Genomic DNA, 72,089 nt, shown 5'->3' on the forward strand with positions numbered 1-72,089 from the left:
TAAAAAGGTGGTAAAATGAACTTTAAAACTAATCACAGAAAACTTTCACTGTTTTAAAAAACGGGAGATCCACGTGATGTAAAGTGTAAAACCCATAGCTCAGAGAATGACTTGAGTGTAGATCTACTCATAGAGTCAATCTAGCCATGTCCAGATATCCTCCGCTGCCTGGCGGGATGAAAAGTGGTCTGAAACTCCTCAATTTGTTCCCGCCACGCCGCGTCGAGTGAGTTAATCTACTTCCATGTAGCCAAAGACTAGACCGGCAACCTAAGGAGAAGTGACTAGTGATTTCCGGATGTGGGGTAATGTGAGCTCCGTACATTAAGATTTGAAGAGTGTAGGAAAGGTAAACCTAGAGGACATATCTCATAAGGAGTATATCCCGAAGGTAGGTGAAATAAGGCAAGTAAACGTTAGGTATAGTAAGCTGGCCTAAATGTCCGTATTTGATTAGTTAATTACGTGTACCCTAGAGGAAAGATACTGTAAGAGTATGCTGCTAAGTGGAAAGCGGAAATTAAAAGGTGTCAGCCACGTAGGAAATGTAAAGATAAAAAGTCAAAACCAAGGTCAATTGACTATCAATTTAAATGAAGGATACGTAGCGTGTCAGTCAAATTATTCATCTATTGAGTGGTCGTAGCAGAGGCATAAATGTATGTAGGTAAAGTGATCAGCCAGTTGAAGGCAAAAGATGAGGATAGAGAGCATCAAAGGTATTTATGAGACACATTGGAGACATATATGACTTGACAACTTGGGTGTGTGAGCGTTGAAGTTATAGTGCCACACCTCCTCAGGTTAAGGTCAGTAATCCATAAGTGGGAGGCATTGAATACATTGGTGCATTGGGAGTTCAAGATGTACAAGCAATAGAGTTTAAGGTGTTGCTCATCTCAAGGTATAGAAAGAGAAAGTATAAAAGGAACAACCATAAATGAAGGACATTGGAAACAAAGATGTCATTGCTAACTTAGGTGTGTGAGACATAAAGTTACACTGCCACGCATCCTCCGGTGACATCAGTAATCCGTAGGTGAGAGGCATTGAATACATGAGTGACTTGGGGGTTCAAGGTGTATAAGCAATGGAGTTTAAGGTGTCACTCATCTCAAGGTAGAGAGAGCATGAGGGGAGCAACCATAAGTGAAATACAAAGAAACATAGATGTCATTAAAAACTTAGGTGCATGAGCAATAAAGTTACAGTGTCACACATCCTAAGGTCAGAAACATGAATCCGTGAGTGAGAGGCATTTTAGCAACCATAAGCGAAAAGCATTGTAAAAATTGGTGACATAGAAAACATGGGTACCTATGCGTCACGTTACAGCGTCACGTATCCTTAGAATATAAGTAGGAATCCGTAAGTTACAGCCATTGAAAGCAAAGGTGACTTTGAAACTAGGGTGTGTGAGCACTGGAGTTATGGTGCCACACATCCTACAGTTGGAGGCAGGAATTATTAGCCAAGTCAGAACATCCGACCCAGCTGTCTATGTGATTACAGGTTGGCCAGCTGTAGAAGAAGCAGTCTAGTTGAAGAAATATAAGACAAGAGACTGTTCTTATATATGTGACAGAGGTTGGTTTCAGTTGACAAACAAAGAAACCTTTACAGGAAATAGTGTATCTCCCTGTTAATGTTAAGACATGAGGTAGAGGAGCGTAGAGTACATATCCATCTGGCTTCCAGCTATCTGAGTGCCAGTTCTCTAACTCTCCTCTTTTGTTGCCAATGGCAATGTCTATACCATGGAAGCGGAACTTAGTCCTGTCAACACCACTCTCACACTCATGAGAAACTAGTGCATATGACGTGTCACTGTTCAGTACTGCCCTTCGATGTTCTTGTATGTGTGTCTTGAGCTGTCTTGTAGTGCTTCCCACATATATCTTGCTACACCCACAAATAAGTATGTAGACCACAAAGCTGGTCAGTTAACGAACTGCCGTATTCTGTGTTGTATGTTTGTGTTGTAGCTGAAAGTCGTTGTTTTGTTGCAGCCATGGTTGCAGATTTTTCAGGTGCCACATGTGTAGATGCCCATAGGTTTGTGAAGCCAGCTTTGTTGTGGTGGTGTCCTGCCGATGGTGTAGCTAGAAGAATGGGGGAGTCAGGTCCTGGGACGTGGGGCTAGCTGAACCATAAATATAACTTTTAAGTACACAGATTGCCAGCCACACACTTACTTAAATCCTCTACTTTTGAGGGAACAAACCATAAGAAACTTCCTGGTTTGTACGGGTATATCACTCTAACCCTTTTATTGTTTATTTATTTTTTGTCTTTTTTTAGTTTAGATGTATGAAAGAGACACCTTATCGTTTTGTACACCTTATATACAATTATTTACAATTCACAATTATTTACAACACAAACACATACACATAACTAGTTGTATTATACAAAGTTGTTTGCTTTGATATATATACACTCAAATATTCATACTACGAAGACAAAATCATCCGTAATTGCATAAAGACCAGGGTCAAAAGTATAAACTTGATGACAATCATAAATCAATGAACTACAGTTAAATGTAGGCAGTTCAAAAAAGAAGAAATAGACTTTAAATTAAGTCATTCAGTCTATTCAACCAATAAATGGCTAATCTTTTTACGCCAACGCGTTTCGAATCCGGTATGTCAACTCTACGGATTCTCATCAGGGCTCTGTCTTAATACGGGATATCTGCAAGTGTATAAAATAAAACTTGTTTTAGCTACATTTCTGACAGTTGTTTAGCTTCCAACTACATTTAACTCGTATTCCTCTTATTACCTGTTGAGCCAGCATAGGTTAATATGCATTCTTGGTGGCAAATTAAACCTATATTGGCTCAGCCAATATAGGTTTAATTTGCCACCAAGAATGCAGTAGCCCCAGAAACCTAATAAAACGCTGTTATTTCCTTTAAGGGAAAACGAGCGCGATTAATAAGGACATTGGAAAGTGCCTGCACGGTCTGAAAGCGTTTACCGCTGCACCCGACTAGAACGCGAACAGCCCAAGCGAGGAATCCCTCAGAGCAGGTATGCCGAGTAGAGCAGTGGGTGCCATACTCTCTCCGTTTGTGCATAAATAGCGCCTAAAACGCTATTCCCATTTTCAGGCTGTAAGTCAAATACAAGACTGAAAATTAACTCCCATTTGGTGAAAACGAAGGATCACGAGAATGATCCAGTAAGGTATGTTGACAACACATGTGCCCCATTCTGTTCTTAGAAAGTGAGCAAGAACAGGTCATGATACCCACATTTGTTTTTAGATCTCGAAAAGAAAAGACACTCAGCCAGAACTAATACTCTACCCTTGACCGGCGGCTGCTGGCTCAACAGGTAATAAGAGGAATACGAGTTAAATGTAGTTGGAAGCTAAACAACTGTCAGAAATGTAGCTAAAACAAGTTTTATTTTATACACTTGCAGATATCCCGTATTAAGACAGAGCCCTGATGAGAATCCGTAGAGTTGACATACCGGATTCGAAACGCGTTGGCGTAAAAAGATTAGCCATTTATTGGTTGAATAGACTGAATGAATTAATTTAAAGTCTATTTCTTCTTTTTTGAACTGCCTACATTTAACTGTAGTTCATTGATTTATGATTGTCATCAAGTTTATACTTTTGACCCTGGTCTTTATGTAATTACGGATGATTTTGTCTTCGTAGTATGAATATTTGAGTGTATATATATCAAAGCAAACAACTTTGTATAATACAACTAGTTATGTGTATGTGTTTGTGTTGTAAATAATTGTGAATTGTAAATAATTGTATATAAGGTGTACAAAACTATAAGGTGTCCCTTTCATACATCTAAACTAAAAAAAGACAAAAAATAAATAAACAATAAAAGGGTTAGAGTGATATACCCGTACGAACCAGGAAGTTTCTTATGGTTTGTTCCCTCAAAAGTAGAGGATTTAAGTAAGTGTGTGGCTGGCAATCTGTGTACTTAAAAGATGGTGTAGCTAGGGCACAGAGCTTCTGAATGTCATGGAGGGTCTCTCCGTGATGATGCTGTTTACTCCAGGTACCCCCTTGAGCAGTGCCCAGTGTTTGCCAAGTATTTTAAAGACCTTGTGATTTAGTGTGGAATGAGTTGTGATGAATGAGAATCTTTGTCCCCCCCTTATCCGTGTTATTAGCCTGCTCACAAGTGTGTCTTTCCTTTTCACTGCCTTCGCCCTATTTACAGCCAGATTAAGTACATGCTGTTTGTAGTCCCTTCTTTTCAGTCTGTTAATAGCTATCTTGGTTTGCATTGCAAAGTTGCCTTCCTCACTACAATTTCTGCGAATGCGCAGTAGCTCTCCATAAGTAATAGCCTTTTTAGTTGAGGGTGGATGCGAGCTAGTGTAGTGTAATATGCTATTGACTGCAGTTTCCTTCCTGTACAGTGTACTTTGAATTGTATTGTCCTATGCGTACAGCTCCAGATCAAGAAACTGTATTTTAGACTGTGACATCTCAAGTGTGAATGTAACATTCAGGGTATTGTGACTGAAGAAGTTAAAATAGTCCACAAGTTCTAGTAAAGTGCCTGTCCATAGGATGATGATATCATCTATGTAACGGCCCCAGAACTGGATGTACCTGGTCCACTCTGAGGCCGCCCTTGACCATGCATGTGTGTGTTCCACCCACCCCATGAAGAGGTTGGCGTACGACAGAGCAAATGTAGATCCAATGGCAGTCCCCTGCTCTTGTTTGTACCAGGAAGTGTTGAACAGGAAACAGTTGTTGTCTAAGATGAGATCTATCATTTCTAACAGCCTTTGGTTGGGATCGTAAAGGGCCGTCCGTCTTTTGGAAAGAAGAAAGTCAATTGCTATCCTTCCTAGGTCTTTCCTGATGCATGTGTAGAGTGATTCTACATCAAGTGTTGCAAACCACATATTTTCATCCCATTCTAAGTCTTGAAACTTGTTGAGTACATCAGTACTGTCTCTGACATAGGAGGGCAAGTTGACCACTAGTGGTTGCAAGAAACTGTCAACAAATTTGGAAAGTGATTCTGTTATGGAGCCTACGCCTGAGATGATCGGACGCCCAGGTTGGTAGGGCTGCTTTTTGTGTATCTTCTGTAGAAGATAGATAGAAGGAAAACTGGGATTTTAGATCAAAAGAAAGTTGTATTCTGTGTCAGACAAAAGGCCCACTTCCTTCCAGTGCGAGAGTTGGGTGTTGATTTCGGTGGCGGCTAGTGTGCAAGGGTTGTTGGTAAGTCGCACATAGTGTGTTGTGTTGCTCAACTGTGTGAGTACTTCATTCTAGTAGTCCTCCCTGTCCATTAACACCACATTTCCCCCTTTGTCCGATTCCCTGATCACTATTGAGTTATTTGTGCGTAAGCTTTCGATAGCTTTCCTCTCCTCAGGTATGAGATTATCCTTAGTGAATCTCTTAGTTTTTTTGTGGAATTTGTATTCTAGACGATGTATGTCTTCCGTCACTAAATTGCGAACAACCTCAATGCTATTGAGGTGTGTACCCTGTGCCATGAATTTACTGCATGTGTGCAGACCACTTTCACAGGTGTGATGTTCAAGCTGTCGAGCTCAAATTCAAGTGAGGACTCATTATCATTGTCCAAGGACAGTAGTGTAGAGACATTTCTAATGTGTGACCTAGGTGGTGCAGTCTCTTATAACCCGGCTGCTCTCCCCTTCATGTTCCAACTGACCTTTTCTAAGGAGAGGTCAGGTTAGTTGAAAGAACAAATGTTTTTGATGTGTTTGCAGTGCTGCTTACTATTTTGCATTGAACACTAGTTGGACCTTAGCCTTTCCAACGCGTGTTGTTTTCTTTTTTACAAAACCTACCTTTAAAATCAAAATTATGTGACACACAAAGAACACAAACACAAAGAAATCCATGGCACATGCCGCGGCTCCTTACAGAAACCAAAGCCACATTACATCCAGGCCAGAACCCTCTGCTCAACCCCTGTGAATCGGATTAAGCAACACAGAGTCATTAGACTGTAAAATGGAGGCAGGTTCCTGGGAGCGCAGGGTCCGAAGCTTGGAATAACCTGAATTGTAATCCAGAAGCAGAACCTAACCATTTTACAATTTAGGACATCTTGAAAATGTTAATTTGTATGCTGGATTTTTAACTGAGTGTCTTCTACTATATGCTTGTGATTAAAGAATAATGGATAGTATCCCATGTTTGCATCCAATCAGCCTCTTAACTAAACCAGGGCGAAATGAGTTCATTTTCCACAGCTTAGTTGAACTAACATTTATTTTTCACGTAAGGTATGTGCGTTATTTTTATAGGCAGTTACCTGAAGATTAAAAACCCCAACAAAATAGTTACAAAACATTTTCTATTTTATGCACGTCTTTGACCTGTCCCCGACCCCATGGCACTCAGCATCACAGTTCCCATATTTTGTGTTTTTATGCACTTCAACCTCCGTTTACATGAGAGTTCACTTTTGTTCCAGAACCATGCCAGAGAGCTTACTTTATGCACATTGGCAGGGGTGCTACTTTTTAGGCAACCATTTAAGTGAAAGAGCATCTCTTTCTTAATGGACACCACCTTTTAAACTGGATTTGAGCTTTCCTCAAGCATCTGATCTGCATTTGAACGTGCTGTTAATGAGGGGAGCAACAGTAGGAGCTACATCAGGGCATATTTGGTCCATTTATTACAGAAATTCTACTCGCAAATGCACACTTTCCTACTTATTTTTTTAAAAACTTGTCAGGCAGAGAACCCCTCAATATCCCAGAAATATCAAGCTTGTTCATTGCACTTGTTTGCTCGCCAAAGTTCATTAACTGGTCTCACAACTTTCAAATTCCACCAGCCGCCACTGAATTGCTAACCTCAGACTCGTCTGATTGTGGACTGTCAGCCCAGGGGGCGGGGATAAGGACTGTGGGCGGCTGGCGTAGCCAATGAACGCCGGGGGCGGAGTTAGAACAGACTGATACAGTGCAACCCAGAGTGGGACGAGCAGAGGGTGCGAAACAATCGCCCGGGAGCAGCAGACTCTACTGCAGAAACTTGGAAACACACCCCTCCCCTAGCAGACATCCTCAGCAGACACACCGCAGCTTCCCCAAACTCGCGGCAATGTCGGCCCTGCAGGGGATGCTGCTCTTCAAGTCCCCCCAGAAGAAGCAGGCAGTGAAGCGGCACCTCCACAAACACAACCTCAAGCACCGCTACGAGTTCCTGGAGACTCTGGGGAAGGGCACCTACGGGAAGGTGAAGAAGGCCAGGGAGCGGAGCGGCAGAGTGGTGAGAGCCGGGGCTGCACAGGGGGAGCGGGGTCTCGCGCCGGGGGGGGGGGGGGCGCTGGGGGTCCCGGAGAGGGGGCGAAGGGGCGGAATGAGAGTTGTGAGACCCCGCTGGGGCCATGTGCCCCCTCTGCAGGTGGGTATGTGGCACTTCGGATGGGCAAACTCTTGGGAGGGGGTTGATGAGCCTACTTTCACTTTCATTGCTGGGAATCGAGGGTCTGTCCCACCCCTGAGTTGCTGATCCAGGTGACTGATGCCTCGCGGCACTATGGCTACTGGGTCTGGCTGTGCAAGGTTTAGTGCACTTGACTTGACGTCTCAGTCTTTGTTCCTTTCTCCCAGCTCCAGCTGCGGACACAGGAGTGCTGATGGGTGTGTGTGTGTGGGGGGGGGCGAGGGGGGGGGGGTGTTAGTTTGCCGGTGGCAGGAGCGCACTCTCAATTTAAGGGTGTCTCAGCGAGCTGAAAGAGCACCCCTAGCATAATGTTTGTACCTATGAGTGTTAACCGGGCACCAGGGATTGTTTTCATTATTCTATACGACCCCAATCCTTTGCCATGTTCTTTGCATGTGGTTTGAGTAAAATAAAAGATGCCCCCCCCCCCCTCCATATTTGATTTTAGGCATCCTCCATACTGAAAACATGTCCTTGTTTATTCATGTACTCAGTGCATACTGGCATAGGTTCCGGGGTTACACGGGCATACACTGTGCAAATGATGCAGATGTTTACTTTCTTCTACGTTTCCCTTAATTTGTGTCTTTCAGGGAATTGTATGCATGTATTTCTTACTTAAAATATTGTTGTTTAAAGGCACAAGGGGCGTGCTTTTTGAGCCAGGTAATGGTTTTACATGGATGTCTGCAGGTGCACATGGCTGTATTACTCTCCATTTGATGGATTAACTCATCTAGATTTACACAATTTAATCAGGGTTAAAAAAAAAAGCTAATGCTGAACAAGTATTGGATTGTAAACAGTGTGCAACGTTATAGTTTGCTGGTGGGTGTTATGGGAATGTATGGGGTCAGATTACGAGTCAGTGCAATAGAGAGCCTGTGTCCTAGCGCCTAGATACCCGTGGGGTGATCGCGCGCCCTCACAAACCCGGTTTCATTCCGTCCTCATCCCGTACTCTGGTACCGAGCCGACCCCTGTCAGTGCTCGCTCTGGAAGCTCTTCGAAAGGACGTCAAAGCGAGGGATAGGTACACGCTAAAGTGCTGAGAACTGCCCGGACAATGTTCGTTTCCTGCAGCGAGGCCCGGTAACCTATGTGAAATGTTTACCATCAGACACCCACCTCCCAAAGTAAACACTGACAGTCTGACATGCTCTCGATCAAAGCTGCTTGGCGACTCAACCCCCACCCCCTACAGTTGCGAATGACAAAAGAAACACCCCAGCATCTGGAAACCAAGGCAACGGGGGACCCCCATCCCTCGCCCTTCAGCGGAGGCTTCTATAGGGGAATACCGAGAGACTCCGGGATGGGGCGGTGGGGAACGAGTTCCAGAATGTATCCTTCAGTGTGTTTCTGGGGGGCAGCGAGGGGCAGTGAAACACTGAAATGTTTGGCAGAGGAAGGAATGCTCAGTGTAGATTTCTAACGATGGGCGCCCACAGCACAGCTGGAGAGGTAGAATGTTGAAGCCTTTGAACTGGACCTGCATTTTGAGATGTGTTGATATTGGCATAGGCGTGGGTATAAATAGTGCAACAGGTGCAGTGGCACCAGGGCACAAAGGTGTCAGGTGAGCATTGCATTCAAATTATGACTATTTGCTATCTAACCGGTGGTTAGTGACTATATCTATAGGTTCCAATAGCAGCCAGCAGCATGCTCTGGGAAGAGAAGACACCTGTTTTTCCAGGGTATGCTTTTGGTGCTTTTGTTTCTGCGGAGACGTGTAAACTGGAGAAAGAGCTGCGGGGGCCCCTGGCCGTAACTGCAGGGACGCCATGGCATGAAACCCTGGAGAGCTGCGTTGGCCCAGCGCGGGTCGGGTGCCTCTGGCCCCAGCTGCCCCTCCCCTGCGGTGTTTGGTGTGTCAGCTTTCTGTCTCCCTGGCACCCACCGCTGTTTATTCATCCGGAGGTGGGGGAAGCGCAGAGGCTAATCCGGCCTCGTGTGTATGTACACACCGCTCTCGCGCCGCGGTCCAGGAAGTTCAACACTAGAGGCTCGCGCCACATGTCCAGCGGTGGCTCCCTCTGAGGCCTGCTAGCTGTGACGCCCCGGGGGGAAACCGGGACCCCCGGTTCCAATAGATCCTGCCAGAGAAGCGAGGTCACGGCCTCAGCATGGAGGGAGGTGTGGGAGGAAAGCACTGTTCCTTTAGCACTGGTCCTGGCCGAAGCCCCCCAGAGTCCACACTCGAGCACAGCAGGTACCCCCTTCTGACACTCAAATCATCTTCTCTTTGCCTTCTGCAGAGGGCCTCAGCACGAGTTCCTTGAACTCCTGTCTCCACAAGGCTTCATTTGGATGAACATGAACTCCCTAAAGTTGAAAAGTGATGACTATGGTGATGGGTAGGAACCCTCTTTTGTGGGGTCCCCAGCATCGGCCCGATTCCTTAGGAGCCGTCCCTATGCCAGACTCTAAGGTCAAGAACCTCGGTTTCTGGCTGGATTACAAACTATCCATGAAAACCCACATTTCCAAGGTAGCTTCCACCTAAAGTGGCTCAAAACATCAGTTGGGTGCTTTCCTTTTCAGCTCAGAGGATGATCATCCAGGCCTTGATTCTATCTGGACTGGACTATGGGAACATTCTCTATCTGGGGTTTGCAATCCCTCCATCACTCCGCTTCTAGACTCTCATTTCATCTCCCAAAGCGCACCTCTGTGCCTAGTCTTCTTCGCGATCTCCTCGGGTTGTCAGTGGACAAACGTATATAGTTCAATGTCCTACGCTATATCCATGCAGCTGGGTCAAATGTTGGACCACGCTACCTGCAACAGCGAGTGGAACCATTCGCCCAAATTGGTCACTTCGTTCAAGCAACCGCTACCTCTGCAGGATACCCAGAGTCATAAAAGCCTGTATGGGTGGCCGCTCATTTTCCTTCTTCGGCCCCAAGCTCTGGATCACGCTGCCCGATTCACTGAGGAGCTGCCAGTCTTTGACCATTTTTTGTAAAAATCTTAAAACTTGGGTGTTCTGATTCTCCTCTTCTGGCTAGTTAACTCTATCTGTCTAGCACTGGGAAACCCTTTGTGGGCAGCTATGTGCTGTACAAGTCAATGTTCCACCTGTGTAATTGTATAGTTGACAATCACCTCAGGTCCCTGCCCCCGCTTCTATAAGGAAACAATCAGTTGGCTACAAACTTGCTACAATCAGTCTCTATAGTCCTGGAACAGCCTGTGTACAGTGCCACGTCCTGCCTGCGAAGGATGGCCCTGCACCTGCGTGTATCTGGACAGCCTTCTTTGTGTGATCTCATGCTTGCATCTCTGATGCTCCAGATCAGACACACCTGGGCCTGAGCTACCTGCGGACACCCCTTTTACTGACTTCTCTTCAGATCCACCTATTGCCATCCATCCTGGGTTTAATAGCAAGAGTATTTTAAAGGGGCGCCCGGTGTGCTTTATACAGTTGTCATTGTTTCTGGAACAACAGTTCATTCCTAGTTTTTGGGAGCTGATAGGGCGCACCACACATTGTACAAGCGCAGGGGCCAGCCCCCACTGGGGATCGAAGAGCCCGGTGAGAGCCACATGATAGCCTCGCTCTTCGTGTCCCTGGGGTGAAGTGGGGGTAATGCTCCTGTAATCTACACTGATGTGTTTACCTTGCATAAAGGGAGCAGGGACACCAGCCGGCTGGTGTTTGCTTACCTGTGTTAAACGTGGCTCGGCGGGGGTTGGGAGAGCTTTCGCCCAGCCCTGGTGCAGGGTAGAACCTTTCATCGCTGATGGGTGGAGGAGGGTGTGTGCTTGAGAGCAGGAACCAGGTGTTGCATTTTATGAAGCTGTAATTTCATACAGGCGGATTAGTCGTGCCTGGCACGTGAGATGGTGCAGGTGTGTTTCCAACCTTCCCACGGGCACCCCACCTGTAGGGCCGCCACCTGCTGCATATGGGGAATGTGCGTCACCAGCCACTCTTAGCCCGCAGGGATCTTGGAACACTTAACTAAAGTGTCCTGGGGGCCTGATATGTATGCCCCCTACCTCAAACCGATCAGCCCTTCTGAGCTGTCTCGTGAGTAATGTCATGCTACAAGTAATGGCTGGAGCAAATGTCCCCTCTTGCTGAAAGAACCCTACAGGTGATGAGGGAGCGAATGTCCTATGTTACTGATAGCACCCTACAGGTGATGAGGGAGCGAATGTCCTATGTTACTGATAGAACCCTACAGGTGATGAGGGAGCGAATGTCCCCTCTTACTGAAAGAACCCTACAGGTGATGGAGGGAGCGAGTATCCCATGTTACTGACAGAACCCTACAGGTGATGGAGGGAGCGAGTATCCCATGTTACTGACAGAATCCTACAGGTGATGGAGGGAGCGAGTGTCCCATGTTACTGACAGAGCCCTACAGGTGATGGAGGGAGCGAATGTCCCCTCTTACTGAAAGAACCCCACAGGTGATGGAGGGAGCGAATGTCCCCTCTTACTGAAAGAACCCTACAGGTGATGGAGGGAGCGAGTATCCCATGTTACTGATAGAACCCTACATACAGGTGATGGAGGGAGCGAGTATCCCATGTTACTGACAGAACCCTACAGGTGATGGAGGGAGTGAGTGTCCCATGTTACTGACAGGAACACTACAGGTGATGGAGAGAGCGAATGTCCCCTGTTACTGATATAACTCAAGAGGTGATGGAGGGAATGAGTGCCTCATGTTACTGACAGAATCCTATAGGTGAAAGCCCGATTGGTTGTCCGCCATTACTGATAGAACCCTACAGGTGATGTAGGGAACGAATGTCCCATGTTACTGACAGAGCCCTACAAGTGATGGAGGTAACGAATGTCCCTTGTTACTGACAGGAACCCTACAGGTGATGGAGGGAATGAGTGCCTCATGTTACTGACAGAATCCTATAGGTGAAAGCCCGAGTGGTTGTCTGCTATTACTGATAGAATCCTACAGTTGGCGACTAGAGTGATTGCCTCCTGTTAGTGAGAGAGCCATAACGGGGAAGCCTGGGTGATCATCTTCTGTTACTGATGGAATCCTAAGGGTGAACGCTTGAGTGATTGTCGCCTGCTGCTGATGGACCAGTGGACCACCTGCAGAGGGCTGGATTGATTGTCTCCTCAGTGATATGGCCGCCGTCTGGAGTAAGTAGCTAAATGAGCCCCCGGGTTTCAGGATATCCCTCATCGCCTCTGTCCCGGGTTGATGGTGCAAGAGGATGATCCGTCGGGCCATCAAATACTCCGCACCGCTCCATGACCACAGTAGGCGGCGTGGCCTCCACGGGGTTTCATTGTCCAGTTTGCACCCTTGACCACCTCCTAGGAAGTGTTTTGTGAATTATAAAATATACTACACCGGTGCACCTCCAAAATGGTCACTTTTATCCTTTGTGCAGTTTTAGCACTTTCTTGTCCATCAATATTGTTTTATTGAAATCGACCTCCAGTAGCCATATGGTGTTGATAATTCACATTTTATTTTTCAATCGATAATGATCCACAGCCGACGTGTGTTTTGCTCCATTCGGGCTTCCTCAAGGCTGTACGTCATACATGGAACAAAAAGAAAAATACACAAACTGTGACCTATACATTCTAATTCCTTCTACATGTATATACATGTTATTGAGAACTTTCCAGATTAAAATATGCATCATTTGCATGCACCAAAAACCTCCAGTAGTGACCACCATCACCGCTTTACATGTGTCACGTGAATCTCATTAGTCTCCTTATTAAAAAAATCCTTGACTTTTTTCAATAGTGTTGCACACCCAGGAGAAACAGATGCTCGCCACGCAATTTGAAGAATACAACAGTTGTACCTGATTGTAAACACCCATTGGTTTTTACAATCAGGTACAACTGCAACACTATTGAAAAAAGTCAAGGATTTTTTTTAATAAGGAGACTAATGAGATTCACTTGACACATGTAAAGCGGTGATGGTGGTCACTACTGGAGGTTTTTGGTGCATGCAAATGATGCATATTTTAATCTGGAAAGTTCTCAATAACATGTATATACATGTAGAAGGAATTAGAATGTATAGGTCACAGTTTGTGTATTTTTCTTTTTTCTTTATGTGTATGACGTACAGCCTTGAGGAAGCCCAAATGGGGCGAAATGCGCGTCGGCTGTGGATCATTATCGATTGAAAAATAAAATTTGAATTATCAACACCATATGGCTACTGGAAGTCGATTTCAATAAAACAACATTGATGGACAAGAAAGTGCTAAAACTGCACAAAGGATAAAAGTGACTATTTTGGATGTGCACCGGTGTAGTATATTTTGTATGGTGACTTACTGCCCAAATTTGATTTGGACAGGAGGACTTTGTGGATGCCCCTGGTGGACGTGCATCAAACGCCGAGGTTGCACTCTTTATTGAGCGTGTTGATCTTCAAATTGGGACTAAAGTGATCTTGACTAAGAGAACATATACTGATGTGCAGGTCATTATAGCAAATCCACCATCCATTGTGTTTTGTGAATTATGACTTGACAGAGCACGTTCTCCTTCCCGAAAGAGTATTATTTTATTTTTAGGCGCCTTCAATGGGTGCAGCGGCCACCACCTCTAGAGGAAAGCCCTGCCAGCAGCAGCAGTGCAACCTTACCTCAGACTACACAGGGGCAGTGGTGCAGCTTAATTCTCCCAGTGAAGGGGCAGGTGTAGTGCAGATGTTTCCCATGCACTGACAAATTTCGCTCATACTGGCGTGAGCAGTAGTGCAAGGGAAGCAGCTGTGCAAACTTCCCATGGTGTTAAGCGGAAGCAGTGCAGGCTTTCATGGGGCATTGCAGCATTGCAGGCGTCTCAGACCGCAAGGACAGCAGCAGTGCAGACGTCTCTCGGTCTGCAGGGACCGCAGCAGTGCAGACATCTCTGTCTGCAGGGACCGCAGCAGTGCAGGTGTCTCTCTGTCTGCAGGGACCGCAGCAGTGCTAGCATATCTCAGTCTGCAGGGACCGCAGCAGTACAGGCGCCTCTCAGTCTGCAGGGTCCGCCGCAGGGCAGGCGTCTCTCTGTCTGCAGGGACCGCAGCAATGCAGGCACCTCTCGTCTGTGGAGACAGCAGCTGTACAGGCGGCTCTCGGTCTGCAGGGACAGCAGCTTACAGGCGTCTCTCGGTCTGCAGGGACAGCAGCAGTGCAGGAGTCTCTCGGTCTGTGGAGACAGCAGCTGTACAAGCGTCTCTCGGTCTGCAGGGACAGCAGCTTACAGGCGTCTCTCGGTCTGCAGGGACAGCAGCAGTGCAGGAGTCTCTCGGTCTGTGGAGACAGCAGCTGTACAAGCGTCTCTCGGTCTGCAGGGACAGCAGCTTACAGGCGTCTCTCGGTCTGCAGGGACAGCAGCAGTGCAGGAGTCTCTCGGTCTGTGGAGACAGCAGCTGTACAAGCGTCTCTCGGTCTGCAGGGACAGCAGCTTACAGGCGTCTCTCGGTCTGCAGGGACAGCAGCAGTGCAGGAGTCTCTCGGTCTGTGGAGACAGCAGCTGTACAAGCGTCTCTCGGTCTGCCGGGACAGCAGCTGTGCAGGCGTCTCTCGGTCTGCAGGGACAGCAGCAGTGCAGGCGTCTCTCGGTCTGCAGGGACAGCAGCAGTGCAGGGGTCTCTCGGTCTGCCGGGACAGCAGCTGTACAGGCGGCTCTCGGTCTGCAGGGACAGCAGCTTACAAGCGTCTCTCGGTCTGCAGGGACAGCAGCTTACAGGGGTCTCTCGGTCTGCAGGGACAGCAGCAGTGCAGGAGTCTCTCGGTCTGCAGGGACCGCAGCAATGCAGGCGTCTCTCAGTCTGTGGAGACAGCAGCAGTGCAGCCTGCTTCTAGGCTCCCTCGACATTGGCATACAAGGTACATGATGCACGTGGAGATGGTGATTCACGCAGGATCGGGTCTAGGCGGTTCTGAAACAGAGCCTGCACTCCCGGGCCCCTGGTGCTCGAGCAGCACGTCCGCCATTACTATCTCCACCAGGTGTGAGCAGCTTGGCCTAGTCTGATGCCAGGGTGGCTTGACCCCGGTTCTGATGCCCTGGGTCTCATACCTCCCGCACAACCAACTTTCTGTCCTGGGGCAAACTTAAGGTTTAACAGCTTTCGGAATATGTGGGGCCCCCTTCTAACGACACGCCCATACACACACATCTGCAGAGGACCTACCATTTCTGAAGTATTTGGGCCCACACGTGTGAGGACACTTCAGTTCTAAATTGCTATAGGATAGAATCTAGTGAGGGTCATTTAAAAGGTGGGTACATGGCGTTTTGCGTGTGTGTGTGTTTTTTTTTTTTTTTTACAGATGTGTGGGGACTAATGACCCCCACCCCCAAGTGTTTCCTTCATGAAAGCGGGCCTCGTATGCAGGGGTCTAGTACTAAGAGTTTTCATTCGTAAGTAACCAGCTGTTTTCCTCTAGGGCAGTAGGAGCCTTGCTGAGCTGCTGACAAAGCTGGGCCTCGTCGTCCTCAGCATTACAAAAGCCAATGGCGACGGCCCTTGTCCTGCTCGGCACCCATAGCTTTAGTAGTCTTTGTGCACCCCCTCTATGGTTTAGTCAAATTGTAGCTGAGAGATGTCTACGGTTGGTTTGCCTCGGCCTGGGTAGTTTTGGGTCATTTCTGGTCAGCATACGCTTTCTGTAGCGGCCGTTTTTACAGACTACTGTTCATTGGAGAATCCCTCCACCTTAATCCGAATTCAACCCTGTCAGCTGGAGTCAGCCTGGCTCCCAAAGTTCGAGGCCAGGAGTGAGAGGAGCAGGGCGAATTACACCAGTCTTTGTGTCAAAGTGGCTTTTTCGTTGCTACAATACCTGTTTTATCTTAATTTACTCTGTAAACACATCTAAATCATGGCGCTTATTCAGAAAGACGATATTTCCTAACTGTATTGTGTTTTATCTTTGCTTATATACGTGAACACTCCTGTAACAAAGGAACTGTTTTTACGCAGCGGTGAGTGACCTTCCAGTCTGCACTCTGAGCGCATCGAGTAAGCAAACACACTCTGTGCCCACAGAAAACTCGGGGGTTGTGAATATGCCCCACCCCTCGCGTTGTGCTGTGTCTCCCCTCCACCCCCGTATGTTATTTCTTCTGCACTGCCATCTGCACGCATTTTAATGCAGTTTACTGGCATTCACAGCCCTGAAGGACCGTGAGGCTGTCGACGACCGAAGACTGTGAATGTGACCAGCCTCACTCATGCCTCCAACCCCCCCCCCCCCCCCCCCCACCTACTTTTTATTTAGCACCACCCTCCCTCCCGCATACTGTAGTCATTCAGTGTACCTGCATCCACAAGCGTGGCGCATAGTCTGTGGGTGCTGCTGCACAGCCCCCCCCCCCTCTATCCCGACCCCCTACCCCCCCCCCCCCCCCCCCCCCACACACACACACACGTTCTATCTGCCTCCTGCACACCTCTGTGGCTCGGCACATAAGGCCGCGAGCTGCTGGAGCGCAGAGGGAAAAGGGAGGCGTAAATTGACTTTCTCATTTCCTGGCTTCCAACCAAGTTAAATAGAAGCCGATTCGGGTTTCTATGGTGTCGTCTGGGCGAGTGAAAGGCAGAATGCGAGGGGGCGGCTGGAGCGCTATTAATAGCTGCCTGGGCCCTGGTGCCTTCATCCGCGTGAGTGGGTGGAGGGCCCCTGTGGGTGTGGGGGAGGAGTGTCGGTGTTTGTGGCTCTCACGCAGGTGTGCTGCTGAGGCCTGCCCTAACAGAGGCTCTTCTGTCTGCAGTAGGGTTTCCTCTACACAGGGGCCAGGCCTCCGAATGGGCGTTCACACCCCACAGGCCTCGACTCTGTTTAACAAGTGCTGGTGCTAAAAATTGCAATTATTGTGCCTCATTTAAAGAATAGCGGCCTTATAGGTGGTCCTGCCTTAAAGATCTGGAACCTCGAACAACTGTTTCTTCCGGCAAAAGAATCAAATGCAAGATTCTCTGCACCCCCACAAGGACACTTGAGTCAGAGGCCACGCCATCTGCACATTAATTGTCCATACATTACATTCTAGCCAGAAACCTTAGGTCAGCCTCCACCCATCTGATCCACCTGCGAGCTTTCAAGAAGATACGACATGGTGGCCGTCCGCGGACTCTAAAGGCCCCCAGAGGGCGGGGCTCCCTGCGGTCATGCGTTGAGACCGGCACCCAAAGGCCTGGGCTTCAAAAAAACCTCTCATATCTGGACTTTTCAAACGTCCTTTTAAAGTGATTCTTCACAACCACGGATTGTGATCCGACGGGGCTCGCCTCCCCGGACTCCACACCAGACTGTTCTAACCCCGGAAGTGATGGTATAGATGGTCACAAGTACTGCTCCTGAAAATATTTTTGTAATAGTAATAATGACTCCGCTGTCTTGTCGCGGAACTGCCCCACTGGAAGGAAAGCAGCCTGCTCGTGAGCACTGCCCCTCTGAAAGGAAAGCAGCCTGCTCGTGGGCACTGCCCCTCTGAAAGGAAAGCAGCCTGCTCGTGGGCACTGCGCCTCTGGGAGGAATCAGCCTGCTCGTAGGCACTGCCCCCTCCATAGTGCCGCAGCCTTTTCACGGGCACTGCCCCTTCTGGAGTGCCGCAGCCTTCTCGTGGGCACTGCCCCTTCTGGAGTGCCGCAGCCTTTTCACGGGCACTGCCCCTTCTGGAGTGCCGCAGTCTTCTCGTGGGCACTGCCCCTTCCATAGTGCAACAGCTTTTTCACGGGCACTGCCCCTTTCGGAGTGCAGTAGCCTTCTCGTGGGCACTGCTGTTTTTTTTAAACTAACCCTTCCAATCTGCCCTCCGCTCCTTTTCCGCCGCCTCTAAACTCCCCTTCTAACATATTTTCAGATTCCATGCCAGCCTGGCTGTCGGAAAACCTGAAGCTCACACTCCCTAAACTCACTGACCACGCTGTGTCGTACTGTCCCTTTCAAAGTACAAGTCTTGTTCCGGGTACAAGTACTGCTCATTTAAAAGTACATTTGTCATGTGGATTATGTCCTCTTCGGAGTGCAGCAGTCTGTCTAGTAGCTTGAAATGTCCTTTTCATGCTACAACACTCTTGCTAGACCTGCACCGGGCATCGATGACCTGCAGGGGGCGCCCGAGGGCTGCTTGCGGTTCATGTCGTTAAAGTGAAGGCATATTTGGGTCTACTCCTGCGCGCATCGCCCTGCATGGGCTCGGGGTCTGCCCTGGGGTGGGCCCTCGGGCCCAGCTTCAGTCAGCCCCCCGGCGGTTGCCAGGGCTGCCATGAAGCGAGCTCTGGCCATTGTGTCCCGGATCCCCTTACAGGATTAGCCCTAGTTCCGCATTCCGCAAGACAAGGGCGGCCGGTGCCTCGGGGTGTACATTCACGCAGCCCGCTTTGTCCTGGACCCCTTTCACTCTGCGGATTAGGTGGCGCTTCTGTCGCGGCTCGGCCGTCACCCGGCCAACGCAAGCCCATAAAAACCACTTTCAGTGCGTGCTCTGCCGAGCCGAGCCTCCGACTTACGTGCAGCCGTGCCCAGGGTGCGTGGAGTGGGTGCTTACTGAGTCATCCGTGGCATCCCTAGCAGGCGAGGGCTCAGGGGACCACAGATAGAACTGGCAGGCTTCTGCAACAGGCAAACATTAAGATGGTGCGCCCCCCCCCCCCCCCCACCCCCTCACACCTCTCTCTTCCCTCTCTATGTCTCTCTCCCTCTCAATATATATATATATATATATATATATATATATACAGTCATGTTTAAACAATTTAAGGAAACGCACGTTGGATAGCCTGAATTAATCTGTACACATTTGCAAACCAAGGGCCAGATCCTGTGGGTCATGTACTAACACTATTTTGGGACTCACAAATAATTTACGACTCGCAAAATAGTGTTTTGCAACTCGCTATTAGGAAGGGTCGTTGTCTTCCTAATAGCGACCCCCAAGCCATGTAAGAATGTTTTGCGTCTGCAATTGCGGTCGCAAAACACTCGCAGTTTGCCACCCTCTTCAAGAGGGTGGTAAATCACTCGCAAACGGGAAGGGGTCACCGCGGGAACCCCTTCCCTTTTTTGGAATTAATGTGCAAACATTTTTTAAGAGTAGGCAGTGGTCCCTGGGACCACTGCCTACCCTTAAAAAATGAAACAAAATTGTTTCATTTTTCTTTTTTTAAATGCATCCCACTTTCCTTTAAGGAAAACAGGCTGCATTGAGAAAAAAAAAGACTGCTTTATTTAAAAGCAGTCTCAGACATGGAAGTCTGCTGAGCCCGGCAGGCCACCGTCCCTGGGAGGACTCATGAGGCATGCAATTTGCGACCCCATTGGGAAACGCAAACGGTGTCTCTGACACTATTGTACATGGAATCCAGCAACTCGCAAATTGCGACTCGCAATTGAGCGCAATTTGCAAGTCGCTAAATGCCCTGGTCGTACATCTGGCCAAAAATTTCTTAATTTAAGTTATAGTTGGAATTATTTTGTAAACGTTGGGGTATAAGAATAGCTGGTCATGTGGCCAGGGTTAGATCCTAGCTTCCCAGCTTGAGCAAACTGTGATCGGGGGTCTTAGTTGCTTGAATATTATAATTCATGCACTGTATATTGCACGTGTCTGCTTCGTACCTCCATATTTCAGTTGGCGACTCGCTCTTCACAGCAGCTTAGACCTGCTCACATGCTCCCACCCTTGTTTGCTGGCTGCCTTGTCTGTCGCCCTCAGCTGCAGCAGTACAGCAGGCACCAACATGCATAGAACAACAACCTGTTTTACTTGTCTGCAGCATTGCTCTCCCTATGCTTTGCTGCAGCGCCCTTTTGCAGACGGGGCCACTGTTGAACGCGGAGGTTGGTCGTACACAGAGAATTGTTGGACCACTTCAGTCGCTGCTCCCTGCCACAGATGCTGACCGCTACCCTGCCTGGAGGGGAGTGAGACATAGCATCTCCTTGGTCTAGGTGTTGAAGATGTGCTCATGCAGGCCAATGGCACAGAAGAACATTCTGGGAAAACTCTTTTCAAAATTCTGATACCAGCCCCTGCACACTCATGCCCTTTCAAAAGTGGGCTAGGAAAGCATGATGTTTAATATACTGGGCAATATTTCACAATTAAACAATGACCAGGGAAAATAAGTGGGGCACAAGGGAATGAGGGGTTCTGAGATAACTGCAGTCAGGTAACACTTGTCTTCTTTCCCTCACCAATGATGCAATTGATAATCAGTTGGCCCACTCATGTGTGTCTCTGGTCGCAATACACTATGATATTTCGCCCCTTAACTATCATGTTAGTTGTGTGTTCATGCTATAAACTAATTGAAGCACCTATTGAATGAAATTTGGCAGCCTTGTGGATTGTTGGTGCTGCGTTTGGTTTGGTCTGGTTACCAGAAAGGGTTGGTGTTCGATCGACATGTAGCCTCTTTCACACTTGGTGGATCTATTCTTTGATTCTACTATTGGAGCCACCATAAAGTGACGGCATGAATGGAGTGAGCTCTTTGTATGGTATTCACTTGTTCTTATTTTTTTTTCTGCCCACAGGTGGCCATCAAGTCAATCCGCAAGGAGATGATCAAAGACGAGCAGGACCTGATGCACATCCGTAGGGAGATTGAGATCATGTCCTCTCTGAACCACCCGCACATCACCACCATCCATGAAGGTAGGCCCCGCCTCTACCCTTTATCTTGGTACAACTCTGCCAAGCCCAAAATGTTACTTCGAGTTAAGAGCTAGTTTTTTCCTTATCACCCCCAATGACATTCTTTGGAGATGAAAACACGTCCCCTTCCTCATCCAAACCTGATGCAGCCAATGGCTGCCTCTCTGTATCCCCTTTAACCTGCAATCCCAAAGCCTACCACAGAGGTGAAGACCTGTTCCTCTCTTATTTCAATCCCAAAGTCTATCTCATGATGTGAATGCCTCTTCCTCCCCTCGTCCAATGAAATCGTCTGTCGGTAGAGGTAAATGAGAGCACCCCCTCCTCCTTCGATGCCACATCCTTATTTTGATGATGAAGCCCTGCCCCTCTGCTCTTCCAATCATTGGGTGTCCCTCTGTAAGTGAAGGCTTACCCACTTCGCAACCAATCCCAGATTCTGTCTCTACAGAAGAAGACTTCCAACTCCTCATCCAATCACAAGAGTCAAGGCCCATCCCCGCAGTGCCCCGTATAGTTCCTACCTGTCTATGCAGCTGAAGACCTGAGCTTCTATTCATCATCTATTGATGATGATGATGTTGTTCATTATGAGTGGAAGGTCTGTCTCTATGCTCATTTAAATGTGTTGCATGATAATTTCCATATCGCTCTGCCGCACTTATACATGGCAACCCTAGAGGTTCCATAGAACACCCACTTGTATAGTGCTTTATGCCACACATAAACACTCCTCGAGGAGCTGAAAGGGACAAGAGAGCTGGAGATGAAGAGCTAGAACAGTGAAAAGAAGGCACAAAAACAATTAGTTTATGAAATGGCTGTATGGGGGAGTACTTAAAACACTTGTATTTGAGCCAAAAGAGCAATAGTGCAGCATGCGTAGCTGATCCCCCTGTATCTCATGAGTAGACCTGGAGGACAAGACGGGGAAGGCAGTAGCGTTAATGCTGCTGCTGAGGGAACAAGAGAGGAGTGATTAGTGGGAGACTGAGGGAAGCTTGAGGAGAATGAAGTGAGAACTTATTGTCAGGCATGGCACCAATGCATCAACAATATCATTGGCCAGCATCCAAGCACTACCACGAAGAGGGATGAGAGGAGATGGCAGATCATTTTTTAACTCAAATAAACTTATTGTATTATTCTGTAGAGACGAAAGGCTGAGTCAACCTAGACCGAAGGCTGAAAGCTCAAACTCTTACACAGATCACTGCACCAGCAGCTCAAAGAACAGAGCCGTCTAGCCAATAGAGGGAGCAAGGAGGAAGGTCTAAGAGTGCAGCTTTCTCCCATCTTTGCTCTCCCTCTTCCCCCCAGTTAGCCAAGCCCCATCTGTGTGGTCCTAAAGGAGATGTGTATGGGCCCTTCTGTTGCATCGCCTAAGCCTCCTGGCGCCCCCTGTGCTGGGTGGAAAAGAACGTTCTGGTACATTCCACACGAGTTTACGTGCCCTGGGCACTTTTACATAAAGCCCTGTACTCTACTGTGATACACGTGATCGCGCGGGCTGAAAGTGGTGATCTGCAGCACCACGTGACTCCTAGTGCTAACATCTGCGCACAGCGAGTGCGAGCCAGGCTGTGAGACCCAACCTAAATTGCTTCACAGCCATAGTGTGTAACTGGCAGTGGGAGGAAGGATTTGCTTGAGGCCTGGAGGATTGGGTCACTGGACGCAGCTCCTTTCTCCCACCCCTCGACAGATGTACTGAAGCCCGTCTGTAGCCAGCATTGGTTCTTTAGCCAGAGGCTGGGAGTCCATCAGCTGAGTCAGCACCTTATCGTGTGCCAGCTCTTTGGATTTCGGCTTTTGCTCTGCTCCTGTCAGCGAGAATTGACTTCTCGTTAGAGAGCAATTTAGCAAGGGCCAAACAACCCAGAAGTGAATTAGCATGACAGCGGTGCACTAGCCGTGCCAGAATTAGAGTCAGCAAAGTGGAACAGGACTGGTCAGCGTTGGCAGAGCGGTTTGCGGATACCTATTCTGGAACAGTTATGGGGAAGCACTTCATCCACCCTAGAGTTGCATGTGCAGAGTAGACGCTTAAAACTTGAACTTGCCAATCACAAACCTGCCAGTGAAAAACAACATATTGAAGTAAATGCCAGCAATGCTCTGCCCGTCAGCAAGAGTTTGCCCAGCATTCAATCGGGAGGGCGGTGCTTTATCGCTTCTTCTCAGAGCCCTGTGCACTCTTGTTGGTTCTGAGGGATCATAGACTCTTCAGTTTCTAGAGCATCGCTGGTGTGTGGAAAGGTCCGCGCAGGGGCTGGGAGACGTGAAGTCCATTGCTTTCTTACCAGCGGCGAGTGTTGGGATTGAAGCCACATAGCTACATCTACTGTAAGAAGCGACAGCGGAAAGCGCACCTCTGGGGTGGCAGACTCCTCAGTAGAGGAAGTCTGTGGCCGGCATGGCACCCTTCTACACACACATTGTACCTTTCTTTTATTTATGCTGGCTCCCACGGGTTGCCATATCTGATGCTCGCTTTGAATACTTTGTGTCATGATTCTATTAATACACAACAAAACAACTGAAGTCACCCGTCAAACAGGTCTCGTGTTTCCCCTGTGGAAGAACAGTCTGCTGAGCACATGCTTTGCAATCTGCCACTGCCAGTAGTTTTGGGAACACCACTTCCGCTTTGTGATTTAGTCACTGACATGTCTCCTCCACGGCTGATTTGCATATAGCCATTGTCTGACCTAGGGTGGTGTGGAGTGCAAAAAAACGATGGATTTGGGCCCAGATCTTTGGACTGGGGTGAATGTGTGACATTGATCCACATTCTGTCCATCACCTGTTTTGTTTGCAATGTCTCCTCCACCAGCTTGGATGTGAGATCAGCCGTGTTGTCCTGGGCAGAAATGAGTCTTGGGCATTCATCCACACTACAAGGCTTTCGGCAGCTGCCCTACTGCCTCATTTACTTGGATGTTCTGTCTGTAGTGAAGCTCTAATGTGGTGGTACTTGGGCTTAATAGCTGTGTTTGGCAGTTGCTGTGTCGTTCTCCTATTTAGGTCATTTTGAGACTAGACCTTTAAAGGCTGTTACATTTTTGTAATATAGATGTATAATTTCCATCTTAAGTGACCTTTCTAACCCTCTAAATTCCTTTATATAGTGCTTGGATTTTAATAAAAAGTTGTCAGCTTGTTTAACCTGGAAAGACACATTTAAACATTGTATTTAGAAAAATAAATACATTGATTTAATGAAATATGGCTGTTTGTTAAGGGATGTTGCACCCCTTCTGTTCTCTTTCGAAAACTTCTGAATTTTTAAGGGGGTCAATGGTAGTAGTGTGTGAAATTCACATAGTTTGCTTTTCTGTAATTCCCCAAAATTCTGAAAATACTATGTGAAATGCAAAACCAGACTTTAGTGCTATATTTCAGTGCAAAATGCATCCTTGCATTCATTTTGGAGGGATGCAAGCATGTTGTGCTGAAAAAAGAGTGCAAAAAACACAAGTGTTGCAAACCGCAGCGCTAGTCTTCTGGCAGTTGGTATTGTTCTCATGCTCCCACCTTAAAAATGTTCTGCGGACGCAGCATAATTACGCCACATGGCTTAATGACGTAATTCTGTGTAACAAATGTAATGCGAAATTCCTGAATTGGTGCCAGTGTAACAAACAATTCATCTGGGCCTAGTCACAGCCTGCTCCCTGTTGCCACAAACGTTTTGTTAGGTGAACACAACTGGCAAACTAGGTTTTGTATTTTTGAGTAACTCTTAGTTGCACTTCTCTTATGCTGTGCACACCCCTCTCCTCGTTCTCACCTGTAACATTGTTTTGATTGGTCTGTAAAAATGTAGCAATTCTGCATAGGAAACTGGGCCATATGATATTGATAAACACAGACTAGTTTCACCTTAAAAATAGACAAAAGTTTAAACCAAGCGTATTAATAGCTAGAGGGCGGTCGTCTTTAACTAAATGCCACTCTTTTCCCTTGTGTGGACCTTTCAGAAGCTCCTGCATGGGGGAGACGCTAGATGCGGCGCTGTAGGTTGCATGCTTTTATCCTGCACCCTTGGGAAGGGCAACAAAAGTCATTGCCTCTCAACCTGTCCTGCCTCGTGGATGATTTAAACCGCTCTTATTTACCATAAAAGGACCTGGCTGGGACTCTTCGCACCGTGGGAGGTGTAAAATAACAGGTTCATCAACACACCCATAACTGCCTCTGAGCCCAGCCGGGGGCATAGTTCACATTGGCACTCCTCAGTTGCTACTAAAATTCCGTTTCGGTTTCACGTGCTGCTGCCTTATTAAGCTAAATCTCACTTTTTTTTTTTACTTGCGCCTATTGCACTGATGCAATATTCAGTTACTTTTGCACCCCCTGTGCTTGCGTTCCAAACGTCCTCTTTTATTCCAGATCCGGTAAGTTGCTGTAGCTGTGTTTGCCTTCCACGCGCACCTCTCTGCTGGTCTGTAGGGGTCGCATGTTTAGCTCCACATGTGCTGATTCAGTTCCTCTTCCTGCCAATGTCTCCTGGAAGTCACACTGGGAACGATAGCATGTCTGCAACCTGCCAAGGCTCCCTAATGGGCACCCGGTGTGCGCGTTATCCGCCTTCGCTGATACCCTATCTGTGGGTTAGATCGGGCAGGTACCTGGAGCAACATTTGCATAAACATTGGTGCCAGTGTGCAGTGATCACGAATGTTTACAGCCCTGATACCAGCCAGGAGATAGTCTTGCTGGGAAGTGGTATAAAGAGGCGGGGACTGTAGGCCGCAGATCTTGGGCAAATGCCATCGAAAGGAGCTAATCATGTCGAGCAGTGATGCTCAAAGTACAACCCGTGAGTGGGCTGCGTGCAGCACTCCTGAGCAGCAGCTTCACTGGGCAGCTGTTTGTTCCACTCAGCACTAACATAAAAACAAATGTAAATATACAGTAAGCACTTATTTAAAGGTTAATTGCAGTTCAACAAAAGGAAGTATCTAGGCGCTTAACGTTCGTAACACCATCAATTTTAAAGATAGCAAACATGTGAGAATACGAGTCTTTTCAAAAAGTGTTTCCTTGACCTTTAAAACCATTTTACCGTAGTAAATCAAATTATAGCAGTGCATTCTGAAGTCCTTTTTTCTCAATTGATGGTTTCCAAATATGAATTTAGAAATGTTCATGCTTCCCACTCTCTCCCCCTCCCCCACCCTGACAACAATGCCATTAGTGATTACACCCTCGCACAGGAGACGGTTTTGTGCAGCACACATCCTGAAGTCCTGTATTTCAAGGGCCTCTTATATGTGATAATGAAGAAAAAGGAGGGAAATTGAAACAAAACAGTTGCCCAGGGGGCCAACAATTTGGTCATGTGGAGAAGCTGAGATTCATCCCAGGTTTAGTGGTTTTACCTTGCACAATTGAGTTCAGCCAGTAGATATACATGCTTTGCTTCCCCTACACCCACTGTACATCCCCTCCTCCTCCGCTGGCATCAGTGCAGCCCTCTGTCACATCAAAGACCAAACTTTGGGCCCTCGGGAATATGTGAGCACACATACTGTAGATGACCCCTCCACCCCCCCAAATACCCCCTTAAAGTCTGGTCTTACACAGAGCGGAGAGATTCCGGCTCCACTGTGGCCGGTTTGCTGGAGCATAAATTGCAGGTAACCAGCAGCCTTTCCAACGAAATGCATGGTCCGGATGACGCCAGTCATAGCTGCAGAAAATCAGTAACCTGTGCCCATTCCCAGCCCCCCTTGATTAGTTTGATCCTCACTCAGGCAGAGCAAAGGAAATTCTTTGGCAGTCACAGAGCATTCTCAGACGGAGGAAATGGGCTTCGGCTGTTCTTTGGGTATTGTCTTAAGCCAGCGCTGTGCGGCGAAACTAGGTCACGCCGGCTTTGTCGAAGACCTCTGGATCCCGTAACAGTTGGCCTCTGTTGCATGTTCTGGAGAGTGAAACTTGCTTAGACCCATCCTTCATCAAGGGTCCCCATTTATTTTGAAGGCAAAGACTTCCAGTATGATAGACAAAGACAACTACCAAGACTTATTCATTCCCTCCACTAGCACATTGACAGATATGTTTACACACAGAGTTTGACAATAAATAAGGACTGCCAGGGCAATCCATGCTGCCCATTGCATCAAGATGGCTGCCTTTCTCTCCCTGTCTTTAGGAGTGGAGTTGGGGTTGGGCCCACCCTTTAGGGACACAGTTACACTTCTGAAAACAATTGGCGCTTACTCTGACATAGTGTGGTGTAACTCTAACCCTAGGTGCTCTTCAGGAGTCAGCTGGGAGTCTGGCAATACCACAGCACCCTACGGGCAGATGGCTTCTGGTGGAGCCTAAGGAATGGCCGCCGAAACAAATCTGTGTCTGAAGGATGAAAGGAACGAATTGGGGCTCTGGAGTGTAGAGCGAAGGGGCATGCAACAACTAAAAAGTATAGTTTGAAGCTTAAGCGTGCATATGCTTGTTATGTGATCCGTGAATCCATATACTTTTTTTCATGTGGTTCAACTATGCTTTAATAGTGGGTGGTGCTTCCTAGGAAGGAAGGAAGGGAGGGAGGAAAGGAAGGAGAGACTGAGGGACAAAGCAGGATCAGTTAGATATTTGACATGTTTAATTAGAGAGATATTACATCACTCTTGCGTGAGCTGCATGTGTGTAATCCTCGATGATGCTGTTTACTGCAAATGTATTTATCCATGTGATTGCTCAACCTCTGCTGTGTTTTTGATTCTTTAGTTTTTGAGAACAGTAGCAAGATTGTGATTGTCATGGAATACGCCAGCAAGGGTGACCTATACGACTACATCAATGACCGCCAGCGGCTGACTGAGCAGGAGGCGCGCCACTTCTTCCGTCAGATCGTGTCTGCCGTCTATTACTGCCACAAGGTGAGCTTTTGACTGGATTCCCTTCTTCAAACTGTGTCACTCCTTTTTAATGCCACCAGCTTGTTTCACAACAGCAGTGTGCGCCTCCCAAAATCTCCACATGTGTAAATGTAAATGACAAGCATGTTTGTGTAGTGTCCAGGCGCTATCGGACACTGGGAGGAATGCATAGGTTTAAAATTGTGCCAGGACATAAGACGCAGAGAGAACAGTGCTTTCCCAAATCCATTCCTGATGTCTTGTCTAAAGTTGTAGGTTCTCAAATACATCATCTGAGTCTACTGCTGGCCCCTGGGTATGACAGGACTGGATCTTGGATGGAACCCTTGGAGAAGAAAGTTCCTCAGGGTTCGGCTCCTAGCCCTACCCTTGTTAATGTTTATATCACCTCTGGCCAATATTGTTGAGTCTTTGGGAGTGAGAGAAGTTTCCTATGCGGATGACACTCATCTTCTCCTGACTTTTCATGAAAATGTTCCCTGCTCGTTGAGTTCTTTTAAGCCCTGCCTTGGATCGGTCATGGACTGGGTGAATACCAGTTTTTTAAAGTTTGAACTCAGACAAAACTGAGATTCCTTTTTTGATACTAGATGTATCCCTGATTCGACCCTCAGGTGTCCATCAGAGATGGGAACTCCCCCGTGCCCTTCCCCAGTGGTAAGGAACCCCAGGTTCAAATTTAATTCTGAGCTCACTTTTGAGCCTCAGATTAAAGCATTGTCCAGTTCTTGTTTCCAGATCCTGAGAGCCTTGAGACGTATGCTACACCTTATTCCCATGGAACACCAAAAACAATTGTGCATGCTTTGATCACCTCCAAACTGGATTGCTCTAACAGTCTGTACTTCGGGCTTCCAATCTTTCTTATCCAGCATCTTCAGATAATTCTAAATGCTGCTACCCGTCTGATCCTAAAAATGTCGCCTTGGAGTTCGATATCCAGTCAGTTGTAACAGCTGCATTGGCTATCGATCAACAGAAGGGTCCATTCAAGGTCCTCACCTTAGCCTTTAGAATCTTTAATCTAAAGGGACCTCTTTATTTTAGGCTCAGATTTAATTTGTTATTTTAGGCCCACTCATTGGGTTCTAACAACCTCATTGTTTCAAACTCCCTGCATGTATAATGGTAGAAGAGGAGGCCATTCGCCAGACTTTGGAATGCTCTGTCTCTTGCCTTGAGAACCTGTCCTTCTGAAATAGTTTTCAAAAAAAGGACTCAAAACGCTTCCCTTTGGTTCTGCTCTAACCACTTCTCTCATATTATCACCCAGTGGCAATCTTTTGCACTTGCGCCAAGACCCCTTGTTACGTGGCTGTGCGCTTTAGAAATATATTGTATTGTCTATCGCATACTCTACCTCAAGGCTTGTACCAACCCTGCATGTTAAACAAAATGTGAACATTCTCTCTATTCCCTTCTTTCTCTTTTCTCTCTCTCTCCTTTCTGTCTTCTCTCTCTCACCCTACACTACGCACATTTTTACCTTGCATGCACTTACCAGAAAATTACAAACCGCATGTCTGGCTGTTGTGTATGGTATGCACCATGTATTAAATTCAGATTACACATTCTTCAGAGGACAGCCCTGCCTGCTCCTGAGGCTGGAGTGGTTAAATATTTCATTATTTGAAATCCTCAAAGGCAGAAAAATATGTTTTGTCCTTTTGAGATATGCGTGCAATTTGTATGCAGAAACACTTCAGGCAGATTAGATGCTAAAGCATTTGTAGCGGAGAATTGTTTTTTCTCAAATATATCATCTCTTGGGTCTCCTCCTTTCTATCATTTGAAAGGTAGAACTAGTCTTCAAGAAATCGGGCATACTGAATCAAACTACCCAAACACTCTGACCATGGACTTTTATGCAAGTTGGCAAATTCTGGGCAAGTTCTACTTAATCATAAAAGTAGATTTTACCACAAACCAGCATAACTATTTGACTGCTCATAAGCAACTTCTAGGTAATGATATATGGATGATAGTGGTTCATGGGATTTGTAGCTCTGTTTTAACAGAAAAGTCTTCTTGCCGGTAATATTCTAATGACTAACAGAACATGCACAAGTACGCGTTCATTGTTTTATTTCATGAAATGCATGTTCTGCATGAAACTTGCAATGTTTCCTTCTAATTTGTTGCCCTATGTGGGGGTGATTTTGAAAAGGTAACCTTTACCCTGAGCACCAGCTTATTTCAAACAATGTGGCGGGCATTATTGCGCACATGTAAGCTCTGCTAATGGCCATATTTCTGTGACACTTTTCTGGCCCTTGGCAGCATTTTGACAGTGCTTTGTGTTTACGGGCGGGGCCTAGGCCACATTCCGTGATGACACTTTGAGGCACGGCCACATTTCTCTGCCTTTTAGTGTTTTGGAAAGAGACTGCCAGTAAACACAGTTGTTGTGACCAGGACTTGAAAATCAAACACTGTATTTTCCTCTCCCAAGCCAGGAATGGTGTGGGTGTGCCCCACTGCGGCATTGTGGGTCTGTCCAGTCTGCACTGATAATTAAATTATACTCAGGGTCACTGGATTATGCAGCAGGCTTGAGTAAATTAGGCGGCAAGAAAAGGCACATTATGTGGCACAGTGCAGTACATTTGACTACATTATTTTGTCATTTTCACTATCGTTAACTCTGTTAGGGCTTTGACTGCACCTCATTAGTACCAGTATAACACCCAAATATACCAATAATCAAAAAAGGTGACCATTCAAAGGGACTTCCGCTGGGCAGCAACACGTGTTGCTGCGTTTTTAGTACATTTTGAATCATTTGAGCTAGAAAGAATTTTTGTTTTGTCAAAATCTGCAGTTTATTCAACATATGATGGATTATGTGGAACCTTTGGCAAATTTATAGTTATGCAAAAATTGCCACAGCTGCACAATCTCATAATTCCAGTAGCCCCGCTCATCAACTGTATTTATGCTTTGGGGGAGTATTTGGAGTGTTGGTGGGATACTAGACCAGGCTAGTGGGGTAAATCCGTATCTGAGGTGAATGAACTGCTCCAGTCCATTAGATCCTCCATGGATAGGATATTCACTCCAGCAATCTCTTGATGAATTGCATTGGGAGACTGGTGCACGGTATGAACCCTCTTGCACAGCTCCCTGCTGAGCCCAGATGACGATAAGCATCAGGCATCTCCATGTCATCCCCAATGCTCCACTGGGACTGTCGGCCCAGGTGTCTGCGCCCTATAGGAGAAGCTTGGTGGGTTGGTGACTGAGGTACGTAGTGCTTGACTCCAGATTAGGGTCTGAGGAGAGCAGATTTTATTTCTGTTTTAGGGTCAACACCAAGAAAAATCGGATTTATTCCTAAATTTTTGGTGAAACTTATTCATTTAATTTTTTTATAGAATGGGATTGTCCACCGAGATCTGAAACTTGAGAACATTCTCCTGGATGAAAATGGCAACGTCAAGGTGAGTTGGTGTCCATTCTGATTCCAACGCAGACCCCGCTATGGTAAAATCTTGTGGAAATATTTTAATGGTGCTGATGGCACCTTTTGTATAGATGCTTTTTTGTGCATTTCATTCTTCAGTTGATGCTTGTTTGGGAGATATTTATCTATAATGATTGTGATACGATTCTCATGGTTATTTCTGAAGGGATAGCCTGACATTTTAGGTAAAATGTTTGCTTTTGCTTCACTGTAATGGTGTCAAGGTTCCATCGGCCGCTCTCCTAAACAAGTAATCATACTGTACATAAAAGTGGCCACCCGACTTGTAGCTCTGTAACAAAAAAAACTTTATCAGATTACCCAAATGCCAATGAGATATTTCAGAAGGTAATGGCCCCTAAAAAAGACTTCTGAAAACTTGAAATGTCTGCTCTCTCCTAATAGTGAATGTTACCAGAGCCACATTTCAGTATTATTTCTTCAAAGCACCCATGAGTCTGATGGGAGGGTGGGTGAGGGTAAATCAAGGGCCCGTGGGCCTGGTTGGGCGCTGGAGGCGGTGCTCTCTCGGTTGTCTGGGTGATGGACCTGTAAGGAGAGCTTCATGCCCCCCTCACTGGATCAGTGATGGGTGTGCCAAGCAGACCTTGTAACATGACATTTGCATGGACTACAAGCTTGCGTCTAGCGTGTACCTCTCTGGTGTGCAGGGTGATTATTTCCAGATGCCCTGCAGCGCCACAAAGGCTTTGCTAGATGATTAACCTGTTTGTCATGTGTGGTTCAGCAGTAGTAATTGCTTGGAGATCAGGTCTTATGGCAGAGAAGGTAGGAAAGAAGGGCGGAGGACTGACGGGTCTACTTGGTCCTAGTCTAAATCTACTCTCACCCCTAATCCCACACGTACCACTCCCTGCGTAAAAGAGGCGCACATTCAGCCTGCTTTAAACCTGCTGCTCTCCTATGCCTTGACGTCTATAACTTTAGTTCATGCGTTTCATTGCCGGCTCTGTCCTGCCAGCCCTGTGCTTACCTGCGCTGTACACCAGGGCCCTCCACCTGGCCCCATAGTGTCTCTGACCTGCCTATGTACTCTAACGCCTAAATCCATCCCGTACCTGTACCAGCTCTGGGCCCCTTTGTTCCACCTATGGCTTGTTGTCTGTAACCCTGGGTCACATTGGGTACACACTGTCTGTTTCAACCTTGGGGTCTATCTGATCCTTCTGTGTACCTTCAAGGTACAGTATTTTGGCATCGCCCGAAGGGCCTGCTCACTGTGACCAGGTGACATGTTGTGTCATGGCCTCTTTTTGGGAGCTTTTGCCTCTCCTTGGCAGAACAAGCGGGGTCCAACCTTTGAATGGGCATGCAGTGTAAACAATCTCTTCCGTCATTCCTGGTCATGCCACAGTCTGCCAGTTTAACAATGTGCTGCAGCAGTCAGTAGCTGACCAGTTGAACTTTGACAGGGGTCTTCCCTTGGGAGATACCTTGTGTGGCACTTTTTGGCAACTTTTTAAGTGTTTGAGCTTTTTTGTTGTTGCTGTAATCCGCAAAATATGTATCTGATAGTGGATTATGGTTAAATCCCTAATTATGCAAAATCGCTTGATGAGAGTGGCTCGAAAAAAGGGAACGATTTAACATGAAGACCGCCCCACAGAAGCCCTCCCTCTCTGACTGACAGCCAGTGTGACCCTGGCGTTCAGTTTTCATTGGCTGTGTTCCATCCGTGGAACCAGTGACGGATGCAAAGTTACTTCAGGGGTACATGTTGCGAGACCGAGTCCTTTGAAATATAGCACTGGGTGAAACAAAGTAACTTTCCAATGGAGCGCTGGTGGAAACCAGTTCCTTTGAAGGTGTTGGTGGATCGCTGAGTGTGGGGAGGAGGAGGACCCCCATCCATGTTCTCGGAGCCCAGTGGCGCAGAGCGGCCTTCGCTTCCCTGGCCTGATTTCTATGGGGTCCTGGGTTCCCCTGGTCTGGCACCTGGGCGTGTGCACCGGAACACAGAAGGCGCTGTAATCTTGTTCTCATCGGTGATGGCAGAGCGCACTTTCATCTCCCTCTGTACGGGGGACGGGGGGGGGAGGGGGAGGGGGAGATCTCGTTTGATGTGGGGGGTAACAAGGGGGCAGATCTCTTCGGAATGTGAAGAACCACGGCGGGGGCACCTGCAGGAGAAGGCCGAGGGCGGTATAGCGCGGGCGTAGATTTCCAGCCCCTTGGGTTTGCAGCAGGAAGCTCCGAACAGAAAAATACAGTGACCTGCAGAACAGCTGGGCGCGCTGGCACGTGAAGGGCGTGCGCGAGGCGGGGTGTGCAGGCGGGCGGTGATTTCACTCTGGGAGCTATCTGGATGGGAAGGGACCCATAACCTTGAGCGCCTCGCTGGAAATACCCTTTGACCCCCTCCCCCCTGCTGCTGTGTTGGCAGATGTGCACAGCTACCTGTGCCCGCGCGCCTCTGATCAACTACGGAATGTGCAGAACTTGGCTGGGTTCGCCCCCCGGACTTTTCTTTGGGAACCACACCCGTGCAAACCCCCCCCCCCCCCCCCCCCCGCCCGATCCCACCTTCGTGTTCTGTAAACCGACAGACTATTATACATTCCAGTAAGCCCGGCCTGAGAGTGTCCGGGCTTCTTGTGAATGACACACATGTCCTTTGCTGACTCCTGCCTAGTCCTGCTTGAGGTAATTGGAAAAGGTGGCCAGGCCTGTCCTATGGAAAGCTGGGCAGCCATCCCTGCTGCGGAGGTCCTTCGGAAGGCTGAGGTCTGTCCTGAGCCGCCATGATTCCTCTGGGAAGCAGGCGAGGCCTGTCTGCTGTACCTGGCTCCCGTGAGGCCTGCACGGGCCTGGCCAACGCGCGGCTCCTTCAAAGCGGCGAGGCCGTCTGTGCCCAGACTCGTCGTCACAGCCGAGTGAGCCCTGGATTTCTTCACACCTGGCCCTGGGATCCGCATTCCGACAGCACGGCACCGTGCCCCTGCAGGAAATAGTATTGCCCACAGGTCATGAGGCAACGGATTGGGCAGAAACTCGTTTCACAGGTCTTTCCAAATCACCATTTTACCCTACTAACAATTTAGAAGTAATTTCGCATTACCGGCCGCCCTGTGTAGCGCAGCTGCCCCTCTGCTGGCATTACTGCAAGTACCAGGATGCATTTGGCCACAGCACCACTGTGTGAGGTGGCTGCCTGTAAAGGACCTGCTGCCCTCTGCTTGTTCAAGGGCTCATCAGGTGGTGTGTTCACTCAGTCCTACACGGCTAACAATCTCCAATGGTAGCCTTCCTAAGACTTGTGACGTCTGCGTGGGTTTTGAGAAATAGTATGACGTCATTCACTGGTGGGCCCGTTTCAAACTGCCATTTAAAGGCCTACTTGGAAATTCCTCTGTGCGGTGCTTTAAATGGGCCGGTACTATCCGGTACTGAGTATCGGCACTTTATTTTTAGAGGGATAGTACTGGCACTTCTCAATAGAAATTTAATACTTGTAATTGGAGAGCACCGGCACTTCTCAGAAACAAGCTGTTACAGAGTACCTGCACTTCTATTTTTCCATTTCAAGCACTGCCTCTGTGTGACGTCTGCGTGGGTTTTGCGGAGTAATGCGAAGTCATTCACCGGAAGGCCTATTTGAAACTGCCATCTAATGACCCCCTGGGATATTCCTGTTGGCGTCTGCGTCGTTTTTGAGAAGTATTGTCATTCTCCGCAAGGCCCATTTTTAAAATGGCGCCCCCAGCCAGTGGATGCGCACCACACGGATGCCTCTTTAAAAAAAAAAGTGACTATATGAACTAATCTGAAGAGCGGTGAATACTGCGAAATCGGTTTTGCAAGATATATAATGACTGCAAGGAAATGAAAAGTAAAACCATGAAATGCGACTATCCGAATTCCCTGATGCCCCAGCGCCCGGTGAATACGGTGAGAGATGCTGTCACACACCTGTACTATGATCAGTGACCGCGAGCACATCCGAGGAGCGCCTCTCTTACGCTCTCGTGATGTATAGCAAATGCATTGCAGCCTCTGGGATGGGTATTATATAGCTCCTTTGGAAACATTATGCGGCGCTCTTTTGCACAGAAGACGGGATTCTCCCACCAGCCTCAGTTAGAAACTTTCTGAACATGGCGGCCGTAGCTTGGAGACAAACGTGAGGGATCCCTTCTCCGTTGCAATGGGAAATCCACCAGACTTCTGTTCCGGCCCTGGTGTGTCAGGAATGTAAATCCAGCCCTCGTCTCACCTTGCACTCTGGCCTCACTCTTGACCCGGGAGGAGCAGCCCCCAGCTAGCCTCGGGTGGCAGAGCCGGCTCACCGGCCCCACTTTCACTGCAGACTCGCCCTCGGCCCCAGCCTGGCCTGAAGCAGCCGGGGCTCACCGCGCTACATCCTCATTTCCTTCCTGGGGTTAATCGCTGGGAGCACTTGATGTTGACAAGCACTTTATTGAGGGGAGCGGTGGGATCCGATCGCTATCAGTGACGCCCTCGGGTGGTGGCAGGATGGGAGGGGCGGGGAGAGATACCGGTGGGTAATGAATGGTGTTTGGAAGCCGACATGGAGGCCTGTCACTAACGCGGCTGCCTCTCAGTGAATATTATTTGCATCCGCAATCCCCCCTCCTTCAAGGGGACGGCCAATGGGAGATCTGTATGGTAGAAGCCTGCCAGGGGGGGGGGGCGACTTTCCATGAGAGGGGAGCTGGAAGGGAGGACGAAGAGTTGGCCTCATGTTCGGCTCCAGCGAAAGCTGTGATTGGCTCTGAACTGCACGTCAAAGAATTGCGCTGTGGCATGTCTATAGCGCTTTCCTGCCCTCGAAGTGCTTTTTTGGCAGTCGGATAAGTAGTCCGTCTGTTTGTTGTGAATTGTTGGTATGAAGCGTGTTTTACAATGGTCTGTGCGTACGTCCGGGTGTATGGGCGCTGGGACTGGGTTGCCAGGTAACGCAGTTTCCTCTTTCAATGGGTTCCAAGGCAGCTTGCATCCGCGCTATCTTAGGGTGACCAGCTGACGCCCGGTCATTACGCGCACTGTCTTCAGTGACAGTCCTGTTCTTTTCACCTACAAAGCATTTTTTCAGGCGCCTTAGTCTTATTAATTCTGTGCAATCAAACGAGGACTACAACACCCAAACTGCAATCTGCTATCTCACAAAAGTAAAGGACTGGAAACAGTCCTTTCAATGACCTAGAAGGACCCGGTCCCTTGGCTATGTTGAATATTTGAGAGGCCCTAATGGCTGATGGTCAGAGCCTTTTGGTGGCACCCCAACCTCCTCGCTCTGCCTAGTGGGCAGGAAGTATATTTGTTAAAAGTCTGGTTTTCAGCGAAAATGAGCCTTGGAGTTCAACATGAACAGTATAAAAATATCGACCATCCAGTTATCTCTTTCGGTACAAATATCGATCTGTAACCAAGTTCCCCATCAAGAACGAACCCCCTTTTTTGCTCAAACTGGCATTGGAATAGGCATTTAACTGAGTTCTACATTAAGTGAGGAGTGTTCTTGGCTATGATTTGGGACATCTTTAAATTGTCTTTTTGTTGACCGGCATGATTTCGTTAATATGACTGTAGTCTTTGTAATCCTTATTATGGTAACCTGTCGAATATAGGTGAAAAAAGCTTTCTAAAATGCAGACCAAATTGTTTTGTAACTACTTGCCGAATTTGCACTGATGAAATGCAACTCTTCCTAACCTAGAACCTGCCACCTGCCCTGGGTAACGGGGGGCCTGAGCTTAGCCTGGTGTGCCTTGATGTGGGTTTAGCTGGCAGGCAGTTGCCTCATGCTTGGCAGGATGACCAGTCTCACTGTATCAGCCATGTTCTTGCACACTTGTATTTGTTTAGGCATCTGCGCTGCCCACCCTGCCTACACTGACCTGTCCCCTCCCCTCTCTCTCTTTTCCAGATTGCAGACTTTGGGCTCTCTAACCTGTACCAGCAGGACAAGTACCTGCAGACGTACTGCGGCAGCCCCCTGTATGCCTCCCCGGAGATTGTGAACGGACGACCCTACAAGGGACCAGAGGTAAGCACTACCCCCCCTCTAGTCGTGTACTCATTAGTGTTCTGCATCCGCATGCACGCGACTCGGTGCATCATAGGGAGGCTTGCTTTGGCCACTTTCACTATAGTTCCAATGTCTCCCACCCACAGCACTACCAGAATCCAGCCTTCTTTTCTTTTACCACATTTAACACGAGCTTTGTGTGTATTAAAAACGCTAAAGAGGCCCTTGAGAGGATGGGCTTCTGTTTATTTGAGGAGTTCTAGCATCACAAATTCAGGCCTTGGCCTTAGATGACTAACTCACGAGATAGCTCTGCTGTTTGAGGCTGGAGCCGGTATGGCCTCTGTTACACATAGGATAGCGCTGCAGCCTGGAGTCGGGCCTGTGAAGTCAGTTTCTATGGAGGATGTCTCTTCTGTCTAATGCCGGAGCCGTGATGTTTTGTGCATTCTCAGGGCTAGTTTGTATGATGAAGTTATTGTAATACATGTGTATTTGTGCTGTATTAGTTTTCAGTCTATATGGTTTAACTTGAGGGATAGCTCTGTTCTCTGAAGCCACATGCTGTATATTCCGAGGGCTACAGGCTCTCCTACCTCCCTGAAATAGAAAACATGAACTTTTTGTGTGCACCTCTCATTTTTGGCCCTCTCTTCTCTTTTCACACAGGTGGACAGCTGGTCATTGGGCGTTCTCCTCTACATCCTGGTCCATGGAAACATGCCTTTTGATGGCCAGGACTACAAGCACCTTGTGCGACAGATCAGCAGCGGCGAGTACCGGCAGCCAAGCAAGCCTTCCGGTGAGCCAGACCGGTCTTACTTCCCCAACACACGTGCCCTTTTCACCTTCACAAAGTAAACCTCTTACCCTTCTAACGCTACTATGCTCTGTCCTAGAAATATAATGCCCCCCCACCTCTAGAATGTATAGAAAGATGCCCCTCTTATCTCACCAGTACCAATGCTCTCTTCGCGCTCCTCGTAAACCACTCTAATTTCTGCACCCCCAACTGCACACCTTTTGTACAACATGTATTGGCATTTATATAGCGCACTACTTACCCGTAGGGTCCCAAGGCGCTTCCACCGCTGCGAAACCCTTCCTGGCTTCCCTGAGAGATGGTCCCTTAATGGGTATCTCCAGGGTGAGACCAGGCATCCCCGGCGGTCTGGTGGGGCCGTTAGTGAAGATGAGGCAAGCTAATGCACAGAGTTGCCGAGTGTGATCCCTGGTTAGAGTAGGCACCGAGGCGAGAATTATCGAGCCCGCTGACCCTGGTCCATGACCCTGCCACGTCTGGAATCGAACCCTGGTCCCGGGCCGTCCTCTGCTCTCGGGTCTGCCGCCTCTAACCAGTGAGCCACACTACTTCACTGAATTAACCATTCTTACCCCTGAACTGAAGCTCTCTGCCTTAAAAACTAAGCTCCACTTACCTCTCCAACATATCTAACCTCTCTGGCCTCACAAAGTGTTCCTTTAGTACCTCTGCACATACCTGTTCTCCCTGCTCTCAAACCACACACCTGTTCTCCCTGCTCTCAAACCACATCTCCAGCACACTGACCCACACTTTCTGCCTTGTAAACAAAACAGTCTTACTTCTCCAGCCAACTCCCCTACTCTGTCTGCCATCACAAAAGCAAACCTCTTTCACCCCTGTCTTCCAACCAGACACAAGGTTAATCCTTCCAACAACCCAACCCTCACTGTCTTTTCAAACAAACCCCTCTTACCTCTCAAGCACCCCTCCCTGCTTTCCCTCACAAAATACACCCTTCCAGCCAGGGCCCCCAAGCGTGGAACAGGGAGGACGGGCGGCCTGGCCCTCCGGTGGGAGGGGGGCACCAGATTAGACATTTGCTCCTATCTCTATTCGTTGGCACTTGATGAAGTTAGAACCTTGGATATGAGCCTCAAGAAATATGACCTCTGACCCCTCCGCCCGCACGAGTAGTACAGCTAACCAAGCGTGCCAGCCGGGCAGACGGCTGTCTCCTGTAGTCAGCAGTCTGGGGGTGGGAGGTGTAACCCATTGGGGTTAATCACCTTGATCGGAGGGGGGGTAGCTGTTGTTTCATGGACCCACAGTGAGTTAGAGTCCCCTGAGGGAGAGAGCGGCGTCGCCTGTTTTTATTGCTCTGCTAAAAGCTCCCGGCCCGGGTCTTCCATACTTAGCCGGTTTAATGCCATCCAATCCGCCTGATTACAGGGTGTTTTTCAGGAGCTCGGACTGCATTATGTGCTCTGCCAGCCATTGTTACAGGGGGATATAAAAACCTGGCTCGTGAGCAGAGTTTACTTTGGATTGCCTTGTCTCGGCCTGAAATCCTGCCTGGCCTCATATAAGCATCGGCCTCGCTGATCATGAAAGGGCCCGTCCAACCAGGGAAGGAGAAGCATCTCACCCAGTCCCGTCTCCTCGCTCTGGAATGTCCCCAGTGGCGCAACATGGGCTCCTGCAGTGCAAAAGGATGGGGGGGGGGCCTCAAAGGGCCCCCTCAGCTCAGTACCTGGCTTGTGAACTCCTGAGGGACTCGGGGAGGGGGGATCCATGTACTTTGCAGGGGACCCCCTCAAGTTTTGTTACGCCACTGGATGTCCCTTTAGTCTATCTGGTTGGGTGGAGACTCCATTTGCCTCATGGTCCCTTCAGGAAGAGGACACCTGTCCTGGAGTCAATGAGGGGTTTCTCAATGGTCTTTTGTTGATCACCATAAGACCACAGGGGTGTTATTCTGCTCAAACCACAAGCGCACTGCAATCTCTTCTTTGGTGGGTCTACCTGCTCTGCCACACTAAGGTTGCTTAGGGTTTTTTTGTTGTGTAAAATGTCTCTGAACATCTCATACGACGTGCACGCTGATAAAAGGGGAAATAGCACTTTCTAGGCGCTGAGAAGTGGCTTTGCGAGGTCTTCTAACCAAGATGATGAAAGGTTTCAAGCCTCGAGAGGCATGCTATGTGGTGCTTCAGGCCAGTGTAGACCAGTTTGGAGGCAAGTCATAGCTATGAAAGTGTATTAGTTGTTTAACATTTAGCATTTCTGTTGCAAGGTGGGGCATTTTCAGCCCGCGACACACCAAACACTTAGCGTCTCCAAGTGGGATTAACCTTTTGCGCTCATGCAACAACAGAGACCAACCTCATTCCTGAGTCTGGGCGCGCTAGGGTAATGTTTGACAATCTTGCTCAGGTGAATGTCGACGCACGCAGTTCTGCTGACGTCACTCTTAAGGTATCCAGTCAGCAGGTCGATTGGGTGCATTGTCTTCACAAGAGAGTATTCTATCACTGATAACCTTTGTGAGTTAGGGGCCAGGGAAGGGCGTGTTTAACCTTCACAAAGCAACCTGTAAAGGTGGCAACATTTGCCCATTGCCTCACGGTGCCCATGTAAAACTTTTTTTTCTCAAAATGTTTTCAAAGTTAAAGATCATCCATTGTAGTGTGCAGTAGGAGAGAGTTCCAATGCTCTATTTCACTACCTACCCTGCTAAATTGGCACAAGTAAAATACAATGGTCAATTATATTGTATGGGCCTTTGACTTTACATTCATAGCTGTTATGTTTAAGACTCATTTTTGTAAAAAATCAATCCTCCTGCTACTTGAGGCCCTCTTGGTGAGGAAAGAAAAGTGGAAGTTATATTAGAGGGCTAGTGATGCTGCTAATAAGTGTGACTGCTTTTGATCTAACATGAAAAGGCATTTTATTGTTGCTCTAATGCTGGTTTCCTCTTGGTCTCTCTGTAGATGCTTGTGGACTAATCCGATGGATGTTGATGGTGAACCCAGAGCGACGGGCAACTATAGAGGACATTGCCAACCACTGGTGGTTGAACTGGGGCTACAAGGTGCCAATGGGTGAGCTGGAGTCGATGCGAGACAATGAATCCACACTGGCCACGGTGGCAGAGTGGCTACGCCGTTCATCTAGGCCTCTTTTCGAGAATGGATCTAAGGTCCGGTGCTTCCTGCGCCAACGTATGCCTGGCATCACCCTCGAGCGCCAGCGCTCCCTGAAGAAGTCCAAGAAGGAGAATGATGTGGCTCACACCATGTTGGAGGGGACATTTCCAAACGGGGCTGAGGGGACCACTAGGAGCTCACTGAAGAGGCCCAAGGGCATCCTTAAGAAGCGAGGGAGCGGCTGCGAGTCACGTGTGTCTTGCAGGAAGGAAGAGAACTTGCCACCCTCTTCAGAAGCCAGCCCTGTCCTGCCCACCAAGCCGATGAGCCATGATGAAGTGCATCCTCCGGTACCAGCGATGCCCAAGAAAGGAATTTTGAAAAATTCAGGGCAGCGAGAATCTGGTTACTACTCGTCGCCAGACCGTAGTGAGTTGGGTGATATATTGGACTGTGAACCCAGTGATCTGGAGACCCCTGTGTTTGATGCCCCAGAAAGCCCTGTCCCAGCTCCCATGGAAATGCCTCTCGGGAGAAAGGGCATTCTAAAACACAACAGCAAATATTCTGCGAACAGCCACAGCTCACAGGGTCCCGGGACCTTCGGGTCCCTGGATGAGTTGTCCTTCCACTGTGCCCCTATGTCTCCTTACTGCAGTCGCCCTTCCACTGCCATCAGTGAGGACAGCATCCTGTCCACTGAGTCCTTTGATCAGCTGGACTTGCCAGATCGGATGCCTGAGAGCCGGGCCATGCGTGGTTGCATTTCGGCTGACAATCTCCTACGGCTCGATGAAGGGGAAGACTTTGAATTGCGGCCTCGGCTGTGGGACATGAAGTGCTACCAGAATCGTGTGGGGGACAGCTGCTTCTCTCTGACTGACTGTGAGAATGTCACTGAGGTGTACAAGCAGGCACTAGTGATCAACCGTAAGCTGAGCTGATGGTAAGAGGAGGTAGTTTGATTACGAAATGATTACCTTATTGAAATCAAACTGCCTTTGTAGGAGAACAAGTCCTCTGCTGGTCAGCCTGGACAGAATCTCTCTGGGGTCTAACATGTCCACTTCCACAAACGACTTCTGGACAGTGAACATCCCCAAAAAGGGTATGGAGAATAAGCGAGGGACTGCCACAGCATCACTCAAAGACTTTGTGAAGTATTTCAAGCTGTGCCTCACCCGACCTCGCCTAGATGGATCTGGACATTGCATTTTCAAGTGGTGGAGTTTCCGACCCACTCTTCGTTTGCACTGTGTCATGCACTATTTCAACAGACACTGGGAAGAGACTCATCTCAGGGCAGAGGATGCAGTTGGCATCAGCATGGTATGAGAGTAAAATAAAAGGGTTTACTTGTGGGCAGTGACCTTAACAGGTGCACAATCCATCTTGAGTTACAAAACAAATGAAAAAGTAAACTGGAATTGTTTTTTGTATTTATTTTATTGCATTCTACATTCGCTTCCACAAAAGACGGCATTGGAGAATGTTCTCTTTGTAATCTTTGTGTTTCAGTTTGATTTTAGGGGTTTGAGTAGGGAAGTTGGCGCCTTACAGATTTGATGTATGAGCAGAAAGACTTTAGATATTTGTATGGAGCATTGCTGGGCAAAAGTGTTTCCCTCCCACCATCTGAAATACTATTGCACTCTGTGGTTCTGTATGAGAATCAGCAAGTGCTGCTCCTCTCTACCAATTTACCCTAGAAGCTTAATGGGGAACGAAATTAGTGGGAACGTTTTAAGAAGTGGATGAATTTAATTTAAGCATTCCAGGAACTCTGCATTCCCGAAACATGGACATGCGTTTGGTTAGGAGTTTAGTAAAGTTTTTGGAAATATTGTTGTGCACTTGGATGCCACTGTAAAGTCAGCCAAGAACTTGTCATTTGCGATTGTCACTTCAACATCTGTATGTTGCCAACCACCCATTCACTTATTTTAGGGAATGAAAGAGGGCTGTTTCTGATCTGCTGGTAAGTCATGGCTCCAGATTTATTAAGACTTTGCACAAGAGGTGGTGTAATGCAAAGAGGCGCTTGCTATCCCTGTCCAGTGCAGAAAATATTTTGCATTACAAAAGCGAACTTTTCAGAGCGTAAAAAAATGCTTTGTGGCACTTTGCGTCAAGTGCGCATTAGAGGGGTAGATCAACCTAAACACCCACAGACGTTGACACAGAGCTCAATCAAATAAGACGGCTAGACTTGGCTTTTTATTAAAAAAAGTAACGCCTTCCTGAAGATGGGCCAAGCCAGGGGGTCTGCATTCATTTCTCAAAGATAAAACGCACATCACATGTGTGCTCCAGTGTACAGCACACATCCAAAGCCTGGGAATCTTCTGAGTTTGCCTATGCACGCAAATTTGTACTGGAAGGGTATGCCCCCCGTACAAATCCTATGCTAGATGACCACACTCGCTTCTGCTCCCTGGTACCAGGCTGTGCCACACAAGCCAGCCTGTCTGTGCGCCACCGCAGGGGAGGACCCCATGAGCAGGTCTGCCTTGGTAGATCTGACTGGGCACTGCGTTTTCTCCCATGTACAATACAGTAAATTTGGATGATGCGCTACATGACATGAAAAAGAAGTAAATCTGGGCCATGGCTTTCTAGCAGAAATAATATTAGTCATTTGTATTCCTCTCCCAGACTGAAAAGTCCTAAACCGAGTCAATATCATTGGATGAAAGTCTAAAATGACTTGCTTTAATTTAATGGATTATTGAACTGTTCAACGTAAAGTACGGTGAAATATTCAATATTTCTGCATGCCTTATTTTAAGCAGTACGTTGTGCCTTGTAAAATGCATTTATTTATAATATTGGTTTTGGACAGTTGTTCCTTAAAATGTAATAACCTGGGTGGGCTGGAATCTGTACGTTTTTGGGGGAAGCTGAGTTGTGGGAGGAAGGGTATACCCTTTCCCTACATTTGCAGGGGACTGACTGTTGTGAATACAAAAAAGATAAATGTTCTGTTTGTGAGGGATTTAAAGAGTCTGCTGATGTTTCAAGCCCACGGCCTGACAACCATTGCACTATCTCGTGGGTTGTTGCTGGTGATGTTTGTTTCGTATTTGATTTTGTGCATTTTGTACATTATTGTTTTTTTCTAAGATATGGTCCACAAAAATTCACTTGAATTAAAGACATGTTGACTGGAAGCCTGTGTCGGTCTTCTATGTATTTGCCTCTGTCATGTGCTGGATATTTCTGTTTTAAAACAACTAATTGTTGAACAATCTTTCCCTCCCACAAACCAGAGCTTAACTTTGTGCATTCTGCACATGGCAGGATAAGAAGCTCCTCGCCTCCCACACCGGGCAGCCCTGGGGATGTGTGGGCATGGGTGCCCCTGGGTATCTTTTGGCATTCTTGTAAAGAGCTCAAGAAATAATCCTTTCTTATCTTGCAGAAAGACTATGGCTGCATGGCATTTCACACATACCTCCTTTTATGTTTTTTAGCATATTGTAATATTTAGAGCCAAACTTTTGAAGGTGGCAAACTCGATCTAGATTTGTCAAACACCAGGTCATGGGGTCTAGCACATCTAGTTGGAGTAATCCTATTTATAACAGGACAGGCTGACAAACATCTGACGCCCCTCGTAGACAGAATAAAATAAACTGAAAAGTTCAACTTTTCAAATCGTAAGCAGCGTTTCTTTTTGTTGCAATAAAATCCAATAGATTTTCATAAACAAAAAGTACAGATATCCCTTCAAAATGTCTAATGTGCACATTTAATATATCAAGTGGAAGATCGAAGAACCATGACAAAAAAAACAATCTCTGTCCAGCACTCAAACATACAAACACGTGTTTTAAAATAAGTCTTGTCCAGCACTGAAACATACAAACACGCGTTTTAAAATAAGTCTTGTCCAGCACTCAAACATACAAACACGTGTTTTAAAATAAGTCTTGTCCAGCACTCAAACATACAAACACGTGTTTTAAAATAAGTCTTGTCCAGCACTCCAACATACAAACACGTGTTTTAAAAAAAGTCTTGTCCAGCACTCAAACATACAAACACGTGTTTTAAAATAAGTCTTGTCCAGCACTCAAACATACAAACACGTGTTTTAAAATAAGTCTTGCCCAGCACTCAAACATACAAACACGTGTTTTAAAATAAGTCTTGCCAAAAACAGTTAAGGAACATGCACAGGAACATCTGGAAGGGCTTGGACTGACCATGATGGTCAAGCTGGACCGTGGGCACTTGGAGCCGATGGAAAGATCAGGCGCATTCAACGAAGAGTGTGTTTATCAAGCATTCGCAGCCTTGGTTCAGACACGTTTGGCTTCCTAGGGCCGGTGTCTGATGTTGCGAGGCTGGCTGCAGCTGCTGGTCACTGCCAAAGGATTTCAGGTGTCTTGCATTAAGGCTATGGCTGTGATTTCCTGCAGAGAATTTAAACTCTGTGTCTTGGTTCTCTTCAAAGAATTCTTTACCCTGCCTCACCAGATTTTTGGGACTCTGTAGCTTTTGGATTCAAGTTCGTGTACGTTTAAGCAAAAGAATAGATGTGCCAAATTATTCTCAAGGAATACTTTTCACTCACAAGGACACTTCAGATACCGCCTGCTTGTAGAAAATAATACGGGTAGATGAGCCCATAAATTGAAAAGCCAACTGTTGTAGCGGGTATCGATGATCATTCTCCCTTACCTGGGGTTCACCCTTACCTGGGCTCCACCCGCCCTTAGGGTAAAGCTAGAATGTAGCTTCTGATCACCTTCTCAATCTCCCACAACACCACCTCCCCAGGAAAAACAAGCAGTAAGGAGGTATCTTCACCGTGAGAGAAGCCCCGCATTTAACTCTAGCAGATGCTAGATCTATCGAAGATCATAGTAATTCCCAAAGAGCAGGCCTGCACCATATTCTCACTCTCAGTAAGTGGTTCAACAGGATAGAAATATCAGGAAATGACCGCGTAGGGTTAAAAGGGAGACATTATGCATCATGACAAGAATGATGGAACAGCTATAAATTTTAGTGCCAATAATGGCTGAATTAATCTGTATAAGTACAAGAGGCTCTAGAATATAACCTGGTAGACATTACTCAAAAAAGTTTCAATGAGAAGTCAAATTTGCCAATCACATTTTATTTCCATTCAACGTTTGTGCTGGTTCGATCATTCTTAAATGACAGAGCCAATACTATCTGACAAGAAACTTCTATGCTTAGCAATGCCAACACCACCCTCAAATATACACGTAAGTTATGGGACTAACATGGTTGGTAGGTTGTTTGTGCAACAGAAACGAACAACTGATCGGCACCATAGTTGGAATATTAAGACTAAATCAATTTAAAGAGGTACCTTTTAATTAATACATTGGAGAATTAATTACATTTCCATCTCCTGCTCCATATTTTATTTGAGCTACTTGTAACCTAGTTTACATGGTAAAACTAGGTAAATCGGGCAGACAAAATGGCAAGTATGTGATAAGTGTATATTAGATGTCTAGTGTGGCGTATCTGGGTAAAAGGGAAATACCTTTTCCTTTGCTCATTACAGATGATACACAGGCATTAGTAAACTGACCAGAAGAGTTTCCGTTTGACTCTGTGTGGGGTATTGATGTCCAAACATAAAATAGTCTTGATGGGATACTGTAACCCGATTGATAGTGGATAAATAAATCATTCTCCATGAAGAATTATAGCCCAAAACCATGAACTGCAAATAATTTGGGCTTCTTGTTAGGAGTGGGGGGAATGTTTCATTCTGACCGCAGACTTTGGCGAAATGCTGAGTTCTGGGCAAATTCTACCAATCTCCATGTGGTGGAATTTTTTTCCACCACAAGGCTCCAGAAATGGGAGTGAGATTTGGCGTCTCCTATCGCCATTTTGTAACATGGTCGGTCGCTGTGAGGGGGCTGCTTCTCTAGTAGATTTCCTGCTTGAGTGGCAGCAAAACAAGGTGAATTGTAGCACACTCTTGCGCACTGCATGGTTTCATTCTCGCAGATTTTTCAGCGCTAATTGTGCTACATTGCAGCGTGAACAGAGCAACAAGCATGTTTCCACCCATTGGCGGGACGCCGAGAACGCGTGGAGTTTTACGTAAGTCCGCGGAGCAAAACCGAGTTTTGCCCATCCCCTAGTTCTTATCGGTGTGTTCGGGGATGCACGATGACCTTTATCACAGGTGATATCACTGGCTATGAGTGCGTTAATTGTAAAAAGAACAGATGCTCAGGGTATCTGTTGGGGGCAGTGGGGATTGGAAGGTTGAGGCCTTTCTAGTGGTAGATTTGTCTGCTCCTCTCTGTAATGCTGTTGGGCCAGGGTGAGCCTCTGCCTGCCGTCCTGCCACTCTCTATCATCGGTTTTACTGCACTTAGTCATGTGTTTTTGGACCCAGTAATATCCTGAACTGGTAACTGCAGGGTACAGAAACACTGGGTGTCTCCTCGCTGCTTAGATAGATAATGCTGGAAATACTGCACCCAGTTTTACCACATGCGGACCTACATCTGAAAAAGCCATGGGCTGAGAGTAGCAGAGGTTGCAGGCAGGAGCCTAACCCAGCCTGCACCCCACTCTCCCCGACTACCCTACTAGGACCATGGGGGAAACCACAGGATGCTCTCTGCCCCTAGAGAAACCACGTGTTTCCAAACCCACTGGAAACATCAGGCCCAATTTTACGGAGTTGAGATCCACACTCTGGAGATTCCACTCTGGTCCACCTGTAATGTGGGCCAGAGTGCCGGGGTCAGTTGCTTCTCCGGCTGGACTGAAACTCCTTCCCAGTCCTAAGCAAATAGAATGAACTGACTCTTGAGTGTCCGCTCGTAGCTAGTTCCGGGGGTAATTGCTGGGGAGCCAGAGCCAATTAATTGGTGAGCCCCTTTAAAAATCATAACCCTGGTGGTCCCCTTTTTCCTCCAAACAATGGAAGGATAGGTAGTAAATGGTTCAAGAAATATACATTCTAGGAAAGACCAACAGACTTACAAGGTGGTTTGTCTCTTATTTCCATACTGCTGTCGGCTCCGCACAAAGCGGGATGCTCCAGAGACGAGTACTGAGCCTCAGACATGCTGAACATGGATAGTCTATTTCCAGGCATAGCCTCATGAGTGGACACACCAAGTTCATTCAGTCTTGTTTCAGGCAGGCCTCTTGGCTGGGTTTACATTGCGTTTAGAAAGCGGACACATGTTTATTGCGGCAGGGCCTCTGAGGCAGAGGGCTAGTCGCGGTTCCAAGGGCAGACAAGCTGGAACGGCCTTTATCCTGCGTAAGGCACCACCATTTTTTTTTTTTACAATGCACATGTCCACAGAACCATCGGTCAGCGACGGCTTGGGTCAATGAAACTGCAGCATCAGAGGAGCCAGGTGCGCTGCCTTGCGCCCATAATCAGCATAGCATTCCTATGCTTTACCAAAAAGTGTCCTGGGAATGCATTATGATTAACAAGTAGTGGCCGCATTACCTCGATGGATTCAGCACACAATGTAACTCTAAGTAAAATTATTCAATAATTGTACTTAAAATATCATGTGGACCTTGTCTCGCCCCTAAAACATCATTAAACACCATCCTAAACTACTGGTGTGAAGGTAAGAACAAGACTTTTGAGAAATGATAACTGTTCAGCTTAATAAATGACAAATACATTGCTGTTGCATTGTGTTTATCAGACCAGTGTCAAAACGTTAAGCGCATAATCCCTCCTTGACACATTATATGGGGCATATAATCCCCTATTACTAAATATTGATAGCACAGCGGTCTTCACGCTTTCTACACCGATCACCTTTGGAGCTCAACCATGTTTGGCAGCCCCCTCTCCCAGGACTGAATCCAGCCTGCAGGAGATGGAGGGCAGCAGACCTGGCACAATCTGTCATTCCAGACCTTCTAATCCTCCTGGGAAAAGGTCTGCGACCAGTGGCATTTTGCTTGGTGAAGGACTGGTCCACGCAGGAGGCATTTAGGGCTGGAGAGCAAACCTGGTCAAGGGCTCTGAATGGTCACTTGTGAAGAGGAGAGCCCAGTGTGCTGCTTACCTGCCACCTCTAACAGGTGAGGGACTAAGAGGAGGCAGGAAGTTAAGCGCACCTGAGGTACGAGAAAAAAGGCACCAGCAGACCTGATTGGTTGGCAATTCTTAAAAGAGACAACACTGAATTACATTGATGACAATTTAAGAAGGCTGGGGCAAGCGGATCCACTTATCAACGAGTGGGTAGATGAAGCGCTTAATGTGTACAAGAATGAGTGCTGAAGCCTTAAGCACTGCTGAGAAGCCCGGGGTTGGTGGTATTAAATGTCAGTGCACAAAAAACGAAGGCTGCACACTCTTGATTCCACCCCATGCCACTTTAATCCACTACCAGAAACAGCATGCCGCCATCTTTTACGTTCCCGCCTTCTCCCTTTTTTAAGAATCCCCCCCCCCTCTTTCTCTCCCTCTTCCTTTCCCCTGTGTAGGTTTTTTCCCCCCCTTTCTTGCTCAAGGAGGAAAAATAAATGGCGGTCCCCAAAAATGAGTGCTGGTGAGCACCACCGGCTAAAATTGAACAGTGGGCATAAGCCATTGAAGATCAGAGTGGGGCCTTCAGTAGATTAAACAGGGGACTGAAGAAACACTCTCCCAGATCCACTACTGAAGCTACAGTTCTAAATCATGAGGACACCATCTTTCAGTCTTGAGCATCTTTTGGCAGCCTTACTACCTATTGTGAGTTGAAGCGATCTCTAAAGAAATGCTCTGGTCTGCAAATATTGTTCATAGATGCCCTGGATCTAGGTGGAATGTCTTGGGGATGAGCCTGTGCAAAGATTATTGACACCCTATACAAAGTGGAGTTCTGGCAGCCACAATATGGACAGACGTTTTCTTTTTTCAATATTTGGTACTTAAAGCGTTGACATCTTGGTATCTTGCCCCACCATGCAAATCGTCCTTGTACCCAGAATCAGTCTTACCTAAACATATAGCATTGAAATTATAACCGGTGTATAAGCATGCAACAAAAGACCATTAATATAACAAGTATTAGCAAAGTCAATAGGTATTGCTTATGCAATAGCTATTGGCTTTTCCAATATGTTTTAGCAATGTTGTTCTGCAGCATGGCTGCAGTTATGATGGCTAAAAGTTAAAGGGGTAAAGGAAAGTGGAGTGGTGTAGAGTGTTGTAGAGTGGAGTGGCATATTGTTGTGAGTGTTATAGAGGGTGTGGCATAAAGTGGAGTAAAGTAGAGTGGCGTAGTGAGGAGTAGAACATCATGGAGTTTCTTAGAGAGAGTCCTGGAGTGGAGTAGAGTAGTGTGCTGTAGAATACAGTAGAGTAAAGTGGCATGGAGTAGCATAGAGGGAGTTGCGTATAGCATAGTAGAGAGGAGTAGTGTTGTAGAGTAGAGAGGCATAAAGGAGAGGAGAGTGTCATAGTGTAGAGTTTAATGCAGTAGAACATCATAGAATGGAGTATTATAGAGTAGTGTGTCCTAGAGTGAAGTACAGTGGTACAGAGTAGATTGGTGTAGAGTGTAGTGGTACAAAATGCATTGGATTTGAGTAAAGTGGTGTAGAGTGCATTGGCATAGAGCGCCCTGACATAGAGTAGAGCCCAGTGGTGTATCGTACATTGGTGCAGAGTAGAGTGCAGTGGTGAAGAGTGTAGTGGTACAGGTTAGATTGGAGCAGTACAGAGTAGAGTGCAGATGTTTAGAGTGCATCAGAGTGGTGTAGAGTAGAGTGACACAGAGTAGAGCGGTGCAAAGTGGAGTGGCGCAGAGCAGTGGCATGGTTTACAGTGTAGAATAGAGTGTAGTGGTGTAGAGTGCAGAGGTGTAGAGTAGAATGGCACTGAGCTCAGTAGAAGAGAGTGCAGTCTTGCAGAGTAGAGTGTTGTAGAGTGCAGTGGCACAGAGTAGAATTGAGTGGTGTGAGTGCAGTGATGTCGCGTGCAATGGCACTGAGTGCAGTGGCATAGAGTAGCTGGTCTAGAGAACAGTGACATAGAGTGCATTGGGTTAGAGTAAAGTGGCGTAGAGCTCAGTGGTTTAGAGTAGAGGGGTACAGAGTAGAGTGACGTAGGGTGCAGTGGCATAGAGTGGATTGGGGTAGAGTGGAATGGTGCAGGGTGGAGTGGTGCAGGGTAGTGGCATAATGCACTGTGGTTTAGAGTAGCGCGGTGTAGAGTGGAGTAGAGTGGAGTAGTGTAGATTGTTTCAGAGAAGAGTTAAGTTTCATAGTGTGGTGGAGGTGAAGGGCAGAGTGCATTGCTGTAGTGCATTGGCGTGGAGTGGTGCAGAGTGGAGTGGCCTAAACTGGAGTATTGTAGAGTACAGTGCTGCATAGTGGAGTGCAAGAGTATAGAATTGAGTGGCGTGGAGAGGTGCAGGGTAGAGTTCAGTGGTGTAAAGTACAGTATTGTAGAGTAGATTAGAATGACTGAGTGGATTGGCGTAGAGTGCAGTGGTGCAGAGTGGAACGACGTAGAGTGTTGCAGCACACAATGCATTGGCGTAGAGTGAAGTGGCATAAAGTGCATTGGTGTAGAGTGCACTGGCATAGAATGGAGTGATAAAGAGTGGCGTGACGCAGAGAGTACTGTCATAGAGTGCATTGGCATAGAGTAGTGCAGAGTAGAGTTGAGTAGAGTGCAGTGGCGCCAAGTGGAGTGGTGCTGAGTAGATTGTTTTAGAGTAGAGTGAAGTGGTGCACAGTAGAGTACAGTGGCATAGAGTACAGTCATAGTGTAGATTAGAGTGGCGCAAAGTGGATTGTCATGGAGTGTACTGGTGCAGAATGGAATGGGACAGAGTTGAGTGCATTGGCATAGAGTAGAGTGGCGTAAAGTGGAGTGGCAGTGTGGCGTAGCGTAGTGTGGAGTGGCATTGTGTGGAGTGGTGCGGAGTAGACTTCAGCGGTGTGCAGCACAGTGGAGTAAAGTGAAGTATGCATGAGGTGGTAGCATACTGCCATTACAGACAACACACCTTCAGCTGAAATGATCATTATATTTTCACTCACATACAGTTTTATTAATAAAAATACTGCACACAAATGATAATGTGTGGAAATGTCATCACCTAATGTATTGATTTGATCATAATAAAATATTTGTTTCCACCAAAGTTCAAAATTACCAGAAATTTGCTTTTCTAAGTACAATATGTTCTGAAATAGCAGCACAGTTCATTTACAGACTTTTAAATGTTGTTGTGTGCTAGAAAAAAACATAACAGCATACAGCCTTCCAGAAGCATACCCCAGTAGCCAGCATGATTGTCACATAAATCCTCTCACTTTGAAGTCAGAAGAAGAAAAGTAAACATCAAGCTCCTTGGAAGACAGAGCCTGACATCTGACTTCTTCCTTTGAATGTGCTGCAAATCTAAGAAGATAAGATCAAGATTTAATCCTGTTTACAGAAATCGAGCACTGGTGCGAGAACACGGCAAATAGAGTTTGGACAAGGAAAGAGCAGCACTAAAGCTGGATAGCCTAAAACAAATAGAGCCTGCAAATAGAACGCAAGCAAATGTGAATTAAAAACCACAAAGTCAATGTTAAGCAATGGGCGGAATGATTTCCCAGGGAACTTTTCCGAATGTGCCCAAGATGTCATTAGCAAATCAGGCCGCTCCGCTGCCTGGTAGGCTTCGACCTAAAAAGCACTTATGGCTTTAATACAGTAAAACCTTAATAGAAAACACCCATCCATTCCATCTTGGAATATATTTTTCTTAAAGCAAAAGATAAACTGTTCCAATATGGCTAACGTACGTGCTACGCATAGCAGTCACCTAGAAATAATTCTCTTAAAGACAAAGAAACCATGATGGCTGTAGAGCAGGGGTCTCCAAACCGGTCCTGGAGGGCCGGATCCATGCCAGATTGTTTGGATATTTCCATTGAGATACATGTAGTTATTTTAAAAATCTGGCATGGATCCGGCCCTTCAGGACCGGTTTGGAGACCCCTGCTGTAGAGCTTAAGCATAGTGGTCAAGTGGGTGCAGCAGAGCATTTTGCAAAGCCTACCAGTATCTCCCTGTTGTCATAGCTGTGAGAAGTTGGCCTGATATGCAGTGCTCACTATTCTAGTGATCACTATGCATCAGTCCAAACGACCCTTATGGTGATTGGTTGTAAGTCAACCTTAGACCAGCTATCCTAGTAGCGTGGATACGAGCAGTCTTCGGGCTAAACTCTAGAGGGCGTGTTAAGCCAGCTGTTATACCATCACATATACCCCTTGAACACCAAGTGAAAGGACACCACACAAGTGTTATGAAAATAAACAGTGTATTTATTAGAATCACAACAGCCCTGTACTCTTTATGAGGACAGGGTACTAAGCACACAACAAAACTCTTATAAAAATACTTCAAGTTGCACAATTTACACAAATGCCCGAGGGGCACGAAAAACCATTCATTGTCCAAACAGATGCTTCTGAGTTGGGTGTGGGAGCTGTTCTATCTCAACTGAATTTTGATGGTCAAGACCAGCCCATTGCTTTTATAAGCAGAAGGCTGACCCCCAGAGAGAACAAGCATTAGAAATGCAATCGGGCTCGGATTTATTTGAGTTTGAGCTAATGGCATTGTAAATGCCAATGTGTTTTTGCCATGTGTTATGGAGTGTGTGCATGTGGTGTGTAGTGTAAGTATGTTGGTTGAATTGTAATTTTACCAATGGTGGCATGCTGTGCTTTATATGAATATGTTTAAAAGTAAAGTGTACCATACTGCGATTGCTTGGTGGAAAAGTGCACTGCCGGCTGGAGGTGTGTGTGCCTGGTGGAAGGGTGCACTGACGGCTGGTGGGTGAGTGCAGTTTGAGAGTGCACTCTCAAACTGCACTCTCAAACTGCACTCTCAATCTGCACTCTCAAACTGCACTCTCAAACTGCACTCTCAATCTGCACTCTCAAACTGCACTCTCAAACTGCACTCTCAATCTGCACTCTCAATCTGCACTCTCAAACTGCACTCTCAAACTGCACTCTCAATCTGCACTCTCCACTCTCAAACTGCACTCTGCACTCTCAAACTGCACTCTCAAACTGCAATCTGCACTCTCAAACTGCACTCTCAAACTGCACTCTCAACTCTCATACTGCACTCTCAACTCTCAAACTGCACTCTCAAACTGCACTCTCAAACTGCACTCTCAAACTGCACTCTCAAACTGCACTCTCAAACTGCACTCTCAAACTGCACTCTCACACTTCACTCTCACACTTCACTCTCAAACTGCACTCTCAAACTGCACTCTCAAACTGCACTCTCAAACTGCACTCTCAATCTGCACTCTCAATCTGCACTCTCAAACTGCACTCTCAAACTGCACTCTCAAACTGCACTCTCAAACTGCACTCTCAAACTGCACTCTCACTCTGCACTCTCAAACTGCACTCTCAATCTGCACTCTCAATCTGCACTCTCAATCTGCACTCTCAATCTGCACTCTCAATCTGCACTCTCAAACTGCACTCTCAAACTGCACTCTCAAACTGCACTCTCAATCTGCACTCTCAATCTGCACTCTCAACTCTCAAACTGCACTCTGCACTCTCAAACTGCACACTGCACTCTCAAACTGCACTCTGAAACTGCACTCTCAAACTGCACTCTCAAACTGCACTCACAACTCTCGTGCTGCACTCTGAAACTGCACTCTCAACTCTCAAACTGCACTCTCAACTCTCAAACTGCACTCTCAACTCTCAAACTGCACTCTCAACTCTCAATGTGCTCCTGACCACGCGATCCCAGGAGCATACACTCGAAACACTTACCACAACCAATCCTACAGGGGCAAGGGAATCACATATTACTAATCTACCTATTTGCATCTAACATTGGGTTTTGGAGTAGCGTGGTACTTGTTGGAAAGCGCTTTAAGGCCTCGTCAGGGGTAGTAAGTGCTATATAAATACAATTTACAAATAAAAACAGTATACATGCAAACGGGGAGTGTCTGTTGTTGAACACAGGGAGAGAATAAAGTTTTGCCATAAAAAAAATATGAGACAAACTAGTGAGAACACAGACTCTCGTATTATAAATATATATATATATATATATATATATATATATATATGATCAAAAAAGAAGATAAAAACATACACTTGTTACATTCAATTAATAAAGAGATAGCGCGCCTCCTTTACACAGACCACTGTCCATAAAATCGTCAACAGACCACTAACCAATGTTTTTTCAGAAGCTTAGGGGTGGGAAGGTAACCGCTACCCCCCCCCCCCTCCCCCCGCCCCCCTTCACCTCGCCCAAGTGGCCCGATGCTCCACAAATCAATCTTAAAGCTGTCGTTAAATATTGATAAAAAAGGGGCATGTAAATGATTGCCCACACAGTGAAGGTGATCTTTACAGTTAAACTGCATCAATGCCCTTAATGTATAGAATGGCTGTTATTACCACCAAACGTTTCCCATTAAAAAGATTTAGAGGGGGAAAGACCGGGGCTGTGACCTCCTCGGCGCAAGGTGCCCCTTGGAGAGGAGCAGGAAGTGAACTCCGTTCTCAGAGGGCCCGAGCCCGCCGACATGTACCAAGTGTGTCCCCATTCCCAAGGTGCCACTAGAGTGTTGATTTGTGAGTTGTACGAGGCGCTGAGGGTCATCCAGGCCCAGTCTAGTAACTATTGATCTGAGGGGGGAGGTTTCTGAACCAAGACGGCGTCTCGTGCGCTGGAACGTGTTTGTTTGCACAGCGCCACACGTGTGCATACTACTGGGCACAGCGAGGCAGCCTGATCAAAGAACTGCACACGTATGAACACTACGTCAGCTAGTGTGGGTAAAACATTCCAGAGGAGAGTGAGACACTCGAGATCCACCGAAGAGAAACTTCACTGGGCCAGAACAAATCCACCACTTTCTTAAGAATCTGTTCCCCTGGCCAGAAAATGAAAATGGATGCGATTGGATGAATACATCAGCGAACGTGTATTTGGGAAACATGACACTCTCAGCAAAAAATAAAAAACACTATTCCTATAAAATATGTTAGTTACTATAGGCAGCATCGTTTCAACAGCTCTACGTACACATTGCACAATACACGCAAGGCATTTTCTCTCAGCGCCTGAATAACAAGTGTTGATCTTACCTAACTCTTTGGTTCTCATTTTACCGATTCTGTAAAGATGAGATGCTGATTATTCCCTGCCACATTCAACCTCGTCCCCTGTAGCCCAGGCGGCGCGCCTGCGCCTACTGCTTTATCTTGGAATTTTCTCACTAGCCCCAAAGAAAACGTGTACTTTACCACTATAAAACGTCTAGTCCACAAGGTCAGGTGATTGTATTTAATAATTGGGGACAGAAGGGAGTTATTTCAACTTTGTATAAAGGTTTATAACGGAAAAAATACTTGCACTGCTACGTTATAAACTCTGTCGAACAAGAATACAACTGACTCAGGCAGTTACGGAAAACTGAGGGGAAGGGGGGGCTGTATTTCCACTCAATCTATAGAACTCTGTGCCACAATACGTTAGTGGGGTATGTATAGAGAAAACATCTACCGCTGCCGTGGCCTCTTAACGCTTTGTCGTGTCTGGAATGTGTCTCCCTGTGCAGCGCTGGTCTATCTGCAATTTCGAATGTCTCGAGGGAAAGCGCCTTGGCACCCGGCCCCTGGGAGCACGCATGCTGGGGTCAGGCGAGGTGACCGCTGGTCTGCGATGTGTGGATGCAATGTTGATGTGTGCAGGGTACGCGCGCCCACAGGCATCCAAGTGACTCATGTATTTGTGTGTTTTCAATAGAGCGGACAAGGCCCTGACTGGAATCAGAGCGCCTCGCAGACTGGGTAACAGAGCGCATATATCACTTTTTCACAAATGAGTGTTTCGCTCGTCCATCTCTCTTGGCAGATCTAGTGCTTCGAAACGGTCTAATGGTATTAAGTGCTAAACAAACGAGCGACAAAACACACATTAATGGGGACAGTAATGGGGAAACACATTTAGTACTTGGAGTGCGAAACAAAGCTATCGGACAGAACTGCTCTTTATTGGGAAAAGGCTGGTGAAGAACCAGAGGTTTTCTTTAGCAGTGGCTACCGCCAGCGTGGGGGCTGCAAGACTCCCCTGCACCGCTGAACTGCCCCTCCCAACGAACGCGCTCTGATTTCTCTCTGAAAGGAATGTCAATTCCACGCGCCCTGCAAAGAGTTTCATTTTGGTAATCTTGCCCGTGCTGAGCGCTGCTGAATGGTGAACGCGCCCGGCCATCTGGATTCACTTACGGAGGCACCCTGACAGCTCCTAATTATAATTAATGTACTTCTTTGCGCGCACACGAACGAAAAATGCCAAACATGGCCGACCAAAACGACATTTAGCCTATCACTTCAAGGCTATTAAAAAGACACCACAGCGAAGACGAATCACTGGCCAGATGACATAACACACTAAGGAATGTGTGGAATTTGTCTCGCCAAAGCCCTAGGAGATACTTTTTTTTTTTTCTTTAACAATACGGCTCGAAACTCCGCCCACTTCTGACGAAGTGGCGCAGGCCTCGCCCTAAAAATTGGTCAGCTATTGAGAGGGAGGCCTTTGCTGTGGTTTGGGCCCTGAAGAAACTGAGGCCATACTTGTTTGGCACTCATTTCAAGATTCAGACCGACCATAAGCCCCTCTTGTGGCTAAATCAGACGAAGGGTGAAAACCCCAAACTGCTTAGGTGGTCCATTTCCCTACAGGGGATGGATTTTACAGTGGAGCATAGACCTGGCACTGATCATGGCAATGCAGATGGGCTCTCCAGGTATTTCCACTTAGAGCAAGAAGACTCACCTGGTCAAGGTTAGTTTATTGTCCCAAAGTTTGGGGGGGGGGGGGTCATGTAGGAGAGTAGGGTCTGCAATCCTATGATCACCCAGATTTTTTGCTTTTGTTTCACTGGTTTACGACTTTCTCTGGCTGTGGGCCTGCCAATCAGACCCACAGCCTAGCTGTTCTCTCACTAAATTGACATGTGTACCTTAGGTGCATTATCCAATTGGGACTGGGCCACCTTATCAGACCCTGTAACTCAGGGCATAGGTGTACCCAGGGCCTACCAGGGGCTGAAGCATGTATTATGCCACCCCTGGATGGCCATCTAAATCTGACACAACTGGCTGCACGACAGCTGGGGCAAGGTGGTGTACTCACCCTTTGCTTTAGATATAGTATACCTATATCTAACCCTAAAAATGGACACACAGATTCCTATCAGTCACTCCTATGGCAGGCCTTGACAATCCTGAAGGCAGAGTGCTTGGAATCGTGTGAAATGGTGCTCTGGCATGAGCTGAGCCCGTTTGCAGCTTGCGGAACCAAGTCCTAATAGCTGTTCCATGATAACGCATACCATATACTCTTAAGTGCATTATAATCCTCGCGGTTAAATGCTAACTCTGGTATTGCTTTATCAAAACATGTCGAGTAAGGTGTCATACGAATTGGAATACTAACCCCTCGCCAATTCTGGCGACGGGGTTAGCATTCCACCCTTCTAGAGAGACACAACATGTATGTGACTGTGAACCCCGGTTAAAGTTAAACGAAGCCTCAGCTCCACAAAATGGATGCTGCCACCACAGACACGAGTCTGACCTCCTGCTGCTCGGAGTCCTTCCAGCGAGGAGAGCTTGGACAAAGGGTTTCCTGTCAGGGGCGGTGCTAGCACCATCCCAGACAGGGTTTTGTGTATCCTGGGTAGGCAGGGCTTTACAGGAAGGTGACTGCTGAGTGGCACCCCGGTGCTCACTACGCATCTGCCGGCTAGAACCAGTTCCAGGGGCACACCAGCCCCTGGCCTGGGGAAAGTCCGGCATGGGAGAGGGGTGTAACCACCCCCCTTCCTGGTCCCACCCCTAGGGCAGGACCTAGTCGCGTTCCCACCCCTTTCTTTAGGATAAAGGCAGGAGCGGGGACCCTTCCAAATTAGATCATCTTTGAATCAAGAAACGACTGTCTACGAAAGGACTTCAAGACTCTTCTCAAGATTTTCCCTTGTGGCTAAGGAGTAGTCACCCTGCATCCGCAGGCACCATCTAAGAACTCTGCGGTTTGCTGCACGTCCTTCCTCAGTAATCCGACCGACCAGCATGACGAGACCAGGCTTCCCTGGCACCTCTGACCTCTACCTACCTCTACAGCTAAGCTGAGAACCGTAGGTGCGACGAGACCTCGAGGGACCGGCCATCATCAGAACTGCACGACTTCTATCCAGCACGACCGCCGAGGGATCCTCTGGTGAGTGCTTTGGGGTCCGAGAAGCCCCGACCCTGAGCAGCTTCAGCACCGAAGTCCAGCCTCCCAGCATCTCCACGATCTGCGTGGGGCCCTTCTGCTTTTTGCTGCTCACCGCGTTGTTTGGCTACTAGCCCGCTGGCTTGTGGCCTTCTGAACGACGCCCGACGACATCACTGCTGCTGGTCTGATTGCTCCAGACTGGCCCTTGCTCCCTTCCAAAAGAGGAGCACCCCGGACCCTCCTGGTCCACTCCAGACGCCATTTTGAGTCCACCGCGTGGGCTTGAATTTGCCAAGACTTGTTGCCCAATCCTGGGTCCAGCGACGTCGACAGCTTCATCCATCGTGGGACAGCTCGCTCCTCCATCCTGGTCGCCGACAACGCCTCCTGGTCCGTGAGATCTGCAGAGCACAGCGTCGCCCACTCACCTAGTCGAGGTGACTACCATCCGGTGCCCTCCTGGTGCCACCTGACTACTGGCTAGTAGTCACGAACTTGGTCCCCTCTGCTTTCAGGTGTCATCCATCTTCGATCCAGGCTTGGATCACTCGAACTCTCTTCACTGGTCGCCTGCCAGCAAACTTCTTTCTTCAGGCTCCTGGTTCGTCTACGAGGATTCCTGACGTCTTTTGAGACATATGCAGCTGCAGCCCCTGGGCTAGGTAAACTCGGCAATTCGGTGCCCCAGCATAGCCTCACTATCCAAGGGTCAGGATCCACTGTCGTTTTCGATCTACCTAGTCGGGTTCGCCCGAGAACACTAACTTTGTGAAATCTAGCTACCATAGACTTTGTCCCGCATCCCGCGTGAGAGTGCACACTCTGCACCCGAGTCCCCTAGGCCTCCTACTAGTAATCTGAAGGTTCAGTAACGTAGTCCTAGCGATTCCAAAGCCTATTAGTATAGTACTTACCTGCTAGTAATTTCGCATTCCACTTCCATAGTATATGGTTTTTCGTGCCCCTCGGGCATTTGTGTAAATTGTGCAACTTGAAGTATTTTTATAAGAGTTTTGTTGTGTGCTTAGTACCCTGTCCTCATAAAGAGTACAGGGCTGTTGTGATTCTAATAAATACACTGTTTATTTTCATAACACTTGTGTGGTGTCCTTTCACTTGGTGTTCAAGGGGTATATGTGATGGTATAACAGCTGGCTTAACACGCCCTCTAGAGTTTAGCCCGAAGACTGCTCGTATCCACGCTACTAGGATAGCTGGTCTAAGGTTGACTTACAACCAATCACCATAAGGGTCTTTTGGACTGATGCATAGTGATCACTAGAATAGTGAGCACTGCATATCAGGCCAACTTCTCACAATAGCTACCATCTCATTATTATTTTTTTTTAATGCTCAAAGCTGTGTGTTGTGAAGTTTTGTGAATTCGCAGACGCACTGATGCCAAAAACTAGCAGACCATAAGAACCATACACGGGGCAGCCGAAGAGGTTCTTACAGTTCACCCCCAATCCTGGCACCCAAGTTGGGCCACAGGTCCTAAGACTCACCCCTCCGTGTTCAGCGAACTATCTACTCGGACTGAGGCCACCCATAACTGGAAGCAGCAACAGAGGGCACACAACTCCTCATCTCCCTCTGCATTGGGACTGTCCGAACGAAACGGGTTACAAGCTAGAATGCCCACAGACCACTCCTAAATCTGGATGTACAATTTCCGTATGCCTTTTATAGCTTTTTATTTTTCTGCCATCTTAATAGTATTTATCTTTAGGAGCACAAAAAAACGAAGTTGCAAATTATACTCTGGTATATTTTACTAATACATTTACACTCAAATTTTCTCTTTAGCACTTTAGTGTGAAGAAGAATGACCATGCATCATAAAACCGCATAATCGCCGGAAACCATTAGCATTCTAGTGCCAGCAATATGTACATCTTAAGCTATTTAACCTCATTAGGAAATGCATCCTTGTTTTTAATCCTCTTAGCTGTCAATATATATGCCTATTGGCTTGCCAGTCTTGCCAGACGACACGGAGAGACACTCGAAGACAAGTTCTGTATTTTTCTCTTTTTTAAATAAATAACAGAGAAGGAAACAAATTGCTTAATAGGTAAAAAGCTGCAAAAACTTGTAGGGTGCCTTACCTAGAGAGCCTTACCTGGCATGCCCAGGTGTGAGTATAGTACTCCCTGTACCATCGGACCCAATTTTCATCTCATTGTTGAAACCCAAAAAGGCTGAGACGGGCCTGGGGTGGCTTGTATTACTGTCACTACGGTACCTGGCTTTGCAGTTCAGACTGGTGGAGGGCCACGTCTGATTTGCGTACGTCTGGTCTCTGTCTGGAGAGGCATCATGGGCACAAAAAACCCCTAAAAACTATGAACTAAAATGCTGCCTAAGTAAATTCCACTGGTTGGGACTAATTTTGGCAACCCACACACCAACTTTTAATATTATTATTATGTACATCCAGGGCTCGAGTCGGGGGTACACGCAGGTACACGGCGTCCCCCCACTCTTTTCACAGGGTGGACGCCGTCCACCCTGCCAAGAAGTTGGGCCCCACAGAAACATGCTGAATTTGTACTGGTGTCTGGACACCGGGACTCCTTCAGCAGCCCCTGCATGTTGCCTGCTTTCCATTCCCAGCAGCAGCGTGCAGGCAGCGAGGGAGCCTTTTTTCACCTCCATCTGGTCCGAAGTTAAGAGACCACCCGGCCTCCTTTTGTTTGTATATGCTGACTGGAGGCCGCCTGGAGCCTTACATTTAAATGTAAATGCCAAAGAGGGAAACAAAGGCACACAGCTTGCCTTCTCTTCACAGGTACTTAAGAGAGGCATGCTTTTGCCTGTGTTCTGTCCCTGTATATAAATGCAGACACTGCAAGACTGTCAGATGGGATAGTCTGTCTCAGTATTTACACAAGATTCAGATTCAAAGTACTTTATTCGGTTAAAAAGACAAAATAACCATAAAAGTAGCATGTAAGGTGCAATTTACAAAAAGGTAGAGTAATTATTTTTCCTTTAAAAATCACAAAATAAGAAAAACAACAAAATTAAATCCATATCAGCAGTATTAAATTCATGTATACAATAAAAAAGATCAATCCATTTGCATTGATTTACGACATTTAAAAGCCAATTTTAAAAATTCTGCAATAGAGGCAACCATAAAAACAGTATCCATTTTCTGGCACTCTGTAAACGCTAGACGGCATCTGTAGACATTTAGGTCTTTAAGAATGGGGATGATAAGTTTCTTTCGGGGAAAGGTGTAAAATTTACAAAAAAATAAAATATGTATATCCGATTGTTGGGAAACATCATCGCATGGACAAACACATAAGTCCTTCAACCAACAATTCATCACGGGGAATGATAGTGTCCTGAAAACTATATTCAATCTAAATCGGGTCAAAAGGTACCGTTCATGATTAGACATATACAGTGAAAGATATGGCTGCAAATTCTCTCCACATATAATGTCCTGGTGGGCAGAGACAGTCTTTTTTCTTGCCTCCTCTGTATTTCTCTTTTCCTTGAGGTAGGTCATACACAAATATTTCAAGTCTCTTCTAGATATGTATTCCATTGATTGTGGATCCTCAAAGTATTGGGGGCAACTTATTTTTTCAAGAAAGTCTCTGACATAGCCTATCCATTTGTAGTCCCTGATGTTGTCCAATACCATGATGTCCTTAAAAATGGCCCGATTGACAACACATTCGTCATTTGTCCAGACCCTATGCCAAAGAAGAACTGGCTGAATTCTGATAATGTCAGTGACATAAGGTGTTCCTAATTCAGCATGGCATATCATTGTTGCAGTACTTTGGGGTACAGACAGGATGTGACATAAAAACTTATTTTCCAGGATTTGAATTGAGGTGATGTTTGAATAACCCCATAATCCTGCCCCGTAGATGGCTACCGATATACAAGTCGCGTTATAAACGGTTAAAATCTCTTTTATGGGTTTTTTACCTAGTTTTTTCATAAAACATTTTAGGGCCATAATAGTCTTAGAGAATAACAGAGATCTAGCGTGGATTGCTGTGGTCCATGAGCCACTTTCATGAAACAATATCCCTAGATAAGGGAAGGTGGGGGTCCTTTCTAAGGGATTGGAGTTTACAAAGATTTGCTTCACATGCTTGTTTGTTCTGGACCCGCAGTACATAGAATAGGTTTTAGAACAATTAATTTTCAAATCTAAGTCAAGCATGAAGGTGTTGAAGGCTGTAACCAAGCTTTGTAAAGCCATTGGGGTGCGCGCCATTAGGACAGCATCATCAGCGTACATCAGTGCAGGGACAGGCCTACCTCTCACCATGGGCATGTCCCTGCCCTCCTGCACGAGATGCTTTTCCATTCCATTTATGTACAACAGAAATAGGAAGGGGGCTAGAACGCACCCTTGGCGCACACCCCGGCCGATCCCAAATTGTCTACTGCATTCACCATTTTTCCAAAATCTGACACTGGCAGTGGCCCCAGAATACAGCTCTCTCAGAAAACATATAATGGCATTGTCTACCCCCAAGTCCGCCATGATTGACCATAACTTAATGTGTGACACACAGTCAAAGGCTGATGATAAATCAACGAATGTGAGGTATAGACGTTGTTTTTTGACCTTTATGTACTTCTGCTGCAAGGTGAAGAGATTCAAACCTTGCTCTATGGTCCCTAGGCCCTTTTGGAACCCAAATTGAAAGTCACTTAACACCCCAGTATCATCGGCCCAGCTTTGTAGTTTAGCTAAAATCACTCTTCCCAGGATTTTTATAGAAGAGTCCAATAAGGAAATTGGCCTATAGCATGTACAACTTAGCCTGTCCCCTTTCTTAAATATTGGGACTATTGTTGATGTAAACCAGGTAGGTATTGGGCTATTTGCCAGAACGGCATTAAAGAGCTGAACTAACAGTGGCCCCCATAATTCGATGTTAGCTTTATAGAGGTCGGCTGGTATACCGTCTGGTCCTGCTGCTTTGCCCCCCTTGGTCGCCTTTAAACTTGCTGTAACTTCAGGGAGGGTCACAGTCAAGGTTCTAGATGTGTCTAGATTTAGCGACCCCATCTCCTGGCCTACTTCAGAGGTTAGTTCCACAGCCATATAAAGGGAGGAAAAATGGGCCACCCACTCATCTTCTGAGATGGCAATTTCCATGCGTGCTTTTTGTTCATATAGGAGGGGGGTGTTGATAACCCTCCAAAAAGCCGCCGGATCCTTCGATTTTGATGCGTCGCATAGGTTATCCCATGCATCCCTTTTTATCGAGGTCTTCCTATCCCTTAATGCTAGGTTATAGTCCTTCCTTGCAGTTCTAATTTGGTTTACGTCCTTTGGTCTATTATGAATTGCATATCTAAGTTTTGTTAAGGCCTTAGTGCACTTCCTATCAAACCATTTCCTATTGGACTTTAGGGAATTTTTCCTATTAACCCAAAGTGCTTCCTTAATTTTGCTAGAAATAATGCTAAAATGGGTTATTATTTCACATTTCTCTGCATATTCATCTAAACAGATAGAAAAGCTACTCATGCAGTTTGTCAGTATTTTATGCAGGAAATCACCTGGGACCAGTCTGCTCCATTTAAGGTTATAACCATTTTGAGCACCCACCCTTACGTCCTGGACCATTTGATTCTGACATTCTCTAATGTCAGCTACGGTAAATAAGTTTTCCATTTTTAATACCTGTGGCAGATGATCACTCAATGGTAGATCCATGATGTTTGCTTTAATCATTCTGTTTGCAGAGCTAAGTGTGCATAAGCTAAAATCAATAATGGTTGAAGCACCTCGCCCGACAAAGGTTGGGGCAAATGTCGTTGTGTGGTGTGCTAATTCGTTTACAAAGCCAAGGTTAAAGTTAAAAATCATTTCATTCAATAAGTCGCCAAGTAGGGTGTGTTCAAAATGCGTCAAATTGACGTCTTGTTCCAGCATTAGACCACAAATCCCCTTTTGGCCCTTTTTGCAGAGAGTACAATTAAAATCACCCCCCCATAATATCATAACTTCCGCCCTCTTACTCTTGTCAAATTCATTTTGCATTTCTAGGGCTAGTGTGTCAAGTACATCCTTAATCATGCTATCTGAACAGTTATTATAGAAATTAAAAAGAACCATCTTTGGACCCTTCCTTGTATGTATCACAATTTTTTGGTAATAGCTGGATCCAGGGGAAAAAACAATTTTATCATATACTAAAAGATTAGATATGTATACAATCAACCCCCCCTTAGGTCTTCCGTATACTCCGCCCACCGCAGGGGTAAAGTATGTCTTGTAGCCATTAAGGTGTATCGGCGTGGTAGCCCAAGTTTCTTGAAGGGCTAATATTCCCACGTCGGTAATGGCCTCATCCCAGCTTGGATTTGTAATCTTTTGTTTTAACCCAGCCACGTTCCAAAATAATACCGTACAGGAATCTTTATCTATAGAAGACGTATCTACAGTATCCCCTAAACTATTGACCAGGCTCTCTTGTATGTGCTCATTCCCCCCCTGTAATTCTGTGGTTTCCTCATCCCCCAGACAGCTTGTAGAATCCAGGACTACAGGATTAATAGGTAGCCAGTTATCTTCCTTAATCTTGGGGAGTCAGTCCACTGCTTCCAAGCAGTCAAACCGATTATAACATGGGAAAAACGGGGGAATTTGGACATTTCCTATCCATCCTGGATCATAACCCTGTGGGTGAGAATAAGGAGGCCTGCTTTTGTGTTTCACAATATTCCAGCCATCATCATGCCTCCCATTCCACAGTGTATTGTGGTAGTTGTTATCAGGAAACTGGCCAGTATTACCACCATGGCGTCGGTTTTCCCTGGTCCAGCTCCACCTATTGTCCGGTTGTTCACCCTCCGGGTAAAAATAGGATAATGGCCTAGCCACAACTGACAAACCGTAATTTCTTGGGGGCCTCGATGTAATAAATTCTGCGGTGCGGGGATTCTCAAATGTTATTACCACACAGTCACCTTGTATCCTTTTTTTATTATTATTGTACCCCACCCAAGGAGCCCTTTCAACCATAAGGATATTGCTTTTGAAGGCCGGGGGGAGAGGATAATTATCATTTAGCCAATGTATTGTTTTATTTACTAGTCCCCCATTATTTTCATATGATTTATCAGCAGGTTGGGGTACTCCAGTAAGGACCACAACATATGTTGAGGCTTCTGGTGGTAAATGTATGTTTCTACGTGTCTCCCTCTTTTCTTCATTAACTTTATCCTTAGGAATTTGCGTGGGTGGCGCTGTTTGGTCAATTACGGTGGGATTTTTAGGTGTTGGTATAACTTTTGGGGGTGGGTTAGTGGTGGGTTTTGGAGGTGGAATAGAAGTAGTTTTTACAGATAGGTTGGTATTACCATCGCTTTTAGCGGCTGTGGGTGGTCTATTCGTAGTTGATTTCTTTTCAGGAACTTTATTGTTCAAATTGAAGCTAGGGGCACTAATATCTTTATGGATATTAGTCAATATTGTTTCCAGACATCGTAGCCTGACCTCAATGGGTTCCAAGAGAATTTTTAGCATTGCAAAGATGTTATTATTAACCATGCTTAGGCTACTGCTGTCTTCGTTCCCTCCAGCTTGATTATCAACTACCCCACTTAGTTCCAATATCCCCTCCAAACTGCTATCCAAGATAGTTTCATCTGGCAAACTTAATGTTATGCCCACACTTACCCGGGGGCCACCCGCGGCACCATTAGTATTAGTGTGAGCGTCTGGGTTTGTGCATACATTTAATAGGGTGGGATCCGGCTGGATTGGGTCATGGGTCTTACCAGTCTGGGCTTTTTTCCCTTTGCGAGTAGTGGTTTTAGTCGACTTCTGTTTACTACTCTTTAATTTAGGGATAGCCCCCTCCTTCCTCCCCCTTTCTATTAGGGTACTATCTATGGTTTCATTTTCTGTTGCGACCGGACCATTTTCCAGTAGCAAAGAAAGATTTGGGGTTGCCTCCAGACCTTCCTGTGTGGCAGGTAAATCGCTGCCCTGGTCTTTGTGGACCATTACAAGTGACTTTGGGACAGATACATTATTAGGTGTACAAGCTTGTGCAATGTGACCCAGAGAGGAACGCTTTGCCATGGCTAGGTCTTGGGACACCCTTCTGTCCATCAGTATGATCCCTTCATCAATAAGGGCATGCGTGCGCACTATGAAATCATCTAGAGTGCCAGTAAGTTTTTTTGCCCCAGCTAACGCCATACTTCTAGTCTCTGGGTGATTCATGGCAGGTCCAATATATGGCACGCTAAACAGATATATACAACTTATAATCAATTACCTGACCAGACCCCGTGAAACTGGAGATTCAATTATGTGTGGCAGCCAACTTACAGTTATGCAGTCTCGATGTCCTTTGGCTGATCGCAACCGAGCAGGGTGCCTGGCACAGGCCAGGCTCCTCGGGCCTCTGAGGGCCTAAGAGGGCCCGCCCTTTGCCCGGGCTTAGCCCCGGGCGTCCCGCTCGCGTCCCGCGACGCGGGGTTTGCCGGTCTTTAAGCCCACGTTGGCGCTCTCTGGGCGCGAGGCGCGTCACTCTGCACGCGCCGCCGCGTTGCCTGCCGGGATTTGTGGTCTCCCGGAGCGGCGGCGCGGAGTCCGATGCCTTGGGACTCTTGGCGGTGGTGGCGATGGCTATTGGAGCTCCCTGTTGCTCCCTGCTGCTAATTCCGACTGACTCTCGGCGGTGGCGGCAAAAGGTAGGTGTGTCCCCCCGCTCTGCCGGGTTTGCCGGTCTTTAAGCCCACGTTGGCGCTCTCTGGGCGCGAGGCGCGTCACTCTGCACGCGCCGCCGCGTTGCCTGCCGGGATTTGTGGTCTCCCGGAGCGGCGGCGCGGAGTCCGATGCCTTGGGACTCTTGGCGGTGGCGGCGATGGCTATTGGAGCTCCCTGTTGCTCCCTGCTGCTAATTCCGACTGACTCTCGGCGGTGGCGGCAAAAGGTAGGTGTGTCCCCCCGCTCTGCCGGGTTTGCCGGTCTTTAAGCCCACGTTGGCGCTCTCTGGGCGCGAGGCGCGTCACTCTGCACGCGCCGCCGCGTTGCCTGCCGGGATTTGTGGTCTCCCGGAGCGGCGGCGCGGAGTCCGATGCCTTGGGACTCTTGGCGGTGGCGGCGATGGCTATTGGAGCTCCCTGTTGCTCCCTGCTGCTAATTCCGACTGACTCTCGGCGGTGGCGGCAAAAGGTAGGTGTGTCCCCCCGCTCTGCCGGGTTTGCCGGTCTTTAAGCCCACGTTGGCGCTCTCTGGGCGCGAGGCGCGTCACTCTGCACGCGCCGCCGCGTTGCCTGCCGGGATTTGTGGTCTCCCGGAGCGGCGGCGCGGAGTCCGATGCCTTGGGACTCTTGGCGGTGGCGGCGATGGCTATTGGAGCTCCCTGTTGCTCCCTGCTGCTAATTCCGACTGACTCTCGGCGGTGGCGGCAAAAGGTAGGTGTGTCCCCCCGCTCTGCCGGGTTTGCCGGTCTTTAAGCCCACGTTGGCGCTCTCTGGGCGCGAGGCGCGTCACTCTGCACGCGCCGCCGCGTTGCCTGCCGGGATTTGTGGTCTCCCGGAGCGGCGGCGCGGAGTCCGATGCCTTGGGACTCTTGGCGGTGGCGGCGATGGCTATTGGAGCTCCCTGTTGCTCCCTGCTGCTAATTCCGACTGACTCTCGGCGGTGGCGGCAAAAGGTAGGTGTGTCCCCCCGCTCTGCCGGGTTTGCCGGTCTTTAAGCCCACGTTGGCGCTCTCTGGGCGCGAGGCGCGTCACTCTGCACGCGCCGCCGCGTTGCCTGCCGGGATTTGTGGTCTCCCGGAGCGGCGGCGCGGAGTCCGATGCCTTGGGACTCTTGGCGGTGGCGGCGATGGCTATTGGAGCTCCCTGTTGCTCCCTGCTGCTAATTCCGACTGACTCTCGGCGGTGGCGGCAAAAGGTAGGTGTGTCCCAGTATTTACACAAATAATTTAAATAGCACTATTTTATTTCTTTTATTCCGCTATGTCGTGTCGTCATTTGCATATGGTCTTACTTGGTCAGTCCCCCCGCTTCTTTTTATAGGACTTGTGCCTTGTTTAAATCCCTCCATGCTTATTGGAAGGAAACAACTGTCTTAAATTCTCTTTTGGCACATGTTCCACGGAAGCCACTCAAACTGGGGAACTTGGGAGGTAGGATGGAGGACTCGCTTCTGCTAGCATCCAGCAGCAAACCTGCTGTGTCTAGAGTTCACAACCTTTTCTCGTTACGGGGAACGCTTGTGTGAGGAAATGCGATGAGCCTAATTTTCGCTGAACAACTTATCATGGTTGCAAGCTTTACTATTTGAAAAACACAGGCCTACTTTCCAGTGTGCGTTCAAATGAATCTGACACAAACAGACGTGTATTCACTTATCGATTAACATATAGCTAGCTTATGAGCTGTGCCGCATTTGACTATCGTGACTATTGCAACAGACCTGAAGGCTTTCCTCATTCCGTACTTTGATTAACTACCCTGCCATCAATATTATTGATATTATGCTTCATTGCCAAACCACGGTTTATCTCGTTCACCTTGATGTTCAATACATACTTCACTCCACCGTGTTCATGCCTTGAAAAAGTCCTTGTGTAGGACGAAACACGTGTTGGTGACCTTTTTTTGCTGGGAATATCTGTTTTATGAAATTGAAAATAAAGAAAAGACTGAAGAAAACAAACTAATTGGACTATACTTTGAACTTTCTTTGGAAATCCCAGTTGAATTTAATGTCGAAACCTTGGCCCATTTGCTGTGCGCATGTCCAGCCATGTTAACCCAAAGGAGACAATACCTAAAGGCGATTTTTATCAACCTGAACATTCGATCTAGCAGACAAGCAGTAATAAGCTGGCTGGAGGGCTCGTCATGCATCTTGTCTTGCCGAGGAGTCAAGTTTATGAGACTAGTCAACAGCTGCTTATTGCAAGCGGATGATCTTTAATCATAATTGCATGTAATACATCCCCATACTTTTAATTTGGTTGGTACATAATTTTAATTTTTTGCTGTAACTTGATCTAAACATAATCTTAGTATGATTTTATAATAACAGAATTTTACACATTTGAAATGTATGGGAGACAGAGAACAGATGTACATTTGCATATATGACACTTCTAGTTGTTTGAGTAGATGAAACTCACTTATTTTATGTAGGGGGGGTATTGTGATGATTTTAATCAATCAAGCAATAAACATTAAACTGAAACTGAGTTCACAACTGTTTGTGGGGAGTTTTCACTCAAAGCGCTGCTGCTAATTTGGCAGCATCACTTTCAGTAAAAATGTGAATGGCAACCACTCTGGTGGCTTAAGGGGCAAGTCCGGCATTATTTTTTTTGATTTTATGAAATGCAGGAATTTGTTTCGTAAAATAATCAAGCTTTGGCAAAGCCAATAGGTCTCTCCTTTGTAGTGCGAGTCAATAGGTCTCTCCTTTGTAGTGCGAGTGCTCAGCTGTTGACTCGGCCATTACTTGTTTGCAAATCATTGTTGAAAAATAGGTATTGTATTGTAATTGCATTTATATAGCGCTTTCTACCCCTGACGAGGCGTTGAAGCGCTTTTTCGGCGAGTAGCACGCTACTCCGGAGCTCATAAAGGATTAGTGTTGAATTAGCATAGTGAAATAATAAAGTAATTAATTGTTGGATAGGTTAGTTAGTTATTTGGATTCAGAAAGATAGCGGAAGGATAAAAGAGGCAAAAAAGGTTTGTATTTATCTAGCGCTTGTTACCCTGGATGGGGTGTTGAAGTTCTTTTTTTGGCGAGTAGCACGCTACTCCAGATACCCATAAAGGATTAGTGGTGAATTAGTTTAGTGAAGTAATGAAAGTAATTTGAGTGGTGGATATAAGTCAGTTATTTGGAGTGAGAAGGATAGCAGAGAGATAAAAGAGGGAAAAGGGTTAGCATTTATATAGCGCTTGTTAACCCTGATGGGGTGTTGAAATGCTTGTTTGGCGAGTAGCACGTTACTCCTGAACCCATAAAGGACTAGTGTTGAATTAGTATAGTGAAATATGAAAGCAATTTGAGTGGTGGATATGTTAGTCAGTTGTTTGGATTGAGAAGGGCAGGAGAGGGATGGAAGAGGGATAAAAGGTTTGCATTTCTATAGCGCTTGTTACCCCTGATGGGGTGTTGGAGTGCTTTTTTTGGCGAGTAGCAGGATTCTCCGGAACCCATAAAGGATTAGTGTTGAAAATTAGTATAGTGAAATATGAAAGCAATTTGAGTGGTGGATATCTTATTCAGTTATTTGGATAGAGAAGGATAGCGGAGGGCTGGAAGAGGGAAAGATATTTGCATTTATATAGCGCTTGCTACCCCTGATGGGGTGTTGAAGCGCTTTTTTGGCGAGTAGCACGCTACTCCGGAACCCATAATAGATTAGTGTTGAAAATTAGAATAGTGAAATATGAAAGTAATTTGAGTGGTG

At 47.0% G+C, this 72,089-nt stretch overlaps 1 protein-coding gene across 1 annotated transcript; it reads left to right on the forward strand.

Annotated features, from left to right (window-relative positions):
- Positions 1–6,990: 6,990 nt before the first annotated feature.
- On the forward strand, positions 6,991–44,530 carry NUAK2 (NUAK family kinase 2). Its single transcript, XM_086923445.1, has 7 exons — positions 6,991–7,272; positions 20,959–21,079; positions 27,821–27,972; positions 31,347–31,412; positions 37,344–37,463; positions 38,115–38,247; positions 41,205–44,530. Exons 1-7 carry the CDS (start codon positions 7,105–7,107, stop codon positions 42,302–42,304), a joined length of 1,860 nt encoding a protein of 619 aa, XP_086779571.1. The 5' UTR covers positions 6,991–7,104; the 3' UTR covers positions 42,305–44,530.
- The last annotated feature ends 27,559 nt before the right edge of the window (positions 44,531–72,089 follow it).

Source organism: Lissotriton vulgaris, chromosome 5 (assembly GCF_964263255.1).
Source record: "Lissotriton vulgaris chromosome 5, aLisVul1.2, whole genome shotgun sequence".
Classification (NCBI taxonomy): Eukaryota; Metazoa; Chordata; class Amphibia; order Caudata; family Salamandridae; genus Lissotriton; species Lissotriton vulgaris.

What these genes read in the sequence shown, in the direction of transcription:
- NUAK2 (XM_086923445.1), top strand. Translation starts at nt 7,105, where the DNA reads ATGTCGGCCCTGCAGGGGATGCTGCTCTTCAAGTCCCCCCAGAAGAAG. An exon ending in GACCCTACAAGGGACCAGAG is followed by an intron (nt 37,464 to 38,114) that starts GTAAGCACTACC and finishes CTTTTCACACAG; the next exon opens with GTGGACAGCTGGTCATTGGG. An exon ending in GCAGCCAAGCAAGCCTTCCG is followed by an intron (nt 38,248 to 41,204) that starts GTGAGCCAGACC and finishes GTCTCTCTGTAG; the next exon opens with ATGCTTGTGGACTAATCCGA.